Here is a 71,760-nt window from a genome sequence, read left to right as displayed (position 1 = left end):
GGAAGATGGACTGGAAGAGGTAGGAGAAATAGAGGAAGGCGCCGGAGGGGGAGTGACGGAGACAGAATCGAGGGCTTCGGCGTAGAGCAGCGGAGGGCAGCGATGAGAAGGCGTCGACGACGAGCAGTTCCGTCCTCTCTCCGGGTGGTGGCAGCGGCTTAGAGGCAGCGGGGGTGGTGGCTAGCAGAGGAGGGGTGGCGGAATACATTAGCTAGAACACGATCTAGCGCGGCCCTTGGCGGCGCAACAGCGACCAGAGAAAGGGCGACGAGAATCCCGGCGAGAGGGCATCGAGAAAGGTAGCTAGGGTTTGACGGCTTCGGAATGGAAGTTCCAGAGCAGGAGAGAGCGGTGTGAGGGGGCGGAAGGGTGAATTTGAGAATGAATTGAAATTAGAGTGTTAAGTTCATTCTTATGTTTTGAATATTTAAAATATCAAAACTTATTTTAAATGATAAATAAAAATCATTATAATATACATTCAGTCATATTTTTTAATATTCAAAATATGAGTTTTTTAATTAAAATTAAATGATTTTAAACTAAAATTCTTTTAAATTTATCGAATTAATAATAGAAAAACATAAAAAAAAATTAAAAATTATGCTAGAGGTCAAGTGTTCGATTCTTGATCCTTACATTTGTAATTTTTTATTTATTTTTAATTATACTTGATGTTTTATAGAAAATATCAAGAATAATAGTATAATTAATGATAGTTTGTTTACTAATATACATGTCAATATAGAAAATATCAAGAATAATATAATTAATGACAATTTGTTTACTAATATACTTGACATTTTATACAAAATGTCAAGAAAAATAAAATTGATGACAGTTTATTCAACAATATACATGACAATTTGATTAAGTGTCATGTATTGCCTTTAAATTAATGCACATACATGACGCTTTGTAATGAATGTCATCTATGCTATGAATAAACGACGCTCATACATGACGTTTTTTCTAAAAGTGTCAGCAAAGCGTCATGTATAGCGTCATGACGCTTTTTAATGAAAAGCGTTATGTATGCAGTGTCATGTATACTCAATTTTCTTGTAGTGTTAAAACTCGAATTCACAACCAACACTAGTGATTTAGTTGTAAATTTATCGAATTGGTTGTGAATTCAAGAACATTAACAACTCAAACATACCTCCATATTCGTATCTTCAGAATTTGATATCTTCATGCAAAAAATTTACCAAAGAGGAAAAAAAAAAATGCACAAATCTATAAAATCATAAAAATGACAACAAAATCTACAAATTTACAAAAGCAAAATTTTTACAGATACACACAAATCACAAAAATGCACAAATCTACAAAATTACAAAATCACATAAAAGTGCAAATCTACAAAATTTCGTCGGATCAAAGATCGAATCCGATTGCCGGTAGCATTTCCGACAGAAAGAACACCGAATTCAAACAATGTCGCTGCCGGTGTCAAGCACCATGTACGCGTATCTCACCGGCATTCTGACGCAGATGCACGTAAAGTACTCGCGGATCCCTTGCCTTGGACCATCACGGTCACCGCTTGTAGGTTTAATCAACAAATCCTACATTTTAATGTTGTCTAACCTCACTCCTACAAAAATAAAATAGCTCATTTTAAACCATCATTCTTTCTCTCCCCCGCATTCAATTCATTATAATTTTATTTTATTAGTTCGCAATGATGCAACTAACAAATTTATGCCTAAAGTTAAACCCACTCCTTCCAAATTCCAAAACCCACGCGAAGCGATTCTCAAAATTAATGACCAATATATGTTGTCTTCGATTGAAAGCTCCTTCAACTCCTTAGAACCAGTGCTTAATCAAGAGTCATCAATGGAGGCTGAGGCGTTGCTTAGAGTGGCGTGGATTGCATGCATCGCTATGCTCCTTCTCATATCTGTCGCAAACGTTGAATCTGTATCAGCGCTGCTATCGTTGGCTGCTAATCCGACACCACCATCTCCCTCAGCTGAGTATTGCGATCGTCGTCCATCGCCAGAGGCTTGGAGCCATGTCCGACCGCTACGGCCTCGTCGGCCCCGCCAATTTTCAATTTATGACTACAATAGTTGGCAATTCTTTCTCTCTGAATCAGCTGCGAACACCACTAATTCCCCAAACAAATAAAAGCATACATCACTGCCGGTTTCTGGAATTATACATGAGAGAGAGAGAGAGATAGAGAGAGAAAGAGTTGAGAAAGATGGAGAAAAAATGGCTAATTTTTAAGTTTTTAATGTTAGGGGTAAATTTGTATTTTTGCATAAAAATTGGTCGAATTTTAAGTTTTTTATATTCGTGGACTAATTTTAATTTTACTATAACAAATTGGCTAATTTCGCATATTGACTAAGTTTGATAGCTGAGATGAGATAAGGGATGCTAAATAAAACCTAGATAAATAATATAGATTGAGTGAGATTGTTAATATTTTATAGGTGTTTGATAGTTAAGATAGAATCCTTGAGATAACTAATTTTTTTGTTTGATAGACAATATATAACTTAAGATTAAATTAACAAATTTACCCAAAAAAAAATAAATTAGCAAATTACCTTTTTAACCTTAATTTAAGAAATATAAAAAAAAAATTTAAAAACTAGCTACCAACAATGAAACGTGTAAACATTACCGTGGAATCCCCCTTCTTGTTCACAACCTTTCTTCTTCACAGCTCATCCCCCCAACCCCATTCCCTAACCCCCACCACTTTTTTGTTGATATCACACGCCCCCCCCTTCTTGTTCACAATCTTTCTTCTTCACAGCTCATCCCCCCAACCCCAGCCCCCTTTTCTTCACAAGACAACCAAGAAAGGCAATTGACTTTCACCGGCCTGAATAGAGAGCAGAGAGGCGAGGGATCTCTGGAGAAAAAAAAAAGTCAATCAAACACGCACACACACAAATAGGACCAAATGGCGCCGCTGCGACTCCATCATCCCCGGCGAGGAGCGCCGCCTCTGGTCAACCTCTCTCGACGACGTAGCGGCGGCGAGAATCAACGCCTCCGCCTTCCTCCTTGGCGACGGCGAGGCGCCGCCGCTTCCCTTTGTCCCATAGCTCTCTCTCTCCTCTGCACACTCCGGCGCCTCCCTCTCTCTTGTATTCGGCCGGATGGTCGGCAGTAAGCTCGTCGTCATCTCGACGCCGCTCGACTCAGCCCAACACACACAACACCACACCACACACAACCCACGCCACCGACGACTCAACACAACAAGCCCAAGAGCAGGGGATAAAATCAAAGCTACCAGATTTCTCAAATCATTTATTTTCATCCTATAACCTTCAATTTCAGGGATAAAAAAGTAAAGTCATACTTTAGTCTCAATTCACTGTGCATTCGATAATATTACATTACTGGAGGTGAGCGTGAGTTTCATATTCTCAGTAGCACAGTGGATTTGTTGCGGGCTTGGGTATATCAGCGGGCCTGCACTATTATTTAATATGGCTATCAAACGGAGTGATAAGGTGAGAAATACAATTAATCTAATCCAATAGACCCTATCAAACGGGCCCTAAATTAATTTTGTCATACGGATATACCAAAATTCATAAGTCATGAGTCTCATGATTAATTATATGTAATCCTATCTAGAGATTAAGTAGTTAACCCTATGTATCTATCTATCCAAACGAAAGTGATATTAAGACTAATTATATGTAGTCCTATTCTTGACTCTTGAGTGACAAGAATCTATATATTATATAAAAGATCAGTACAACGGTAACTTTTTATCGCCAAATTTTCTCTCTCCCATTATTCTCTCCCTATTTAACTAACTACCGTCATTCTCTCTTTCTCTCTCTCTATCTTTATTTCTTTACGTGTTTTCAATTTTTTTCTTTTCTTCATTTTTTTTACTTTTATAATTATTATTTTTTCTAATATGTATACAGTTTGATTAATTAAAAAATTCATTACGCGTATCAAATTAAATACCATGACAATAGCTTTAATTTGATTTATAATACATAAAAAAATAAATTTAAAATAAAAAGTATTCAAATTAAATTTTTTAAAATTAATCTCTTTCTCTCTTTTATTTTATAAAGGAAGTTAGTTTATCATTATATTTTTTTGTTATTTGCATAAAATATTATTTGAAATCATGAAAATTATGTACATGTTATTATGCAAGTGATAAACACTCATTTTGCATGGTTTTTATGGTTTATATTCTGTAGTTTAAGTCGATTTTACACCCGTTTCATTATCGTTTAGAGTTTATTGACTATTATTTCGTGATTTCACGGTTGGGTGTAGTTTTGACTGTTTGGATGCAGAATTGAGTGATATTGGAGCATGGAGTGTAAGGAACATGTTGAAGAGAAGAGTTTTGAGAGAATCGAGCCCAAAAATCGAGAAAAGACGAAGATTCTGGAGTCGGGACGAAAAAGGAGCAACTCGGCGGTCAAAGGGCGTTGACCGCCGAATTTTGGTGATTTAAAGGGTGAAAACGGCGACCAAGACGGCGATCGCCGGCCAGGTCGCCGAATTACCTGGATGGAAATTGGCCTTCGGTGGAAAAAACGGCGGTCGCCGTTTTCATGAAGGATTTGGCCTGAATTCGGCGACCAGTTCGGCGACCGCCGAACGGGTCGCCGTTTTGAGGCGTGTTTTATTTCCCTTCCGCGTTTTTACGTTTTTTCAAGTTATTTTCGGTTTAGAACTTGGTTTTTCACCCTAAGACTATAAATAGGTCCTCTTTTGACCTATCTAGGGTTCCCAACTTTAGTTTTTCAGTTCCCAACTTTATTTTCTCAGTTTTATAGCTTTAGAACTTTTTAGCTTTCCAGTTTCAAGGCTTGGATCAAGATTGAAGATTCAAGTCGCTACAATCGTTTTAATTCGGTTTTATACAATTTGTTTTTACAATTGCGTTCAATTTAATTATGTTTATGTTTGATTTTATTATGTCTGGCTAGTCTTTTAATCTGAACCTAGGGTTTGTATATAGCTGATTGATTATGTGTTTTTGATTTATTGATATCAATTTGCCCTCCAACTTGTGATTCATTATTCCTGGTGCCTGTTCTCTTGTGAATCTGATCAATGATTTACATGTTTAGCTGTTCAGTTTGAGTCTTGAATGCGATAATTGTTCAGCCGATTCAGGAATGCATGATATAGTGTTAGCCTTGAGTCTTGAATGCGATAGGTGAAGCTATAGGAAGCTATTCTTTATGTGCTATTTGGAGTTAATTTATTCCTTGAAGTCTTGAATGCGAAAAGGGATTAATTAATCTACGTTCATAGGTGGTCGTTAGAGACGCTTGTGAATAATATAGTGATCTTTCATCAGGGTTGGATTAAAATTGGTAATTGAATCAATAGGTTAAATGCATGTAGTTGATTAGTGAAAGTACATCCCTAGGGTCAGAGCTTTCTTTATATTTGAGTTAATTATCATAGTTTTTATGCTCTTTAGTTTTATTTAGTTAATCTTAGTTCAATATTCACCTTCATAATCGTTTTACTTGCATATTGTGAGAGTCTGTGTAGGAAATAGATAGAGTGATTTCGTCTTACAGTCCCTGTGGATACGATATCCGATTGCTGTTTATACTACGATTACACCGTGTTAGTTGCGGTAATTTGTTGCTAATAAAATAGTGATCAACTTTTTGGCGCCGTTGCCGGGGACTGTTTAGATTTTGCTTTAATATTTCCAATAGGACTTTATAGTACTGCAAGTTTTCTTTGTTTTTATTTTTATTTTCTAACTTTTATAAGTTGTGTTTCTGTAGGTTGCATATGCACACAAGATCTCACGGGAATCCTCTCTTTGAGTTTGACCCTGAAATCAACAAGACCTTGCGCAATCTAAAGAAGCAGAACGATCAAGTTGAGATAGAAACGATGGCTACTCCAGAACAAATCCAAATTCGAGAGCTGCAAGAGCAGTTGAAGAAGCTGCTTAATGCACAGGAGACGAGAGAGGCTCAGAAACAACCAGCTATCAATGAAGCGTTCATACCACAATATGTGTACCAGGAACCCCCAAGAGTGAACGTCAACAACTTTGAGCTGAAAACGGGTCTGATCACGATGGTCCAACAGAGCCAATATGGTGGACAGGCGATCGAAGACCCTAATGCGCACCTGGCGCATTTTCTGGAGCTGTGTAGCACGGTAAAGATGAATGGTGTCCCTGATGACATTATCCGTCTTCGTCTTTTTCCCTTTTCACTGCGGGATAAGGCGAAGTCGTGGTATCATACGCTGCAGCTGGGAAATAATATCGTGTGGGAGGATTTGGCTCATGCATTCCTACGCAAGTTCCATCCGCCTGGCCTTACATTGAAGTTGAAGATGGACATCGTGCAGTTTCAACAGTACGATGGAGAAAAGCTAGCGGAGACTTGGGAGCGATATCAGGATAAGCTCAGAAAGTGCCCAGGCCATGGATTCGATGAGGGCACGCTTGTGATAATGTTCTACAATGCCTGCGGGGAGCGTACAAGGATGCACATGGATACAGCTGCAGGTGGCTCTCTACTCCAAAAAAGTAGTTCTGACGCATGGAACATTATTGACAGTATGGCTTCCACAAGCTACCAATGGCCATCTGAGCGAATACAATTGAAGAAGGTCGCAGCTGCTTCCAGTTCTGATCATATTGCAGCAATGGTTACTCAACAAGCTGCGATGGCTACGCAGCAGACAGCAATGGCTACACAGCTGGCAGAGTTGTCTACGAAACTTGGTGAGTTGAATGTTGGACGTCCTGAGCAAGCTGTGATAGATCCGTCAGTCATGGAAGATGTAAATTTTGTGAATGGCAGAAATTATGGGAATTTCCAACGAGGACAGCCAGGAATGTATGGCAGAAATCAACAGTTTCAGCAGGGTCCTCAAGCAATTCCAGCCAGGAGCACGCCCACATCCAACCTTTCTTATGGCAATCCGAACAATGCTTTGCAGCCTCCACCTGGATTTTCTGTGTCTAGCGGAGGAGTTATCAATGAGCAAAAGAAAGATTCGATGGAAGACATGATGAAGCAGGTGTTGGGAAAGATAGGTGGTTTGGAAACGAATGTAGGTGCGTGGAAGACCAACATGGAGAACCAAGTGAGTCAAATAGGAAATCATGTTTCATCACTGTCCAAACAAGTGCAGATTTTGGAGACTCAAGTTGGTCAAATTGCCAACCAAGCAGCTGCGCAGCACACCCCAGGAAAGTTTCCTAGCAACACTGAGATCAATCCTAAAAATCAGTGTAATGCGATTCATCTAAGGAGCGGGACTCAGTATCAGAATCATCCAGAGCTGCAGGATGGAAAGGAAAAAGGTGTAGAGATCATTGAGGAGGATGATTTGGAGACGATTGTTTGCGATTCGCCGCCTACTTCTAAGGCATCGAGTTCTGCTGCTGTGAAGGAGCCCAATCCTACTCCTACGTTTCCCAGGCCAGAGTACAAGCCTGTAGCGCCTTTCCCGAATCGCCTGGGAAAGCCAAAGATGGATGCGAAGTTAGCCAAGTTTATGGAGGTATTCTCAAAGCTTACACATCAATATTCCTTTACTTGATGCTTTGAGAGATATGCCAGGCTATGCCAAGTTCCTCAAGGATGCTAGTCTCCAACAAGAAGAAGTTGGGGAAATATGAGACGATAAATCTTTCCGAGGAATGCAGTGCTGTACTACAAGAAAGCTACCATTGAAGTAGAAGGATCCTGGCAGCTTTACTATAGCTTGTGTGATTGGAGGGCAGAATTTCTCACGTGTTCTGTGTGATTTAGGGGCAAGCATCAATTTGATGCCTCTCTCTATTTTCAACCGGTTGGAGATTGGAGAAATCAAGCCTACATCTATTGCTTTGCAGATGGCAGATCGTTCCCTTACTTATCCCAAGGGAGTTGTGGAGGATGTTCTAGTGCAGGTGGAGCAGTTTATCTTTCCTGCAGATTTCGTAGTATTGGACATGCCGGAGGACAAGAATACTCCATTGATCTTGGGGCGTCCGTTTCTAGCTACGGGCCGTGCGTTGATAGATGTTCAGGAGGGAGATCTGACTTTCCGTGTCAATGATGAGAAGATGACGTTGTCTATCTATGATGCGATGAAGAAGCCAGCTGAGCCACAAGTTGAGGATTGCAACCTAATTGATACTATGGTGGATTTTCCTGCAGCTGTAGAAGATCCTTTGGAGGAGTGCATCACACAGTCCTTATATCCTTATTCCGATCTTGATGAGGCGTGTGATGAGATTTTAGATTATATTGCAGAGCTGGAGGCCGTAGAGAGCCATCCCATCGACCCTGTGCCTTACATGGATATTCACAAACCTGTTGATGGGGGAAGCAAGCCCACGGAAAAAGGAGTTGATTTTCCTGCGCCAGCTGCAGCTGCAGCTGCAGCCGCACCCAAACTTGAGCTGAAACCGCTTCCTGAGCACTTGAGGTACCAATTTTTGGGTGAGAATGAAACGTTTCCTGTTATTGTATCTGCTTATTTATCTCCGTTGGAGTTGGAGAAGTTGATGCGAGTGTTGAGGAAATACAAGTCTGCTATAGGATGGTCTATTTCTGACATCAAAGGAATTAGTCCTTCTATTTGCATGCATCGTATTTTATTAGAGCATGAATACAAGCCTAAGGTGCAGCCGCAGCGACGTTTGAATCCGGCGATGCAAGAAGTTGTGAGAAAGGAGGTGCTCAAGTGGTTGGATGCAGAAATCATATATGCCATCTCTGATAGTGAGTGGGTGAGCCCAACTCAAGTTGTCTCTAAGAAGGGAGGCATGACTGTGGTTAAGGATGAGAGAGATGAGCTTATAGCTACGAGGCTAGTCACAGGATGGCGCGTGTGCATTGATTATAGAGCTTTGAATGCAGCCACACGTAAGGATCACTTTCCTTTGCCATTTATTGATCAGATGCTTGACCGCTTGGCAGGATATGAGTACTATTGTTTCTTGGATGGGTACTCGGGCTACAATCAAATTATGATAGCCCCGGAGGATCAGCATAAGACCGCTTTTACTTGTCCCTATGGCGTTTTTGCTTTTAGGAGGATATCTTTTGGTCTCTGCAATGCTCCTGCCACTTTTCAACGCTGCATGATGGCGATTTTTCATGGGTTGATTGAAAACATTATGGAGGTATTCATGGATGACTTTTCTATTTTTGGTTCCTCCTTTGATAATTGTTTGGACAATCTTGCTCAAGTGTTGCAGCGTTGTGAGGAGACGGCACTAGTGCTCAATTGGGAAAAATGCCACTTCATGGTTCAAGAAAGCATTGTTTTGGGGCATAAGGTTTCTGCCCAAGGTCTAGAGGTGGATCGTGCTAAGATCATGGCTATAGAGAAGTTGCCGCCTCCTACGTCTGTGAAGTCGGTGCAGGAGTTTCTGGGGCATGCAGGATTTTATAGGCGATTCATCAAAGACTTCTCCAAGCTGTCCAAGCCGCTTTGTGCTTTGCTAGAGAAGGATGTGAAGTTTGTCTTCACCGATGAGTGCCTCGTCCCCTTTGAGAAGTTGAAAACTGCACTGACCACTACGCCAGTTTTGATCACACCGGATTGGAGTGCCCCGTTTGAGTTGATGTGCGATGCTAGCAATTGGGCCGTGGGAGCTGTGTTGGGGCAAAAGAGAGATAAGCTGTTCAAGGTAATTTACTACACTAAGTAAAACTTGGATTCTGCGCAGATGAACTACACTACCACGGAGAAGGAGCTGCTAGCTGTAGGTGTATGCTTTGATAAGTTCCGTTCTTATTTGATTGGAACTCACTCAATTGTCTACACTGATCATGCCGCCATCCGCTACTTGTTCACGAAGAAGGACTCAAAGCCCCGCTTGATTCGTTGGATCTTATTACTGCAAGAGTTTGATATGGAGATCCGAGATCGCAAGGGATGTGAGAATGTGGTAGTTGACCACTTGTCTCGATTGGAGAATCCGATTGAGGGGAGATGATCCGAAGATGGCCATTAATGAGTCTTTCCCCGATGAGCAGATTTGGGCGGTGACTATTTAAGGATCCATGGTATGCCGATTATAGCAACTACTTGGTTATTGGAGCTCTTCCCGAGGGGTAATCGCACTATCAAAAGAAGAAGTTCCTCCATGATGTCAAGTTTCTATTATTGGGAGGATCCTTACCTATACCGGAGGATGCGCCGATGGCTTTATTCGGCGATGTGTTAGGGAGCATGAATGGCCGAAAGATCATTGAGGAGTGTCATAGCTCACCTAGTGGAGGTCACTTTGCAGCCAACCGCACTGCCATGAAGGTAAATCATAGTGGATTTTATTGGCCTTCAATTTTTGCAGACTGCCATGCTTTCGTGAAGTCTTGTGATCGATGCCAACGCATGGGCAACATTACCAAGCGGGATGAGATGCCGCAAAACATCATTGTTGAGGTAGAGCTATTTGATGTTTGGGGAATTGACTTCATGGGTCCTTTCCCTCCTTCATGTGGTTTTTCCTATATATTGCTTGCGGTTGAGTATGTGTCTAGATGGGTGGAGGCAATCCCGACTGTCACCAATGATTCAAAGGTAGTCATTAAATTCTTGCAAAAGAATATTTTGACTCGATTCGGAGCACCGAGAGCGTTGCTTAGTGATGGGGGTTCGCACTTCAACAACAAGCTGCTAGCAAGCGTTTTGGCGAAGTATGGAGTAAAGCACAAGGTGACGACTCCATATCATCCTCAAGCTAATGGGCAGGCAGAGTTGGCAAATCGAGAAATCAAGTAGATTTTGGAGAAGAGCGTCGCCAACAAGAAAGATTGGGCAAAGCACTTGGATGATGCTCTTTGGGCGTATCGCACCGCCTACAAGACTCCAATTGGTATGTCTCCCTATCAACTTATTTTTGGCAAATCCTGTCATTTACCTGTTGAAATAGAGCACAAGCATATTGGGCGACGAGGAGAATCAATTTGGAGTTCAAGGAGGCCGGTCATACAAGGCGAGATATGTTGACAGAGTTGGATGAGTGGAGGAATGAAGCGTATGAGAGTTCCCGTATTTACAAGGAAAGGGCGAAGAAGTTTCATGATTTGAGCATTCGCACAAAGGAATTCAAGCCGGGACATGAGGTACTCTTGTATGATTCTAAGCTTCGACTTTTTCCTGGCAAGCTGCAAGTCTAGATGGAGAGGTCCATATGTGGTTCACAAGAGCAATTGGAATGGGACTTATGAGTTGCTTGCATCGAATGGGTCCACTTTCACTGTTAATGGACATCGCCTCAAACCGTACTTCAAAGCTGAGATTGGACCACGACGTAGAAGTGGTCAATTTCATTGATCCATGATTGTGAGGTATCGTCAAGCTATAGACGTTAATTGTAGCACTTGTTGGGAGGTAACCCAATTTTATTGCTTTGTTAGTTTTTGCTTGTTTTTTTTTTTTCGTTTGTCGTTGTTTTCTCTCGTTTTTTAGTTTTGTTAGTTTATGTTCGTTTTTATGTTTTTCCTAGTGTGTTTCGTTTTTGCAGTAAAAAAAAAAGGGCGAAAAAAACGGCGACCACTCGGAATTCGGCGACCCAGCTCGAAACGGCGACCAAACGGCGATCGCCGGCCAGGTCGCCGATTCCCTGGATGATTTACACTGAGCTGAAACGGCGATCGCCGAATTCATTCAAAGCCGAAAAACGGCGACCAACTCGGCGATCGCCGAGTTGGTCGCCGAACTGCCCAGGTAGTTTTAACGATTTTCCCCTTTTCTCCACTTTTCACCTAAAACACACACTCAGCACACTAGTAGTTTTTCGAAATTTCTTCATCAATTACTCCCAAACGGCTTTGAATCTTCACAATTCCTTCCATACATCACTACCCACATCATTATCTTCCATTCCATCCGATTACTTCGGGTTTTCATCCACCAAATCGGGAGATTCACGAATTTGGGGATTTTTGCTCAAGAACACTTGAATTTTCGAAAATCACTCCTAAATCCTCAAGGTATGTGCTTCTAACTCTTAATCTAGTATCATTCCTATGCTATTACTACGTTCCTTTGGTTTGATTGTGAAATTGTTGATGGGTTAGTAGAGCTAGGGTTTATGCTAGAACTTTTTATGAGCTTAATTGTTTAGGGAGTTGAATCAATTGCTTTGTGTTGGTGTTTGAACTTATTGATAGATCATTGTTGGTGTTGATGAGTGATGGAATCCACAAGAGCATGCTAGTTCTAGAATTGTTTAGTCTCAAGGGGATATTGTCTTTGCTTTGATTTTGATTGGTCTTTATTTGAAGATTATATGTGATGTTGATTGTGGCATTGATAGTATTCATGAGGCTTTGTATCTTTTGAAAGACTTAGCATGATGTGGGGGATTATGATAGACGCAAGAAGTTGATTTTTGTCAAGAGAGATAGAAAGGAGATGCTAGTTGGCTTGTTTTGAAATCTTGTGGATGTTTAAATGGTTTCTAACTAGCACTTAATCCAGGTACAATGGCTCCAAAGAAGCGTATGACCGCCGGCGCCTCAAGCTCACGCCAACCGGCAGAATACGAACGGGAGGACCCCGAGTTTCATGGGGTAGTCCTGATATCCGACGATGATAGGGTCCGGTTTAAGAAGCTTGCCAGAAAGGGGATCGAAATCACACGGTATGCCGATCATGACCTTCTCCGGGAGATGGGCATTTATGACGACGTGAAAGACTTGTTCTACCATGTGGGGTGGGTCCACATCTTTAACGGTGGATGGCCCACCTATGAACGAGCAACACTGGAGATTCCTGAGCTCGTTGGATCAGTCGGCCTTCAAGGAAAACAGACCGAGAACCATCTCTTTCCAGCTCAACAATATTTGGGAGGGAGATATCGCGGTGACCGAGATCACCACGGCACTCAACTGCAGAGTAGGGGGCTACACCGTGCACTCTATTGGTACCGAGTTCAATGCTGGAGCATTTTGGAGAGAAATAGCCCTGCCGAGCGCTGGTGCATTCGAGTCGGGGACATCGAATGCGGCGGATATCAGAAATCCTGTCCTAAGGATGGCACACCGTATCTTGGCTTATACGGTGCTTGCACGGAAGGACAACACTCATGTGACGCAGCAGGAGCTGTTCATGATTTGGGGGATGCTCACACGCACCCCAATGGATTTGACTCAAATCCTCCTCAAGCAGTTGTTCAAGGCATCCAGCGCGACCAGAGGAGTGATTACAATTGGAGGGATGCTTACACCCCTTGCCCGACGTATTTGTCCCGCCGTTGCTCAATGGGATGCGTTGGCAGGTGATACGCTACTCAACGGTCGCCGATTGGTCCACATGCGATTCTTGACGAGCGCCCAGCCCCCGTTCAAGCTGGTGCAAAGTGATGGAGACCACTTCCCCCTGCCGAACCCGCCTCTCACCCGAGTGGGCGGACGCTTTGAGACGCAAAATTGGCTAATGAACACTGACGCCCATTTGAGGGTTATTGCAGGACAGCGGGTTGGTGAGCAGGTCCTTCAGCAGGAGCAGGTGCATGAGGAGGAAGAGGAGCAGGAGGAGCCCGCGGCAGAAGCAGCAGGAGAACAATGGGGACCGGGAGCCCATTTTGATGTGACTGACCTCACCGATCGGATGCAGCGGTTGCAGGGCTTCGTCGAGCAACAGGAGGCGCAGCTCACGGTGATGCGCACTGACGTCACAGCGGTTCGCCTGCAGCAGCAAGCGATGGATGCATATCAGCGCGAGCAATTTGCTCATTATGGCGCTTTTGAGACATACGCCCGGGAGGAGTTCAACCGGCAGGCGACCTTTGAGGCGTGGCAGCGGGCTGAGATGGCGAGACAGCAGCAAGAATATGCGAGGCAGATGGCTATGCAGGAGGAACTCCTACGACAGTTTCAGGAGTTCCAGAGGCGACAGGGAGGACCGCCATCTTGAGTGATTTGTAAGTATGCTAACCATAACTTTTATCTATTTTTCCCTCCAAACTTATTTTCGAGCATACGCTCCTTAATAAGTTTGGGGGAGGGGGATGGAGATTAGTTATGGTTTGCATTTTTAGCCTAGCATATTTTTGATCTTTTTGATGTTTTGAGGAGTTTTTCTTAGTTTTTCATTCGTGGGCATGTAACTAAAATTGATATAATCTCTCAGACTTACTCCATAGTTTCTGTGCTATTTGAATGGTTGTTGCTTCATTTAGTTGATTGGTAAGGTGCCTGTGACGATTTCTGCGAAAAAGAAGGTAATTCTCAATTTTTCTTGATATGATGACATGATTTGAACCGATGTGTGTGATTGATGAGTAGATTTTGCCTTGACTTTTGACGTTGAACAAGCTAGTGAGGAATTGAGCCTTAATTGCCCATATTTGCAGTTTGTTCTTTGTTTTTGAGTGTTGTCATACATGTAGTGCGCTTCTAGAACTTGCCATGAGTCTTGGTCGAGGTTGCTTGTTGTGTTCAAGAGTTTGAAATGATCTTAGGCCATTTTTCGTAAGCCACGTTATATCCCAAACACTGTCCTGAAAACATTATTCCCTTGTTAACCGTGTTTGAGCCTTTTTAAGCTTTGATTCATTAACCGGATGATAGGGGGTGATGGAGTATATGGGGATCGTCGTGTGATATTGATTGTGGGTTGATTGAAATGAGGGTGAAACATGATTCTAGTCATTCTTATAAGCTCTAGAAAAAAGAAAAAAAAAGAGAAAAAGAAGAAAATTTTGATGAAAGTTGATTGAGAAAGTCGAGTGATAATTGAAAAATTCATGGATAGTCGACTTTGTTGTTATGAGAAAAACGAGAGCATAAAAGAATGTCTAGTTTGATTTATGATGATTATATCCCTTGGTTTGTGATGATTATGGAGATGTTGTTAGGTGGAAGATGGAATTTATTCCATGCTTGAATGGTGAAGTCATAAGGTTGGTGAGAGCAATTTAATTTGAGTCACTTAGCCAAATTTCCCTACCTAATCCAATGTCCCTACATTAGAACCCAAATTTAAGACCTATGTGATCTTACCCTTGACACACTTTTAGCGATGGAGACTTTGAGACAATTGGCAAGCATATGGTAAGTAATCTGCATTTCATGAGTTTCGATGAGTGATACACGTCTTTTTCCATCAATTGAGAGTTGAGCGAAACACTTTTATCTTGAGAGTCAATTGTTGGAATGTCGAGGTTGAATTTGCCATTGATTATGCTTGTTGGTGATTATTGTGTTCATGTGTTGAGAATTTGAGGGAATTCAAAAGTTTTATTTTTTCTGAGGCATCGATGATCCAATCATCTTACCCATTCGTGTTTATTGTATTGTTCTTCTCGTTGTTCGAGGACGAGCAACATCTTAAGTTTGGGGGAGTTGATAAACACTCATTTTGCATGGTTTTTATGGTTTATATTCTGTAGTTTAAGTCGATTTTACACCCGTTTCATTATCGTTTAGAGTTTATTGACTATTATTTCGTGATTTCACGGTTGGGTGTAGTTTTGACTGTTTGGATGCAGAATTGAGTGATATTGGAGCATGGAGTGTAAGGAACATGTTGAAGAGAAGAGTTTTGAGAGAATCGAGCCCAAAAATCGAGAAAAGACGAAAATTCTGGAGTCGGGACGAAAAAGGAGCAACTCGGCGGTCAAAGGGCGTTGACCGCCGAATTTTGGTGATTTAAAGGGTGAAAACGGCGACCAAGACGGCGATCGCCGGCCAGGTCGCCGAATTACCTGGATGGAAATTGGCCTTCGGTGGAAAAAACGGCGGTCGCCGTTTTCATGAAGGATTTGGCCTGAATTCGGCGACCAGTTCGGCGACCGCCGAACGGGTCGCCGTTTTGAGGCGTGTTTTATTTCCCTTCCGCGTTTTTACGTTTTTTCAAGTTATTTTCGGTTTAGAACTTGGTTTTTCACCCTAAGACTATAAATAGGTCCTCTTTTGACCTATCTAGGGTTCCCAGCTTTAGTTTTTCAGTTCCCAACTTTATTTTCTCAGTTTTATAGCTTTAGAACTTTTTAGCTTTCCAGTTTTCAAGGCTTGGATCAAGATTGAAGATTCAAGTCGCTACAATCGTTTTAATTCGGTTTTATACAATTTGTTTTTACAATTGCGTTCAATTTAATTATATTTATGTTTGATTTTATTATGTCTGGCTAGTCTTTTAATCTGAACCTAGGGTTTGTATATAACTGATTGATTATGTGTTTTTGATTTATTGATATCAATTTGCCCTCCAACTTGTGATTCATGATTCCTGGTGCCTGTTCTCTTGTGAATCTGATCAATGATTTACATGTTTAGCTGTTCAGTTTGAGTCTTGAATGCGATAATTGTTCAGCCGATTCAGGAATGCATGATATAGTGTTAGCCTTGAGTCTTGAATGCGATAGGTGAAGCTATAGGAAGCTATTCTTTATGTGCTATTTGGAGTTAATTTATTCCTTGGAGTCTTGAATGCGAAAAGGGATTAATTAATCTACGTTCATAGGTGGTCGTTAGAGACGCTTGTGAATAATATAGTGATCTTTCATCAGGGTTGGATTAAAATTGGTAATTGAATCAATAGGTTAAATGCATGTAGTTGATTAGTGAAAGTACATCCCTAGGGTCAGAGCTTTCTTTATATTTGAGTTAATTATCATAGTTTTTATGCTCTTTAGTTTTATTTAGTTAATCTTAGTTCAATATTCACCTTCATAATCGTTTTACTTGCATATTGTGAGAGTCTGTGTAGGAAATAGATAGAGTGATTTCGTCTTACAGTCCCTGTGGATACGATATCCGATTGCTGTTTATACTACGATTACACCGTGTTAGTTGCGGTAATTTGTTGCTAATAAAATAGTGATCAACTTTTTGGCGCCGTTGCCGGGGACTGTTTAGATTTTGCTTTAATATTTCCAATAGGACTTTATAGTACTGCAAGTTTTCTTTGTTTTTATTTTTATTTTCTAACTTTTATAAGTTGTGTTTCTGTAGGTTGCATATGCACACAAGATCTCACGGGAATCCTCTCTTTGAGTTTGACCCTGAAATCAACAAGACCTTGCGCAATCTAAAGAAGCAGAACGATCAAGTTGAGACAGAAACGATGGCTACTCCAGAACAAATCCAAATTCGAGAGCTGCAAGAGCAGTTGAAGAAGCTGCTTGATGCACAGGAGACGAGAGAGGCTCAGAAACAACCAGCTATCAATAAAGCGTTCATACCACAATATGTGTACCAGGAACCCCCAAGAGTGAACGTCAACAACTTTGAGCTGAAAACGGGTCTGATCACGATGGTCCAACAGAGCCAATATGGTGGACAGGCGATCGAAGACCCTAATGCGCACCTGGCGCATTTTCTGGAGCTGTGTAGCACGGTAAAGATGAATGGTGTCCCTGATGACATTATCCGTCTTCGTCTTTTTTCCCTTTTCACTGATGAACGGTAAAGATGAATGGTGTCCCTGATGACATGAATGGTCGTACTAGTTTGTGATGAAAAAGAAGTTTATATTAATCCTACAAAACGTACTATTTGACATAAATAGAAGTTTTTACAGACTCTTCTCTCCTTCTGGATATGGTGAGTCTATTGCCAAATTTTGAATCCATCATTTCTCATTCTCTCTCTCACACACACCCGGAGTTAGATTCCCTTACCATATCATACTCGTATATGCAGAGCTTGAGCGTGAGTAATCGCGCTAACTGGGGTTTCACACTCAGCACAACTCCAAGAGCTTGTATTTCGCAGGTAGGTTCCTCAGCTTGAATGTTTTCCTTTCTATGAGAATGAATTTTCGAATATATATTCGTAGGAATAATAATTTGATTATCTTCTCTTTTGGTGAAGTACATAGCATTTTATTTCTAAAAATTCAGTTTTTATGGGTCCTGTTATCGCGATGAAGAGATAAAGTCGTCAAATTGTGGACAGACGGTGGAGTGTGGATAACTTCTTCTATGCGGTTACCTGCAAATTTGGAAATTTACAGTCAAAAGCTTTGGTTATTTCATACATGTGCAAATTAGTTACACTAATTTTGAGTCAGTACTTAAAATAGATATATATGCTAATGTATACATATACTGATATACATGTGTCTCTGTGTTTGTATGTTCTTAGTGGATAAGATGACTTGTTTTGGCACCGTGCAAGTAGATATTTATAAGCATGAAAGCATTACATGCTTTATTACTGACACTTTTTTCACGTTAATTGGAATTTTAAGAATGAATTTTGTAGGTTAATTGAAATGTTTGTCAATTCTTTCCAAATATCTTGAAAAATGGCTCGAATACAATCTTAAAAGAGACAACAAAATATGGAAAATTCCCAAATTTGTTGGCGTGTATCAAGCCATTTTAATAGCATATCATAACTGGAGAAAAAGGGAGCTTTGTCAGTTGAAAGGAGGTGTTCCTGTAATGGAGTAATTGATTCAATTTACATATCCAGAGTTTGTTTGGGTCATATAATTGCAATTCTGTTGTATCTCAAAACTCAATGAGAACAAATCAGTCGGGCGAGGAACTTGAAGTTATTACTAATGTTACTTTGGCGGGCTCGATGCTCATTAAAGAATGTGATATATCCTCACTTCAGTCCAAATATTTTGGTTTGTTATCAAACTGTGCATTAGGCTGTCACCAACAATAAGTCTTGGCACTATATAGCAGATTTGCTTAAATTTTTCTGTGAATGATATCAGAAATGAGTGGTTTGTTTATCGCAGACTGCAAGAAGCATGAGTTCACTGATAAATGTAGGTTAAAGATGACATACTTGAATCTGTAACTTGAAGAGATTCAACTATTTTTTCTGTTGAAGGCATAATGAGTTGTCGTGAAAAGGTCAGACATGGCATGATAATGATAATTTGAGCGGACTAACTGAATGGTGCTTGACATGATAATTGTTTGTTTAAATCGAAGGAGCCATCGCTTCTAGGAAGGGTTCATCTGATGATTCTGTTACTTGTGTTTTAACTGTGTCTTTCCTGATTTCTGTAACTAGTCGAGCAGATATATCATTGAATCCGAAGATTCAGTAATGGTAGTCTCTATTAATCCATATGAATTTTTCAGCAAACTTTCTGTCTAGCATTAGGGAACAAGAAAGAAAACAAGGGACATAGTGGGATCTTAGAACTTGACCCAACTGATAACTTGGTTGAGAATGATTCTCAAAAGCTCAAGGAATACAGATTGCCTCCTTTGGTTAGTGCATTGAAAGCTTCAGTGGAGGAAAATGCAGCCAGTTTTCACTTTCCTGGACATAACAGAGGACAAGCAGCTCCTTCATCATTGACCCGACTAATTGGTGCAAGACCGTTTCTGCATGACTTGCCAGAACTTCCAGAGCTTGACAATCTTTTTGCTCCTGAGGGACCTATTTTGCAAGCACAAAAACAGGCAGCTGCACTTTTCGGAGCATCAGAGACGTGGTTTCTTGTTGGTGGAAGTACATGTGGGGTCCAGGCAGCGATAATGGCAACTTGTTTGCCTGGAGATGTTCTCATTCTCCCACGAAACTCTCATATCTCAGCAATATCTGCCATGGTACTATCCAGCGTGGTACCCAAGTACATTGTTCCCGAATATGACCCTGAATGGGACATAGCCGGTGGCATTACTCCTTCGCAGGCAAGAGCAACATAGCATTTATAATTGTGGTAAAAGTGTTTCAAGTTTAGAGTTTTTCTATTGTACATCTCTGATTTATGAGTAATGAATGTTTGCCTTCCCCAAGAATAAATCATCTCCATTAGTTTTCTGTTAATTTTAGATCAATGTTATAACAGGTAGAGGAAGCCATCAAAGAACTAGAGATGGAAGGTCTCAAACCAGCTGCCGTTTTTGTCGTATCACCTAGTTATCATGGTGTATGCAGTGACATTGGTGCGATTTCTGAGCTCTGTCAAAAGAATGAGATCCCTGTAATTGTTGATGAGGCTCACGGGGCTCACTTTGGCTTCCACCCACAGCTGCCAGTCTCAGCTCTTGCTCAAGGGGCTGATATTGTCGTGCAATCGACTCACAAAGTACTGTGCTCTCTTACACAGTCATCGATGCTGCATCTTTCCAGTAATCTTATTGACAGGGAGAGGATCTGCAGGTGCCTTCAAATGCTTCAAAGCAGCAGCCCAAGTTATCTGTTGTTAGCGTCATTAGATGCTGCTACAGCTCAACTAAGTGATAACCAGGGAACCATTTTCAATGAAGCTATCGAACTAGCTGTGGAAACAAGATGTATGATCAAAGAAATCCCCAGAATCTCACTCTTTGACACCGCGAACTTCCCTACAGCTCCTGCTATTGATCCTTTACGACTCACTGTAGGCATGCAGAAACTTGATCTTTCAGGGTTTGAAGCTGATGATATCTTATACAGGACCTTCGGGGTGGTTCCCGAACTTGTTGGAACACAGTCTATTACATTAGCGTTTAACCTTGGAACCAAAAGGGAGCATACTTTGAGACTTTTGTCAGGATTGGAGTATCTATCAGCAACTTGCTCTCTCACCTTGGATGAAGAAAGAGAGATCAACTTCACAACTTTAGCACCCTTCGATGACTTCAACGTGGTTTTGAGTCCAAGAGATGCCTTTTTTGCTCGTAAACGAAAAGTAAGCCTTGAGGATAGTCTAGGTAAAATATGTGGGGAGCTGATATGTCCTTATCCACCTGGGATTCCGGTGATGATCCCGGGTGAGGTTGTTACGGAGAGAGCCCTCAAGTACTTGCTGCATGTTAAAAGCAAGGGTGCCACCATCAGTGGAGCTGCAGACCACCTCCTCTCTTCCCTCGTCATATGTGATACCTAAGGTATCATTGTTCTATCAAAGTTCACATATTTGCTAAATGCTTGATTTTTGGAGGTGTATATAATGGATTTATGCTCATAATGTTGTATAGGTTGATCCGATTCTATGTTGTCGACATGTACTCGTGCGTGGTTTTTTTTTTTTTTTTTTGTATGAAGATGAGGTTCTTGTACTTTAGAAAATATGAGAGAAGGGATTTTCATTATCATTAAAACTGGCGCATGTCTTCTATTTGAAAAAATTAGTTCTTCACACTAGTGTATTAAGATTAGGTTTTTGCGTCTTAAATCATCCACATTGGTTGTGTCGGTACTTGGTTCATCCATGCTCTGGATTCACTTATGAGTCAAATGCTGCATTGAGTTGGCTCATCATGTTAACTCATATGAATTAATTGGGATGAGTCACTCGTATGCTGCATCAGTCGACTCATCGGCCAAGCTGACTTGAGGCGCTTGTACTGCATGCGCCACACATAAAAATGTTATGAGTCAAGCATCAACTGACTCATCGCTAAGGCTGACTCGAGCCGGCGGTGAGTTAGTCTAATGTGGATGCTCTTATAACATTGATCTCAAGTAGGGAGGTTTTGATTCAGACAAAAGCTAGTTGTGCATCTAGCGCAACGCAATTTTGATTCAGATATGATTTTTTTTATTATCGAATCAAGCCTCAAGTTTTATTTATATGAGTATTTTGAAATGCAAGAGTTTATTTGAGCTTAATTGAGCCTAAGAGCTTTCTAAATTTAGATGTGTTTATATTAATAATTATTTTATTTTATCCATAATAAAATATTATATTCATTAATTTTATAATAACAAAATATAAAATTAGTTAGAGACTTATTTATTAATGAACAAATATAAGTTACATATAATTAATAATTTTATATTTTCAAGTCAACTTTTTAATAAATTTGTTCACGAGCTAATAAACTTCACTAGAAAAGCTCTAAGGAGCTTTTATCGCGTCCATATCCATATTATAGCTCGCTAATAGCTTGATTTATTTATAATCCTACATTTACCAATGAAAATGATTCGCAGCGAACTACAAAAAAAAGTAGACAAACTTTTCGGGCAAGAGAATACAAAACAAAACAGAAGTTGAATCAAGTACATATATAATCTGCTGAAAACACTTCTCCAAATATGTATACAAGAATTGCGAGCTATGTATTTAGCTCAACACTATTTTCTTTCCTAACAAACAAATCAATAAAATTGTTTTATGAAATCCGAACTTGCACATATTTAGCGAAAGTTCAATAAAGCAGCCCCCATGTCAGATCCGCGCTAGGGGGGGCTAACATTCTACAATCTACCTTACAATAATACAGGTTACATTTTTATAGAAATATTGACTTATTTGTTTATACAATCTACATCCGACTAGCCAGTACAAAATTGCAAAGTACGCCTCTTCCCGAACATCAGTAGCACTTGCATACCTTAGAAAGCGAGTAAGGTGAGAAGGTGTTGAACATGATGTCATCATGAGTCCGATCAGAGCTGATCGGGCTCCCTCATTTTGAAAGTTATCGGGCTATGAACTAACTCACCATCCACCCACTTTCTGGATTTTGTTTTCTTCTTCTTTGCTGATTGAGTTTCGGGCTTCAGATCAGGTGACTCTGAAAAGTCAATCGAAGGGCCCGGCCTGCTGAGCTGCAAGTCTGTGTCCACATCAGGTCTTACCCATGATATGGGCTGAACTGCAGCATAAACAGAATGGTATCAACTTACATCTGACATAGTCAAATATGTAGAATCCAGTTTTAAGAATCACAAGTTGGAAATAAGCGCAAGTAATTTTTTCCAACCTAAGGGGTGGTTTCTTAACCAAGTTATAGTCAAGTACGCTTGAAGGACAAATATGATGTACAGGGAATCATGGTCCAAAACCATACCTTAGCGAGTAAAAATATTTAGAAGATTCTAGACTGCTCAAGGAAAATAAATTCATATTACAGTCACTTGCCATGCACAAGTGTCTTCGGGACTCGAATGGAAGTGTTATACAGTTTATGCAAGTTCAAGATTGTCTAACTGCAAGAAACTGGAAACTCAATTGGTCAAGTAAACATCCAAACTAAAATTATATATTTGTAGGCCAAAGACAGTTATCAGAATACGATACTGATTCAGATTTTTTAACAAAGACTGTTTAAGATAACCCCAAAGGATCTCCACTCCAAAAAAAAGACCAAAAAAATAAAATAACTAAAGTATCCCATAACTGATGTCCATATAAGTAAAAGTAAAGTTTCAAGTCACCTTCTGAAGGATGAGGAAATCTTAACATCCCAAGATCATCAGCATCACTTGTAGGTGCAGCACGAGCAGGATTAGGACGCTTCCGCACATAGTTTTCTTGCAAAGGTCTAGGGATTTGAAAGGAAAATTGTGACAATCTAACACCTTGCTCTTTGTACTCTGGGTGCTCCTCAAGGTACCTTGACATTTAATGCATCGTAAATCAGACAATGAAATGTGAGGAAAATTGTCAACAATTCCAGTGATACACAACAAAGCTATTGATACCTCAGAAATACCATACCTCTGAACTTCCACCATTGAACGAAGTCTCTTGCCTGACGGTGCAACATAATAACTGCAAAGAATCATAAAAGTAAAATCAGATGGGTATCACTTGTTTACCATAAGCATGAACACTACATCAATTACTATTTATCAAAACAACTGATGCAGCAAATAAATAGATACAAAAATCAAGCTTCTCTGTCAAGATCCACTTTATTCAAGTAGCATTTTGATTTCTCCTTATTTTCGAAAATTCTAGGCAAATTAAAAGACAAAGGGCATGTGTTTTACAACCTTTAACTATGACATAAAGAAATCACTAGGAGTCCGAATTGTTCTTGCAATAATCATTAACATCCAGGATATTTAGTACACTCAGACTCAGTTAGGCATTATTTCAGGCTTTCATTGAACTGATCAAAGTATTACAGTTACTTAGGGCAGGCAGACAAACAAATTTAAAATAATAGACTGTGTGAAATAGAATACATACACATCTGCAAACTTGCTGCTCCCTTCACCTCTGAATTTTAGAAGTCGCTGCCAACCAGGAGGAGGTCTAGCGATACTAGGTTTATCAATTGCCCAAAGCCTACTGCCATCCTGCACTAGATCAGGTGGATCATCACATGATATGTCAGGCCGCCATTCCCTACCTGCTTCACAGACGAAAGGTTGTTCCATAATATGCTCCCGTATATCTTCATACTTCTCCTGTGTTGGAATGAGCCTCCATTTGAAACAGTTTGCGCACTGAACAGTGAAAGCCCCTACAGATAGAGCTTTCTGATTTTGCCTTTGAGAAGATGGTCGATCACTAATGGGATCTGGGATCTCAGCTTCACCAGACCCATTAGCAGTAGGATTATAAAGCACCAATTGGTATTGAGAAATTTCAGATGGGTTTTCTTCATTTTTCCTGCTATGATTTTCTAACCCTCCTGCAGAACTAAAGTCAACTGGATCTTGAGAATTGGCAGCCAGACTGCCTGGACGATAACTATTTATGGCACCGGACTTCTCACCCACATTACTCAGGTGATCAGCAGTAGTCAAAGAGTTGTTGACAGATTTTTCACTTTTTAATTTGATTGTAAGTTTTAATGAATGTGGCTCCATCGCTCTCTCCTTCAGCTCTATCTCCTCACCACCTGATCTGCAACAATATGATCATCAAATCATACCTAATAAGTTTATAAAAACATCCAAAAATCTCAATGACCTAATCTAGTAGAAGTTGAGCATGGCATGTGGAATCTTTAATCCTAGGAACATCTCCAATAACTACCACTACAGAAGAAACACATTCCACATTAAAAACTACTCCCTCCATCCCATTAGTAATGTCCCAATTACTATATTGAGATGTCCCACTAGTAATGTCCCATACCCTTTTTAGTAAAAAATTAACTATTTAAAATATTATTAATAGTGGGCCCAACTCACTTTATACACCAACTCACTGAAAATAATCCTTAAATATTTTCCACCAACTCACTTTATACACTAACTACACTTTTTCTTAATCTCCGTGCCCAAAAGTAATGGGACATTACTAATGGGACGGAGGGAGTATTAAACAATTTATGAAACCAACTATATTATAGTAGAAGATGAACAAAATGAAGCAATTAAAGGAGCATAATCTTGCAGATGACGCTAATATATTACTCTGCAAAATTAAGGAAACAAAGATGCAGGCAAGATGCTGACAGAAGCAAAAGAAACCATTGAATAACAAAAGGTTAAAACATAAAGGAAATCACAAGTTGTACGTGTAGTTAAAATCAGATAATCACAAAATTTTGTTCTATTGTTTTACAAGCATTGACATATGACCACTGTATTCATACTTTTGTTTAAACTTTAATATCATGAAATAGTTTAACAGGCTTGCATTAGGACTGATAAGATGTTCATACGTATAGAATAGCATCGTGACATTCATAGCTATGTGATATGGCTTATCAGTCGACAAAATATGCAAGTGACATCATATTTACAGTTGAAACCTATGAACCAGTTTCACAGGCTTGAGCGATGACTTATGAGATAACAAGCCCTCTAAGTTCATATATTTCCATATAGAGTAGGGTCACGCTGAAAAGTTTGGCAAATATCATATACAGGTACTCCTCCAATTTCATAAATCCTTAGCATCTATCTGTAAGTTCATATACATGTTACATGCATAACCAACTAAAATTCACAAATCTGTTTGATACAATGAATAAATGAGTGCAACTGAGAGATGGAAACTAGAATCTCTTATCATATCAAACCATGATCCTTTTAGATAAGAAAACAACGACTAGGGACCAATTAGATAGTTAATTGATATTATCCCCTAAACGTCACAAACTACAATAGCATGAATGCATGATTAAGTGAGTAAAATCGCTCTTTATGCCTAGTGGTCATATTCACATACTAGTTATGACTACATGAATTAAAGAATGTCAACCAAATTTGAGAATCAGACTTTATAAATTTGAAAAATTCTTTACTAAGATTAGTCCGCAAGAAATCCTGGACTCGGTGTAACATTCTCATTCCTTTAGTTCCACAGACATTAAAATAAATTGATGCATACGCAATGAACATTACACACACACACACATACACATATATATAAGGGTTAATTTCTGGAAATAACATACCATTTGCTTTCGGCACCACTTTCATAACATTGTAATTACGACACTATTACTTTTTTTGGCAATTATAACACCCCAAACTTTTTCAGTAAAATGACGTTGTTCCATCAGTAAAATGACGTTGTTCCATCAGTACAACAGAATTATTATAGGGTACACGTTGGACAGACTTTGCTGAAAAGTTTTGGAAATGTTATAATTGCAACTTTTTTTGAAAGTGGTGTTGGAATTACTTAATATAACTGAATATGCAAACAGTCGCACTATCATCCTTTCTATCTCAGATGGTAGCATATATTTCCATCCACACGAATATGCACATAAATGTGGCAGGAGATAAGACTGACAGGAATTCTATTCTTTGTAAACGAAATGTTAAAAGCAGACATAGTTTCCGAACAAAAGACTGCAAATTATTCTTATCCTGACACTATTATTTCATTAGGGGGCACTTACCTTGAAGGATTAGCCTTGATAGATAAAAATAGTAAGGCTAATCCATTGTTTACTTAGATGGATTGAAACTTTGGGATATCCCAAGGCCATTGATTATTTCTATCATTTAAGCTAGTTTTGCTTGAGTCTTATCCCATTGAAAGGGTGGGATTGGAGAAATCCTACTCTTGAGGATAAAAATACTCAATCATCAATCATGTATCTTATCAATCATGCAAAGTAAACGCCCCCTTAGTGTATATGGAGTAAAAAATATGAGTGGTGCAACCAAAGGACAGGAAAGTATGAAGAATGGAAAATCAGATCTAAAATTATGTAGTAGTTTTTTGCAACTTCAGCTGAACCAAATAAACTGCATAAAATGCATGTACGTACATGTTCACATACTATACAAATGCATGGCATGCTATCATGCTCACTCATATAAAGTACTCCCTCCGTCCCACCGAAAGTGGTGCACTTCTTTTGGGCACGGGATTTAAGGAGAATAAGATTGTAGTGTAAAGGTGTGTATATGTGTGTGGGGCCACATTATTTGTAGTGTAAAATTATTACCAAAAAAGGAAATGCACCACTTTCAGTGGGACAGCCCAAAAAGGAATACGCACTATTTTCGGTGGGACGGAGGGAGTATAAACAAAGAAATAATTACACCAATAAAGTAAGATGAACTTAAATTAAGCTGTTAGACTACCAGTACAGACAATAGATTCACTAATAAACACATATACAGATAAATCATTCGCCTTCCTACACTAGTTATTTCACTCGGGCAAGGAAAAAAATAATGTTACAGCATTCAACCATAGAGCATTTAAAGGGAAAAAAATAACAGAATTAACAACGTCCATTGCCATAAGTAAGCCACTAATTATGGTTCCCATAGAAATGTTTCAAGGATGGCAAACATGAAAACCTTCCCTTTTCAATAAAAATATGAACTCTACTGGCATCATAAACGGGCATAAGAAATTACGTAGAAGAAGAGATGGTGCAGATTCTTGAGTTCACCTTCAAAAGAAAGGAGATATGGACCTCATATATGATATAACACCAAAAACATGAAAATAGAAGGCCTAGGATCAATGGAGCATTCACCTATTTTTTCTCGATAACACCAAAGTTACTTAAAAATATGTACCATAGCATTGTCATAAATCATCAATTTTGTTTATACCAAATTCTTGTACCAGATTTTTGCCAATAAATAAGCATTCATGATACACAAACAAATAATTTTTATTTTGTTTTCCAATACCGGAGATGCCAACACTTTTTGCCTTAGGAAAGATCAATATGCATCAGCATACATCTTTCAAGCTGCAAGACCTTGTTCTTTATATAAAAGCATAAGCTTATCATAATATAGCAAACTCAAAGCAGCAGCAATACTACATGGCAAAATAACCACCAGTAGAAGATGAGGACTCAATAGAATTCTAGTTCAATTAACATAATTAACCCCTACACAGAAAAATGCAAATCGAATCCGTGCAGCATATACCATCATTCCTTAAAGACTGTTGCTACAAAATTATGAACACAAAATATATAGTTACAAGATAAATCCATCTGCAGACCACAAACACACTAGCAAAATACACGCACATACACACAAAAATTATATAGAGCTAACGAAAGTAAGAATTAAATGTAAGATGTTTTTTTTCTTTCATCACAAACAATAGCAAAGAAAGAATTCGGGAGTATACATTCTCGAAAGATATATCCATCTCCAGACCACGAAACAGCTATCACAACACGCGACACATATATGTATGTATAAAGAGCTAAACAAAAGAATAATTACATGTAAAATCATTTTTCTTTACATTTTGCACATAAAATAGGCAGAGGAAGGTACAATTCAGGAAAACAAAATCCACAATCAATCTATTTATAGAAGGGAAAGGAAGAACAGCTGAATTACATGCAGACCAAAACACATGATAAAAGAATCAAAAGATCCACAGAGAATTAAATTGATAAACACAAATATCTTCAGCTGAGTTAATGAAAAATCAAGCATTAAGCAAAAAGAGGATCAGCAAGAAAGAAACACGAGGTAGGGCAAGAAAATGTTAGGAAATTCGCACATCTAACCCATAAAAAAGCAATTACATAGCTAAATGGAAAGTGAAAGAGGGGGTTAAAGAATTACATTGAGGGGTATTGAGGAGATCTGACCCGATTATGTACAGCAAAAACACGATCACTCCATGATTCCAATGCGATTCGTAAATGCAAAATCCTATGAGAGTCTGTAGTCGTCTCTTCGAGAGTGAAGTTTCTGCAGAGGTTTTCTTCTCCTCGAGAGGTGAGGGTGAGAGAGGAGAAGAGGATGGGAGGAGAGAGACACTCCAATACGTTACATAATAGATTTGGGTTTCGAGGCAAAACTTTTAGAACAGTAAAATTGCACTCTATATCCGTTCACAAAACATAATTAGAAAGAGTAACACGAATTCTAAAATATTAAAAAATAATTAAATATTGTAAATATAGAAAGTGTTCCACCTTTTATTTATTTATTTATTTATTATTAAAATAGAGGTTTATTATAAAAGAAAAAGAAAAATCAACCCTTGAAGGCACAAAGACGGAGACTAAGGGCACAAAAGAAAGTGTTTCACCTTAATATTAAGAGTGAGTTCTCTTTGGTTGTAAATTTATCATGGGAAAATGAAGGATAAACAAAATTTCACCCTTTAAATCATTCATTTCTTTTCTCACATTTCCTACTTGACCCTTACTCATTCCTCATTTACACTACAAAGGAGGGATAATATTATCCCTCCAAAAATGGTGTGATAATATTATCCCTCCTTTGTAGTGTAAATGAGGAATGAGTAAGGGTCAAGTAGGAAATGTGAGAAAAGAAATGAAGGATTTAAAGGGTTAATTTTTTTTTTATCCTTCATTTTCTCATGATAAATTTACAACCAAAGAGAACGCATCCTAATAATGATTAATGAATTGCATAATGAGCTAACGATTATTGAATTGTGTAATAAACTGAGAAAAAGACCAAAAAAAATTAGTCATACGTGATAGAATTGGTAAATAAGGTAATCTATATCTATACTATATTAAAAAAGGGAGTTCTCAATTTAAAATTGATTTCAAATCAATTTGAAATTGATTTCAATGGCAAATTTGAAAATATTTTTAATATGAAGATTATGAATTAAATGATCCATTCACAATTCCACTATCTCTCACTCACATTTTTCCATATCTAATTAAAGTATTTAAGTCACTAACTCACAAAAGGTTTATTTACAATTCTATAATTTATAAAAAGGTTTATTTTCTTTTTCTTTAACTTTTTATTTCTTTGTTTTATTTTTTTCTAAAATTATGGAATTCGCTTAATTATAATATATTTAATATGCATGTCAAATTAAAGATCACGATAAGAGCTTTAATTTGATATATCTTATGTAAATATTTCATTTGAAATATAAAAGTTATATTTATTTAAAGATTAACATTTAAAAAAAAATCCCTCTCATCTCTCATCTTTTTTCGAATAAATCTATTGTTTTAATTATTTTTATTTTTTTTTGTTTTTATCAATTTTTATTATTGTGAATTTTTTAATCTTTTTATTTTTCAATATTCAAATAAAATATATCTAATTGGTTAAAGTTAATTTTTATTATATTTATAAATATGATATTGAGTTGATATCAATTTTATATAAATTTAGGAATATAAAAATATTTCTCGTGCATTGCACGGGGTGCAAATGCTAGTCATATTAAAAAGTGAGTTTCCAATTTGAAATCAATTTTAAATTAATTTTAAAATTAAATGGCAATTTTGTAGTTATAATAAAATAGAAGGTTTATGTTTAAATTATATAATCAAGGCTGCGGTGTCGTTGGATATGGCGACTCACAGTCGTGTTTGCATTAAGCATTGATGTTGTGTGGTTGTTTTTGGTCTTGGTTTTGGTGCGCTTCGAGGGCGGGGTTCGGCTGGTGGCTTGCTTGTGAGGATTCTCGGTAGTTAGGTCCGGTCACCTGTTGGTCGCGGTTTGGCGTGCTTTTTTTGGATGTGGCGCTGTTTTCTCGCCACTATCGTTGGTGCATCAGGGAGAGGTTGGTGATGACATATAACCGGCCTACTTCTCGTTTGTTTGGGGTGAGTGAGGGGTCTTTGGCGACGGCGTCTAATCGGCTGAAGATCTCTTCTTACATGGGTTATTTTTGGACGTGGGCGACGGTATCTAACCGGCCTACGTCTCATTCTTATGTTGTTGGTTTGGATTCTTCAGCGACGGCGTATAACCGGCTGAAGTTTTCTTTATTTTTCTTTTTGTTAGATTATGGCGACGGAGTCTTACCGGCCATAGTCTTTTTTGTGTCTATGTTTTTTGTTGTGGTTTTGACTGGCTTGAGCCGGGATTGTTCTGGGACGATGGTTAGGCCGGAGTTTCAGTAACTTTCCTTTCCGCTCTTCTGGTCGTGGTTTTTCGTCTTAGACGAGCACTCTTTTTCCTCTTCTGGTTTTTCCCTTTGGGTTTTCTATGAAAGGTTTTAATGAGGCTCGGCCCTAATCTGCTTTTGTGTGCTTTCAAGGGTTTTTAGGTTTCTTTTTCTTCTTTTATATATAATCGCATTTTAATAATATATATTTTTCTTTTTATTTTCATTTTCTTTACTTCTTATTTGTTGTTACCTTTCTTTCTAACATTGTGAAATTCGATTAATTATAAAATATTTAATATGCATATCAAATTAAAGATCACGATAAAATCTTTAATATGATATATTTTATGAAAATATTTGATTTAAAATGTAAAAAATAAATTTGTTTAAATATTAAAGTTTTATAATTTCTCTCTCATCTCTCATCTTTTTTGAATAAATATATTTTTAATTATTTTTAATTTTTTTAACTTATTTTTTTGTTTTTGTTTTTCATAATATCAAATTCTAACTTATTTGTTTTTAATTATCAATATTCAATTCAAATATATTTAATTAAAATTAATTTTTTATTATATTTATAAGTAAATAATCGAATTAGTATTAATTTTTATATAAATATAAAAATTAAAAATATTTTTCCGTGCATTGCACATGATGCAAATGCTAGTATATTAAAAAGGGAAAATGTGTAGATCCACATCTATAGTAGATGCCCCTACATCGTATTGCTCTCCATAGTCGACATTGGATCAAATAGGCCCCCAAAGTCTTAAAAATCGATTGTTAGTCAATTTTTTTTTACCTCCAATTTTTTTCTTCTTCCAATTTCTACCCCAATTCCAATTCAACCACCGTCGACATCTCTCTCGGCCTCTCTTCTCTTCCGGCGACAATGAGGCTGCCGCACCTCTCTCTCAATCCGACGCCGCCACCACCGCTGCCACCACCGAGCAGATTAGCACCGCGGCAAAAGTTGCTGCGAATATTATGCTCGAAAGTTTCCTCCATGAGTTCATGTACTTGAGCTTCTTGTCCAGTTTATGCTTCTTGCTCTGCAGCTTCTCTAACATCTGCATCTGCTGCTGATAAACAGATTGAAACAGCTTCTCTACTCATCGGTGAATGGATCCCCTGCATCTTTGAAATTCATCAATTCCTCCAGCGTTTTGGAATACCTAATTTCCCCGGCTTGGTTCTCTTCTTCAAACTGATTGAGCGCGGGGATGATGACCAGCTAGCTGTCACTGGCGCGCTTGAGGCATTTCTCGAGGGCGGCGCTGAAATCCAGGGTTTTGAGGTTGTTGTCGAAGTAATCCTCGACGAGATCGAACAACTCTTGATTCTTCCAAATAGATTTCTTGCAGTCTAGAATGACCTTCGCCACTTCTTGATTCATGTTGAGGAGGCATTCATGTCAATGAGGGGTGTCCGACGGCCTCGTCGCCGCCGGAAGAGAAGAGAGGCAGAGGGAGATGTCGCGGTGGCTGAATTGAAATTGAGGGTAGAAATTGGAAGAAGAAAGAAATTGGGGGTAAAAAAAATTGACTAACATTTACTAACAACGGATAGTCAAACGGGCTTAATTGTTCGATTTTTAAAACTTTGGGGGCCTATTTGATCCAATGTCGACTATAGAGAGCAATACGCTATCGGGGTCTCTACTATAGGGGTGGATCTGCACATTTTCCCTATTAAAAATAATATATTGTGTGAGTAATATTTATAAATAAAAAGAAATTATTTTTTATGAACATATTAAAATTATAAAAAGTGAGGCGCAATTATTTGTGATGTGCTTGCTGCAGGGTCAACCCCGCCCATGACCCGATCCACTCGGGGGCTAGCCTGCCCATCCATAAAAAATATTGATTCACTCATTTCCCTATAATTTCAGTTGGGGGTCGAACTCCATATTTCTGTAAAAATCATCAAAGTACGAGCAAGTAACATATTTCACAAGATAAAGCAACTTAAGCACAAAACAATCATCCAACACTCAATTTCCTATAAAATTGACATCAAAATAACATTAAAAACCATGGAAACATGAGTGTTATCAGGGTCCTCCATCGCGCTGCCGTTGTGACGTTGTGAACTTCCACGAAGTTGTCATGCAGGTCGAGGGTGATCTCCACGTATTTGCTGTTACGGTGAGGATGTCTTTGGAAAGATTGAAAAGCCCAATCTTCTTGCTTTCGTTGCCGTCGTCGGAGTAGTGGCGGTGGTGAAAGGTTATTAAGATAAGGCGATGAACATGAACATCTATCGTTGGAGACAGTGGAAAGTTAACTAGTGATCTAAAGAATGTGGAGCCGATATTCAAGGTGGAGTAAAAGGTGGAAGTGGTGGATTTAATGATGAAGTAGAAGAAGCTACAAGTTTAGAATAAGGAGAAGAAGCATGGGTGGTGGCTTGGCAAATGGTGGATAAGATGGGATTGGGGGAGGGAAATGTTTTAGTGGTGGCGGTGATGAATTTTGAGGATAATTAGGAAAAAGAGGAGGTTGTGTAGAAGATGTAGATGACATCTCACCAGCCGCCAAGAATCCCTTGATATATTCACTTTATCGCTATTTCTATTAACAAATTTACTAAAATTTTGATATCATATACAAATTATAACTAAAGATTAGTTTATAATATTTCATACATTAATTCTATATATCCAATGATGTCAATAGTCTCATTTTCGAATAAAAATCTTATTTACTCTTAACAAAAGTTTGACTTTCTTAAGAAAAATATTATTTGATTTTATGAAAAAGTAGTAATTACATTTAAGCAGTCTCATTTACAAATATAAGATCTTAAAATCTATTTGCTCTTAAGAAAACTCTTTATTTGATTTATCAAAAATATTATTTATATTTAAGTGAAGTCTCATTTATGAATAAAATGTTTTAAAGTGTTATTTGTGCTTAAGAAAAATATTATTTGCTTTTATGAAACGGTCTTATTTGGTTTTATGAAAAGTCTTGTTTGTATTTTAAACAAAGTCTTATTTATAAATAAAAATCTTAAAGTTTATTTGCTCTAAAGAAATGTCTTATTTGCTTTTAGGGAAAGTCTTATTTGATTTTTTGAAGTCTCAATTAAAAAGTTTTGAAGTGTTGTTTGCTCTTAAAGAAAGTCTTATTTAAGAAAAGTTTTATTTGATTTTATGAAATACTAAATTATATTCAAACAAAGTTTTGTTTACGAACAAAATATCTTATTTTCTATTAAGAAAAGTCTTATTAATTTTATGAAAAGTTTGATTTTTATGCATGTCTTAATTTAATTTGTTAATAATAAAACTTATAATTGTGTGAATATACAGAGCATGCATAAGTTGTGGCAATCGTCTCTGCTAACTATGAAGCTTGAAGATACGCAACTCCAAATACAAGAGGAACTCAAAGCAAAAAATCAAGAAATTGTCCACCTCAAGGACTTGCTCTCCGCTGTCATTAGAGACCGAGATGAAGGGATAAATGCCAGATTGATGTTGGACAAACTTCTCATCCAACAACGTTGTCATCAATCTACGCCACATCCAAGCATTGATGACGACCATCGTGCCTTGTCTTCCTTCAACTGCGATGAGAACATTGTCTCATGTCGCACCACCTGCCACTATCTACGGAGGTTGAGCAGGAGCTGTTTGTATTGATAGACTGGCTATTACTAGAAAAGGGCAAGTTCATGCAGGCAATCATGAAAGCGGGATCGTTGCTGCAGACGCTTCTCCTTGCTGGCCCTCTGCCGCAGTGGTGCCACCCTCAGCCACCACTTGACACCTATCAAATTTTGCCCCCACCTCTGTCGGCTCTCTCTGTCCTCAACTAAGAAGAAAACCGCGACACCATGAACCAAAAAACTTGCATTAGCTTAGGGGGAAGAAGATAGGTTAAACGACTTATCAGCTTGGAGAAAAAGTGTATGCGGCAGCCGCACCCAAGTACTTGTCTTTTTGTGGACGGAAGGGTATTTACTAACTATTTGTTTTAAATAAACAAAACAAACTTAATTAATAACAACATAACCTGACCAATCATTGACTCTGAGTTTTCATTGATTAAAAGAAGGAGTAAAAAGATCATCCTAAAGTTTAGAGGTTGGGTTGAAAAGTTATAGAGGCCCTAACAATATAGTGATAGATTATTAACAACAAAATCAAAATTTTGAACGATATATAACTTCATTAACATCTGACTTGGATTCAAGTTTAAAGAAAGCTTGCGAAAAGACTTTATAAAACTCAGTTTTCACCTTCATCAACACGATAATTTCCATTAAAACAACACGAACGAACGAGATGCAATGAAAGCTTCATGGAGTAGAAAGAAGCATCAATGTAAAATCTCATTGGCGATTTATGTCTACCAACACGAGACCAATACAACATCATATTTTCACCTTAATCGAGTAGCATGCTACTCATATGCAAGGATTAGCAGTGGATCGAGGCTAGGACGTCAATTTTTTTTTTATTAGTTTATAAATTTGTTATATACTATTATTTTTATCATACCTTATTTTCTTTTCTTTCCATTACTAGATCATAGAGATAGAGAGAGCACTTCTTAAAGAAAACTACTTCTCTACGCAGTAGATATTCTTTACTTCTCATCAGATTTCAATTTTCTCGGTGTTGTTGTTTGATGCGTCTTTCCACACCTTATGTTTATGTAATTATTTGTCTCACCTCCAAATATAAAAATCCCAATTCCAACCTAGGATAAAAATCATATAAGAGTAACGAACTGACTCGAAATAAATACCTTTCTATGTGTCCGCAAACAATATTTAAGAAATCTCATTTAGAAAAATATACATCACAATTAACCCTACTGATAAAATTATCTAGGTCTGACAGAATTCTTCAACCAATCTTCTTAAGTATCACAAAATTGAACTAAAGATTGTAAAAACTTAACCCACCTAAATCGTTCCCCACATCAAACTTCCCCTGCTCAAGCCAACTAATTCCACCAACCTTTATTCCTAGCTATTTCTCCACAAAATTGAGTTAGTTACGCCTTCCAACTCCTTCTCAAGAACTACATGCAATAAGAAAATACTCATATATACAGAGATTGAGATAGCTTGAACCGACTACACACATCATCACCCACTTCACCTAAGTTTTACAAAATCTTCAACAAAAATGCAGAGTCTCTAAATAAATTCAATCAACACAGTCATAAGTTTAACTAATTGATGTTGATATTAAGAGTATTCCATTTACTCTTTCACTTCATAAAATTAATCACCTCGAACACCAAAGTAGCATTATTGGTGCATTCTACCAATGAAAGACTCTGTTAAATTTTGTTCAAGTTATTGTTAATTAAAAATTCTGATCTTTCGACCTCGTTGCATTGCACAATCTTGAGATTGTAAATTTCGAGTGCTTACCGCAATTGCTTGCATTGCACAATCTTGATATTCACCAAATGGATGTTAAAATTGTATTCTTCAATGATGATCTAGAAGAAGAAATCTATATGAAGCAACTTGAAGTGTTTATAGCACTTGGTCAAGAGAAAATGTATACATATTGGTTAAGTCTTTGTATAGGTTGAAGCAAGCGCCATTACAATGACACTTGAAATTTTACAATGTCATGTTGTCAAATGGCTTCGAAATCAATAAATGTGATAAATGTGTTTACATCAAAAGCACGGATGACAGATATGTTATAGTGTGTCTTTATATATACTATATTTTAATTATGAGCAGTAATAGCTGCATAATTGTTGATACGAAAAACATGTAGAAAATAGATTTTGACATGAAAGATATGGGGTTAGCTGACGTGATTCTTGGAATGAAAATTCTAAGAACTACTAACGAAATTATTTTATTACAATTTCATTATATTGAGAAGGTGTTCAAGAAGTTCAATGCATATAAACCACCAATTAAGACCTCATTGGAACTCAATGTTCACTTAAATAAGAATGTGGGTGAGCGTGTTTCATATGAGGAGTATGCAAGGATCATCGGGTGTTTGATGTACATTACAAATTGCAGTCGACCTGACCTACCATGTTCGGTGATCAAATTGAGTCATTATACTAATAATCTGAACAATGAGCATTGGAAAGTGCCTATGAGAGTTTTGAGATACTTAAAGTATACTCTTAACTTTTGGACTACATTACACGGGATACCCTATGTAGTTGAAGGATACTGTAATGTGAATCGGATATCCGACGCGAATGACTCATTATCAATGAGTGGGTACATCTTTACTATTAGGGTTGGAGCTATTTTATGGAGATCCATGAAACATACATTTATGGCTAGGTCTACAATAGAATCAGAATTAATCTTTTGGATAAAACTGTTTAGGAAGCCTAATGACTACAAATTTTCTAGATGATATTTTATGTTGGTTGAAACTCATGTCGCCATTGATTATAAAGTACAACAACTAAGTGGTTATTGGTAGGAAAAAGAGTGGGTCGTACAATAGTAAATTTTGACATATACGTCGACGACATAACACCGTGAGACATTTGATCACTAGCAGAGTTATCTTAGTTGACTACATAAAGTGAGCGGATAATCTGGCCGATCCACTTACTAAAGCTTTAAGTCAAGATCAGATGTATAAATTGCTAGAAGAAATGAGTGTGAAATCCAAAACTTAAGGACGATTATAGTGGTAGGTAGCCAACCATGATGATTGAGGTTAAATAGGAAAACTAAGCTGTGAACTTCTGTGTATAACACTCGACTACCTGCATTTCCTAGAGTAGTAAGTGAGTGTTGAAACATGCTAAGTGGTAAGGTTAAGCCTTCAAATTTTAGTCATTTTTAAATGCCTCAAGGAGGTTGAGTTTAACAGGAGACTCGGAAAAAAATTACCTATATATATAAGTGAGATGTGGGGGCCGCATCAATTTTAACACTTATGAATCCAAAAAGTTGTTCATTGTCTGCAAAGAATAAAAGCGTGAGAATGAAATGATGTTAATGCATTATTGTGTTGGTGTTGTTGTCTCGGTATACACCAATAAGAAATGTTTTAAAGATATTGAGTTATACCAATTTGTCGGTATATTATTGACTAAGGATGGTTGAAAGATACAAACCACCTATCCTAATGCATTAATGTATTAAGGACAGAGTTATGCGTCTGCATACTGCATTTGGTTATTTTCATTCATGTGGAGATTGTTGGAAATTTGATTTTGAGAAGATCAATGACAAATTTTTTTGAGTAACAAAGATATTTAATTTTGTAGAATTAAATAGCATATATAAGATTAATCTATATTTCAAGTAGAAGATCATGGTATATTTATTTACTCAAAATCGATTTTTGGCGATTGAGAAATAATTTCTTAAAATTGATAATTTAATTAAAGATAATTTATTGTTTATCCCAAATTGATTAATTAGCATTAAGTAATCGTGTATATAAATTGTTACATTGATACATGTAATAATTATGTCCATAAGTGATGGGCCTGTGAAGCATACACGCACGCAAATGCATGTGCGTTGCCACCCGACCCGCTTCGACGTCCAGTGCTCGATTTGTACCCGTGAATTTATCTCTTGGCAATTGGTATTTGAGTGGTCTTTAGGCCAAACCTTAGATTCTGTTGGTTTGAAGTTTGAACCACTGATTTGTTTGTGCCCAATAAATCGTGGTGTAGTTTGTTAGACCTATTCATGCACATGAGGATCCATCCGTTCGTTGTCTCCCATACCTGATCAGGAGGCTCGCTCGTTGGTCTCTTATAACTGCACCATGTGTTAACTTAGAGAAGCTTCCACAACCACAACAAAATGTCTTATCGTAATGGGACGTGTGAGAGTTACATTAGTAGCCTCCCAGAGTTGATGACTACGTGAGAGTTACCTTAGTAACCTCATGGGGTCAACCCTTAACTCTACAAGCTCCCCTGCACTAAAGATGAGTTAAGTCCGAAGGCTCCTCCATGGTAGATTGTGCTTATAAATAGGAAAGCCACACTTACATTATACACACAAAATATGCACAAAGCTCTAGCGTGACATATTTCGTCTTTTGGACAAAGGGATTTATCGACTTGACTTTCTACATTCAGTTCACATTTTTATTTATCTGTAACGTTTTTAATTCAGTTTAGTTCTTTTGTTCTATCATATTTTCTATTTGTGTTCATTTGTAATTGCTTGCAAGCTTTGTTTCAAACACTATGCGACTTTAAAACTAAGATTTAGATGTCCGTCTGTCGTCAAGCTATAATTTGAATAAGGGCCCATTGTCTGGAATGTCCTTATGTGTTGTCAATTTCGTAATCGAACACCTAACGACTGAGTTAAAAGTTGACAAGATAAAATTGGGACTTTCTGGTTGTTTGAGTTACAATTTGAGACATTCGATTATAATATTACGCAAATTCTCCCGTGCGGTCAACCGCATGCGATGCGGACGGTTTGAAAGTTTACATTTTTATTCACAATAATGTTTACTTTTATTCATAAGAACTTTTACTTTTTGTTATTTTCACTCATTAATACTTTTATTCTTAACTATTTGGTCGAGTAATCATTGTCGTCCTAAAAAGTAATTATTGTTACAATGAAATGTAATAGTATTTCTAAATTATTACATTTATTCACGATAAGTGTTACTTTTATTCATGAGAACTTGTACTATTACATAAGTATACATTTATGTGAACAAATGTATATCGTATGCTTATTAAAAGTAATGGTCCGCATACTATGCGGTCAACTGCATGCAAGACCAACTCATAATATTGATATCATGACATGGAGTCGACCTAGATAATGAACTTCTAAAACTCTCTATCAATTTTGAGTTTCAACGTTAAATGTTTAACAATCTTTTTTTATCCTTTTCAACACTAAATTGATGTAAATAGATTCTTTTGCGCGTCCGTTCTTAGGTTGTAGACGTCCGCATGAAAGACCTACACCTTAATGTAAAGGAGAGATGAATTTACAACAAACAAACAAAATTGAGACATTATTAAAATGCTTTAAAAATATCATTTAATTGACAGCAAACTCAAAAAAGTTTGATATATACATACAAAGTTTAAAAACATTAATCAAAATAAAAGATCCTCAACTTCCAAAAATTTCCTTTTCATAAAAACAATTCACGAGTTTTATTTTATAATGATTTTTTTTTAGGATTTTAATAGTTTTGAAACTTTGAAGATTGAAGTTGATGTTGTAATATTTTCAGAAAAATTGATATAATAATATTAATACTATGTCATTCTCAAAAAAAATATTAATACTATGTCATCATGGCAATACTTAAATTTTATTGCTTTCAAAATTTTGTATAGAAAATGATGTTCCATAATTGTTCTTGTACTCGTTATACTTATATGTCTCTCGATTAGCCAAAAGCTATCAGTTTTTCCAAAAAGTACTGTTTGAGAATTGAAAAACATTGTTGCATCTGACATTCTAACTATCGTTCGCCTTCAAACCATTGTTGTACCAATTATGCCTTTTTTACCACTGGTTTTCATAGATGAATCGTTCATACACACTTACTCAACTTTGTGGCTATCTCGTAGTTACTTTGGTGAAGCTCTTTCCCTTCTAATGAATCTAATTGAATTTGGAACCCGAGTCAAAGCATACATATATAGCTGAATTTCTTCAGATTAGTCGGACTATCAATTGACTTAACCTATTAAATCTAATAACACACATTTAAGATCGATATCATGCAAACTTGAGCAGAGCCAAGTTCAGCACCAGACACGAAACCAGAAGAGTTTGCCGGCAGATCAAGATGAATGAAGTCTGCAACAAGATTAACAGAAAAATGGATGCTTGCACTAAAATAAGACTCAAGATTGGACTACCAGATCATAAAGCATCTAAAACACCCACCAATTACAAATTGAAAAAAAAAAAAAATGGTGGGGAATGAACCCAGCGAAGTATATACCATACCATCAAAGGAAACAGAAATTTAAGAACGGTCGAGTTAAAAAGGTGACTTATATACTAACACAAGCACCAAAACCATTAGTCATAAGAAAGGATGCTCAAGCTGAGCTCGTGGCCAAAGCATAATGTCAATAATACCCAAATCTGCAAAACATTCACACTTGGGGCCTCGGGCAATTTGAGCAACAATTGCAATAAACGCAAAGACTCCTGTGTGGACGTCCTAAAAGTGTCAATTATTATCAAGAAATGTGCTAATTATCATGAAGATAAGTAATATTTATTCCTTTAATCTATAACTACAAAGTGTCATATACTAAACAAAAGTGTCAAAAGTCAATTACACTTAAAAAAAATGTGCCAAGTGACAATGTCTTCACAAGAGTCCACCTCTTAACAAAAATAAAGAACTAACAAATCTAGAATGAGGTCTAGCAGAATAAAATACTTCAGTTTAAGGCTAATATATATAAAAATAATAATAATTGAATGAGGAGAGCTTGCTTACACATCAGAGCGTATTATAGTTGAACTAAAGAAACCCACCAAATCTCCAATTAGCACAATATTGATAAAAGGCTGAAGCAACAGGTAGGAGATATCACAAACAGGTTAAAAACGATGGTGAAACAAATGGTTACCAAGCTAAGCTATAACTAGTCAATCCTGTTGAGATATTCCAATTTAACCATTATGATGGAAGGAATAACAGAAATATCATGCACTTCAGCTCTGTACAAATTCAAGAAATGCCTTATAGTAAAGAATGCTAAAAGTGTAGTGGCATAAAGGCCAGCAATACTTGTTATTCTTTAGTAAGTGCTAAAGTGAATAAATGATCACAATGATTTGAAAATCTGATACTCAGAAACATAGCCAAGACTCTAAATTTCCTTTTACAGAATCAAACCATACAAAAGCTCTAGTATCTAGATGCAAGCTATATATCACCACATTGATTCTTCAAGCAATCTGATGCCCCGTATCTCCAAGAACAAGATTTTCAATACAATTTCTATCAGAATTCTCCAACCATATCAAGAGAACAACATCCATAATTAAACGAGCACACTATCTCAAGTAAGATATCAGTTCAGATGAATCCAAAACCGCTGATACTAGGGATGGACTAGACATTCAATTTCAGCTACAATCTAATTACCTATCAAGTATCAACACCAAGCACAACCTAACAATAACTTCCATACAGCTTTCAGAAAGTGCAAGATCCTATTAGACGGTAAGAAAACATGAAGCCACAACTATGTCAATTGAAAAGTCAAGATTTCATAAATATTAGTTGACTCGTCAATCGGTATATAAAATCAAACAGGCTTCTACAAATATGTCAAGTGAGATATCATGTAGATGAAACGTCAACTGCTGATACTAGGGCTGGACTAGACACATCCAACTATAATCTAAGAACAAGTCACAAAGTGTAATTAACTCAACACCAAGCACGACCTACCAATAAACCCAATATCAAGCTTTCAGAAAATGCAAGATACTGTTATGTCTGTAGGCATTTATGCGTGCATATTTATCTATGGGAAGTAATAAAACATGTAGCCACAACATCTGTGTTGCTTGCAGCCAACTGAAGATGTTAGATTTCACAAAAAAATATTTGACTCAGTATGTAAAATCAAACAGACTAATCAAGAAAAATCAGCAATAATCTGGATATTATTCTCATGCTGATCCACATTCAACATTATTAAAGCATCAAGGATTGAAATCAGTAACCAAAATAAATTTGATTTACTAACAGCATATAACCATCAATAAAAAGGTGCATAAATACCCGAAACTAATAACAAAACGTATAAACTAGTAGCTAATCGTGAAGTCGGCTGATAGACATAACAGCGAAGAAGGAAAACAGGGAGGGCAAATCCAACATTAGAATACCCAAATCGCAATTGTTCTCATACGGGGCTGAGGAGCTGAGAGAGAGATGGTTTGGGCTCCGAGTTCATGCCGATGATGATAACCAACGGGATGAAGCCGTAATGAGTGACGACTTTGGCCTTCTTCATGGCCCAGGTGCTCCACTCCTTGACGAACTTCCCCGCCGCCGCCACCGAACTCTCCTCTTCGTCCGCCGCCGCGGATTTCCTGACGACCTTTCCTTTCCCGGCCTTCAGAGACACCCTCGAAGCCATCTGTGATCGGTAAGATTTTTGAGTTTTAGGGCTCAGATTGGGGGGCCAATTTGCAGCTGCGGCAATCGGCTATAACTTTTTTTGGGATACTCTGCTTCTGCGTTAATGTTACAATTAAGGGTTTATATAGAGAATTGGAATGCCCTAGAAGGCTAGAACTATTTACTACTCCCTCCGTCCCATAATAAGTGGCCACATTCTTTTCGGCACGGAGATTAAGAAAGTGATAGTTAGTGGAGATTAAGTGTGGTTCCCTACCATTTAATGTATTTGTGGAAGTTAATTAAATTTTTAATCTCAACCAACTTTTCAACCACCTATTGCACTTTTTATAATTTTAATTTATTTTAGTTTATTCATTAAATTTATTTAAATCAAGAAATTAAAATTTCAGCCTTACAATTTCGGCTATTTCAAAAAATTTGAGTTTCAAAAATTAAAGTTTCAATTCCAATTTGTTGACAACGCCTCCAGCGCAGCTGTATGCATAATGTCAAAAAAAAAAATGATTAAAAAAACTTGACGCCGGAGAGTCAGCGGGAGACGAACGGACCGAGCTCAGAGGGAGAGGCCGCGTTCAGAGGAGTGAAAGGGGGAGCCCGCGCTCAGAGGGAGAGGCCACTCGCTGCTCAGTCTCCACCACCACCGTCGCCAACAACCACCACCACCGTCAAATCTGCCAACAACCACCACCACCGTCGCCAACAACCACCACCGCCGCCAACAACAACCACCACCACCAGAAATCAAAAACCAGATCTTGCCCCCAAACCTGTTAGATCTGAAAGAGAATAGAGGGAGAGAGGGAGGACGACGACCTCAAATCGGCACACACGATGCGCCGACCTCACCCAAATCGGCGTAGGCGAGCCCTAGCCCCCAAATCGGTGCACGACCTCACGCATTTGGGCAGCGAGCTTCGAATCCCCCAAATCGCCCAAGGATGCGACGGTGAGAGGGAGGGAGAGAGAGATCACGAGATCTGTAATGAGAGAGAGAGAGGGAGAGAGGCGGCGACGACCGAATGGGCGAAAGGTGGCGGCGGCCGGAGAGGCGAGAGGCGGCGGCGGCGGCGATGAGGGTGGCATCCCGCCGGAGAAGAAGAGAGAGGCAGCTGCTCTCTATGTGTGTGTATAGGGTGTATATGTTTATTTTAAACATAATTTAGGGTTTAATTAGTAACTTAATTAATTATCCTAATTAAGTTAAATTATTTCCATTTTTAGAAAGCAGCCACTTATAGTGGGACAGACGAAAAAGGAAATGTGGCCACTTATTATGGGACGGAGGGAGTACTACTATATAGTTATATCTTAGGGTTAAAGTACCACTTGTATTCACACATATGCAATGTAGAAGAATGTTTTCATATAAAAATAAATATTAATTTATTTATTACTATATGATAATAAAAATATACTTTTTCTGTTCCACCACTAATATATTTCACGCATGCGGGACCTCTACACCACCGAAAGGTAGAAAAATAACCGCACACAGGCGGGACCACTACCCATGAAGGTGGGAAAACAATCGCATGCAGACGGGACCACTACCCACACAAAGGTGAGAAACTTACACCACACACAGGCGAGATTGAATCCAAATCTCTCATAACATAGAGTCTTTAGATGTCTCAACTTTGTCATTGGAGCTAGATTTTATTGGCCACTTTCTTACAACTTTACTAATAAAGTCCACCATTATTTCTCCACTTCACTCATAAAATTGTACCACGTTCTCCACTCACAACACACACACACTTAACATTTATTAAATTTGTGTCTGACAAATTAAGTAATCAAATTACCATTCTAATCTTATACTTCATCTGTCCTAATATTAATGGCTCGTTTCTTTTGGGCACGAGTATTTAGGATACCACAATTAAAGAAAAATAAGTGTGACCTACATATTTAGTGTTTTTTTAATTACTTTCAATAATTGTTAATCAAAGTAAGTTTCTCCATTTATTTCTTTCACCGTCGGCGACTCTTCTCAGTCCGACGAATACATACAAATCCTCCCCAAATCTCTTCTCTCCCTTCTATCTTGCAGAGTACACATACATGTCTTGATCTTTTCTTTCTTGCAGAACAATCACACACACAAAAGAGATTTAGCAATGGTCCTCGCGCCGTTGCTGCTAAATACTCCCCAAAAGAGATTTAGCAATGGACACATACACAAAAGAGTTTAGCATAACACACACACGCACATCAAGTCAGATTTGTTTTGTTTGATGCTAAGTCAGATCTGTTTCGGTTTCTCCGTTTCGTTGATGGTTAGTGGAGATTTAAAGAGGCGAAAAATAATGGCTGGTTGATGCTTAGTAAAAATCAAAACTTCAAAATCAAAATTGCAAAAATCAAAAATTTGTTTGGGTGGAGATGGTGGAGGCAGTGAAGGGATGTGAGACGGAGGAGGGCAGAGTAGAAAGAGAGGGTTTCGCCTCCGTTCTGTCGCGCCACTGGGCCTTTGCTTTCGTCGGGCTGACATGCAATTGGTGGAGGCATGACAGCGGTGGAGAGAGCCGCTGAAATGTGAGAGAGAGATGAGAGAGGGAGCCACTGAAATGAGATAGAATTGAGGGGTGAAAATTAATTAGGATAGAATTTAGGGTTTAATACTTTCGTTAATTAAGTAACTAATTCATTCCTAATTATGGCCCAAAGAGAAAACGAGCCATGTTACATGGGACAGCTCAAAAAGGAAGACGAGCCAACAATATTGGGACATAAAGATTAAAGAGTATTAAATTAATTGATAAATTTAAATTAAAAAAAAAACTCAGTGAAAATAATCTGCTAGCTGCCCCTCCCCCACCCCAAATTCTTAGCTCCACTCCTCTCTTATTCCTTAACACCCACCCCACCCAGCCACAACAACAGCTTCTCTCTCCGACCGAATACCCAACACAACCCCCTCCCTCCAGTGCAGCCTCCAATGGTCGTTGTCGCTGCCATAGGGGCTTCTCATTCCCCAAGAAATATCCATGTCGCCCCTTCAGTCCGATCATTTCATTGCCTTCCCCAGCGCCACCCCCAACCCCACATTTGCCGCCATTACAACCACCCTCACCACCTGCAACACACACAAGCACACACGTTGCACTTCCCCTCCACACCGTCGCTGTCACAATCCAAATGAATTGCGCGAAAGATGGTTGTAAACAATTGAGAGGGTAATTTGGTAAAATACTTTTGTTATCTTGGTTACTGTTGGAAGACCAGTTAATAGTCAGAGGGGGTAGACACAATTTGTTATCTAAGGGGGAATAGTGAATTTGGACCGGACTTCAACACATACCTCCAAATTAAATAGGTATCTACGATGCCAAACGTACAATAGGTTAAACCCAAATTGCTACTCTATCATAGACTTATTCGGTCTACAAAACAAGTCCTAACATAGATTGTTCTTAGCATGATAATAATATATTGATGTACTTAACACAAGGAAACAAATGAAGTAGAGAAACCAAGTACAATTGTGTTTCGTAAAGAAGAAATAACTAGATTTTAAAAGGTTACCATATCTTATTTTCTTTATCTTTTCGTATCTCGGTACATAGTTGATAACTTGATTGAGAATTCTCCAATTGTAGACTCGAGAATGATCAAATATTTATTGAAATAATTTAGTTCTTCTAGCACTTTGAGAAGTAAAATCATCAATAACTTCTTTAAGATCAAACTTTTCTAATACCTCATGTTTAGCATAAAATCGTTAATCCATCATTTATTGAAACATAGTAGATGGTGAAGAATGGTTACGTCCAAAAACATGCTTTGATGAAGCGGGTCGTAAACCATCCTTTGAGCAGAGAAGCGAAAGCCGCTCACAAATGCTAAATTGGGGAGCAGAAGCGGCGGAATCATCAACTACGAATTGCATGTCTTAAGAAGCAAATGTTTCCACAGCTAGATTTCGAGTAAGTGTTTCCATAATCTTCTTCTGTCTGAACAAATGATTCATCGAAATTAATAATGAGTCACCATTGATATCGACACATTCGAGATCGCCAAATGTTAAGGAGTTCCTCTATTCAATCATTTTTCTTCTTCTTGTTGCTATATATCTCGTTCATACACATCTTCTCTTTGTTACCCAGGCCTCTAGTGAGTTACAGATATAAGAGATTAAGTTAGAAAACTAATAGCAAAATTTAAAATTGTGAAACATTGATTCTAATAGTAAAAAGTTATAGAGAGAGAGAGAGATCAATTAGCATAAGAGAAGTTTTTTTTTTTAGGATTAATACTAATGGACTTTTATTTTTATTTTTGAGGTCCCTAAATTTAGGGGCCCTAGGTCCTTTGCCCCTTAGGCCTACTTGAAGGATCGGTCCTCGTTGGAAGTGTACTTTTAAGTTTGATAGAGCTATTTATCTCTCTTTTGTCATCAATGAATTCACTTTGTTGATTCAACTATTCAACGACGCAACAATGAATGATTTGTTTGAATTGTTGTATTTCAAAGTGTTTTGTCCGATTATGACTCAACATATCTTCAGTAGCTTGATAGTGAATATTCAATCTTGAACGACCGAAAAAAAATTCTTGCATGTAATGCTCATCTAAAGAGTAGTAAACATGCTCAGAAGAATATAAGGGTGCCTATAATAATGAACTAGAATTTTAGCTTTTAAAATGTTATATTAGTGTCACATCAGCTTTAGAAATTCACCTATTTTTTTTTCTAACTTATACTTCAACAATAAACTAGTTTCTAACTTTTAGAGGGTCCCACTATAATACACACTACATTAAAATAAGTACACTTCTTAAGATATAAAATAAGAATTATTTTCAGCCATTAGATCATCAAGATCTACGGTTGATTCGTAACCCTATTGGATGGATTTATGGTCCTGAGTTCGAATCCCAAAGGTAGCAAAAAATTATTTTTCACAATTCATACCTTTATTCAGCGAATTCATACGTGTTCCACATAAAATTCATACATTGAAAATTGTTCTTATTTCTTATTTTAAGATGTGTTCTCACAGTAGCCCACCCCAATATATATATATATATATATATATATATATATCCCCAATTAATTTTATTAGCATTATTATATACTACTATCTCTGTCCCCAAAATAAGTTCCTCTTTGGGGACGGCACGAGTTTTAAGGAAAAATGGTAAAGTGTATTGATAGTGGAGATAAAAATGTTATAGTAATTAGTACTCCCTCCGTCCCAATAATGTTGTCCCATTTCTTTTGGGCACGGAGATTAAGGAGTGTAAAATTAGTGTAGTAAAATAGAGGTCCCACATGTTCAAGAAAAAGTAAGTATAGCTTAACCCCTTCCCAAACATGTGTCTCTCTCGGCGGCCGGCGACACCAAACACTAAGCAGAAGCTGCGCGGCCGGCGAGAAACATGAATTCAAGGAACGCAGCAAATTCAGCAAATTCATAGCTTAACCTCTTCCTAATTCGTGTGTTGAGAAACATGAATTCAACAAAAAATAAATTCAAGAAACGCAACAAATTCAACAAATTCAGCAGCAAGATTTTTCATTTCCGGCGAGAAACATGAATTCAACAAAAATAAATTCAAGGAGAACTAATCAACACTCTGCAAATTCAGTAAACAAGAAAAAGAAAACCAATTCAAGAAATGCAGTAAATTCAAGAACAGAAAAACAAAATCCCTAATTTATATCCCCTTCTATCCCTCTTCTTTAGTTCCTAAATTCCAGACAAGATTCGCCACTCACCACCACGACTTGACGGCGATAGGCGGCGTGAGAAGAGGGGCAAGAGGCGGAGGGCGCTCTCCGCTGTCACTACAACGAGTCCGACAAGCCCTAATTTCTGGGGGAAGGGGGGAGGCGGCGGCGGCGGCGGCGGCTGAACAGATGGGGAAGAGGGAGGCGGCGCCCGCGGAACAGAGGGGAAGCGGATTTACAGTTGGGGAAGGTGGGAGGCGGCGCCGGCGGAACAGAGGGGCAGCGGCGCCGGTGGATTTGCAGAGGGAAATGGTGGAGTGAATTTAGAGAGGGAGAATGGGGGAGATGGTAGGGAGAGAGAAAGAGCGAGCAGATATGAATTAGAGAGAGAGAGAGAGAGATAAATTAGGGTTTAGAGGGGAGAATTAATTAGGATAGTGTTTAATTAGAAATTAATTAGTTCCTAAAATTTTCCAAAAAAGGAAATGGGACAAGATTATTGGGACAACCCAAAAAGGAAAGTGGGACAAGATTATTGGGACGGAGGGAGTATTAAGAGTGGTGAAAAGGTGAAAAAGTGTTATAATTAGTATTGGGAGTGTTGAAAAAGTGAAAAGTAAAAATAAATAAAGGAAGAAAGAAAGAGGAACTTATTTGGGGGACGCCCAAAAAGGAAAAAGAGGAACTTATTTCAGGGACGGAGGGAGTATTATTTACATATTGTGGTTATATATAATTTAAAATTCTATATTTTAATTATCTACTATAATAAAATAAATCAACTTTAGAATTATAAATAAAAATTAAAATTACATTAATTGATAGTACATAAAAAAAATAAAAAGTATTTAAAAATATTTATTATATATTTTTATAAATTAAATCAAGAAAACACACATGCAAAACAAACACACAAAAAAAGCAAATTTGAAAACTTTGGTCCAAAAAAATAAAAAATTGTCAGTGCCCCAAGCTTCACACCCCAACGAGTCAAGCCAAATAGTGTCTTGCTCAAGATAGACTCGTTTAGCTAATCGAGTTGTTTGCTTAATTATCGATCGAGCTTTAATCGAGTCGAATACTGTGCCGAGCCTAATTGAATTTTTTAAATTAATTTTTTTTAAAAAAAAAATTAGTTATTTTCCTAATACATAAGTTTTTTTTCTTTCAAATATTTAAGTTATTTTATTCACAATAATGTAATATATTTACTATTTTCTTGTAAATAAATGATGTCAATTAGATACTTAATCCAAATATTACTAATTATAGTATAAAATATAGTAAGAAATTTAATTAATAATCTTATGTTTTTAAGATAAATCACTTAACGAGCTTGCTCATGAGCTAATGAGTCGAGTATCGTCATGCTCAAACTTTGGCTTGTTTAGCTAAACGAGTTGTTCATTAAATTACCGATCGAGCTTTTATCGAGTCCAACGTCTAATAGCTCACGAGTAGCTTGACTCGTTTACAACCCTACCAGCGACACCCCAGCTTTGCCTCTCTACAACAATTGTATGTTTGAGTTTGAGGATAAACACTGATAAACAGTTTCAGCCAACCCGAACCGAATCGAAAATTTGTGGTTTGGTTTGGTTTGGGTTTAGCCCTACAAACGGTTTGGTTCAGGTTGAAATTTTGCAGATAATTCGGGTTCGGAGTGTATGGGTTCGGTTCAATTTTAGATCAAACTATCTGAATGCTCACCTAAGCCACCCTAACATATTCGAAGTATGAGATGCGTGCACATAAAGGAATATTTATAATAAAAAGATAAGATTTGTTTAGATCGATTCTCGAAAAGTTTCTAACTTGAAACTTTAAGACAATCAATAACAAGTCGTTTTCTGATATCATTTTAGTAATTCAGTAAGATCAATGACGGTCTGATATCACTTATTGGTCCTGAAAGCGAGATACATCAGAAAATGGTAAATGGTAAATATCATATTAAATCATAAACTATACCTACTTATAAAAAATGTCTCAAACTATAAGAAATATCTTTAAAAACCCCAAACTTTTAAGTTTGTATTAAAAATGTTTCTCGTCCATTTTTCTGTCCTCGGAATCATAACGTGGCTCGTTGGATGCCATAGTGTAATTTATATTTTATTATTTTAATTGACATGACACAAAATCAGGTTGTTTATGCTATATCATTTAAAAAATTAAGTCGATGTTGGATAAACTGACCTTCAACGCGATTTGAATGAACTGACGTGGCACAAAACGACATCGTGTTTTTTGTGTTATGTCACTTAATACAATAAAATATAATTACACGGTAGCATCTGGCGATCTACATTATGCTTCCGGAAATCGAAAAATAGACACGGGACATTAGACCTAATAGTTTAATAGTATATTTTAAAAAATATGTTTATAATTCAAAATATTTTTGATAAAGTGAATATAATTTGAGGTTTAACATGTACAAATATACAAGAGAATTACGCAATTAAAATATACTCCAATATTTATATTTACCCGAACTGGGCAGTAGATACAAATAGATAGTGGTTAGCATGGTAATAAATATACTGATACATGACACAAGGAAACAAATATTTGTAAAGAAGATCAGAAACCAAGTTCAATAGTGTTTCGTAAAGAAGAAATAACTAGATTTTAGTAAGTTACCATAATTATTATTAGATACAAATTGAGATTATATATGGAAATAAACAAACTAAAACGCGATTTCTTGATTGAAAAGCCTGAAGTAATTAAAGTTTTAGAGCTGTAGCGGGATTAGTAGTCGATCGGTGATCAATCCTAGTAGGAATAGGCAATATTGACACACGATATATATAAAGTAACCAAACTGCAGAAGCAATACACATTATTATTATTATTATTATTAGTTTGAGATTAATTTGAGCTCTCGAGTTCGATGATGGCGGAATTGGGGCTTCCCGAGAACCCCTTCTTGTTCGAGAAAGAAGATTGGGTTTACAAGGAGAAGACGGGTACCTTGTTGAAGAAAGAAGTTAGGGTTTACAAATCTTTATTCGATGAGTACGAGATTGAGAAGGAGATCAACCGGGGGGCCTTCGGCGTGGTGTACAGAGCGCGAGACAGGAAAAGCAAGGAGACGGTGGCGATGAAGGAGGAGGTTGGCGGCGGAGGGCTACTGATGGAGATCGACATCCTGAAATCCCTGCCGCGGCACCCCAACATAGTGGAATTCAAGAAAGTGGCGAGGGATGGGGCCCGCGTGTTCGTGGTGATGGAGTACTTGGAGTACGACCTCCAGAGGGTGAGGGCGGTGATGGAGCAGCCCTTCCCGCTCTCCATAACCAAGACCCTCATGCGGGAAATTCTCAGGGGCGTCGCCTTCCTCCACCACCACGGCGTCGTGCACAGGGATCTCAAGCCGGCCAACATTCTCTTCGGAGGCGCCAACTACGACCTCAAAATCTGCGACTTCGGGCTCTCGGCGCGCCTCGGATCGCGGTGCAGCGCCGGCGCGGGGACCAGGTGGTACAAGGCGCCGGAGGTTCTGGGCGGGTGCCGCAGCTACACGAGCGCCATCGACGTGTGGTCGGTGGGGTGCATCATGGCGGAGTTCGTGTTGGACCAACCCCTTTTCCAAGGCCAATCGGATGCTCATCAGCTCGCCTGCATTCGCGAGGTCCTCTGCGGCCGGACCAACCTTCTGCGGCCTCTCATCATGTCTGCGTCAGGCGCGGCGCCGCTCAATCATGCTGGATTTCATCTGCTCGGGAGGCTCTTGGCGTACCACCCAAACAACAGGATTTCAGCCGCCGACGCTCTCAGACACCCTTGGTTCGCTCAACAAGATTGAGTTGCGGGAGAGAGATCGATCATCTGTTTATTGCTATTGCATCTTTAAGTATACCGAATCTTCCCTATTTAAATATGTCTCATTAGCATTTCGAATCTTCCCTATTTTAATATTTCTAACAATACTAATGATCAGCTTAATTACGTCGCATTCTTATTCTTTGACCTATATAATTGTGGAAACTAGTAGTAATTAATTTCTTAGCAAATTGAACTGTCACTCAATTTCACAAATTGGATCAAAATCGTGAATTTTTGTAATTGCCGTTGTTCACTAGTTGGGTGGGGGCAAGTGCCGCAGATCCCCGGGCCGGTGGGGATGGGTGGAAAGTTAGGGTGTATTTTTTTCTCCCTTCAAATTAAGGGTATTTTTATAAAATACTTATATCAAATTAAATAGGTTACTTTTAAAGTTGCCAACTAAATTTTATTTTATTTATTTTTATTCTTTTTAATAAGGGTAAATTAGTTTTTATAGCTCAAATATATTTTAAATTTGTGGTTATTCTATCTAAGCAAAGACTATATCAATAAGCACGCTAATATTCCCTCCGTCCCAATTTTTAGTATTCGTTTGAGAATGACACGAATTTTTATAAAGTACTCCCTCCGTCTCAGCGAAAGTGAGGCGTTTCTTTTGAACACGAGATTTAAGAAACTGATGTTTAGTGTAAAAGTGAAATGAAAAGTGAATGAAAAAATATCATGAAAGAGAGAGTGAATGAAAAAGTAACTTTAATTTAATCCAAAAAGGGAAACGACTCAACTTCGTTGGGACGACCCAAAAAGGATTACGACTCAACTTCGTTGGGACTGAAGTAGTAATTGGGTGTGTTGTGACTTGTGAGTGGAATAAGGATCCCACATTTGTGAGAGTGTTATAATGATAAAGTAAAGTGAAGGTTCCACTTACTTTTATTAAAAATAGAAATAAATACAAAATTGTGGGGCAGATTAAAATAGAAAAAATGATACTAAAAATTATGTATTTTTAATTTACTAAAAGAAAAAATGAATATAAAATTATGAAACAGACTAAAATAGATGATGTATTTGGAGAGGGTTCGTTTAATTTTGGACCTTTCAACAAATTTGGAGGAACTACTTGGTACATATAGAAATCAAAGAAGAAGGAGTTAACTAGAGCTAGCAAAATCGGCCCGGACCGCCCGTATTTACGGTTGGGTTTGGGTTCTATAAAATAGAGGCCCGAAAAAAAATTCGAGCCTGAAAAGTCCGTCCAATCAGCCAGCCGGGCCGACCGGACTTTAGGGCTAAAAAGTTTGGGGTTTTCGGGCCAAAAGGCCCGCCCAATCTTTTTAATTTTTTTTAAAGATATTCTATATTTCTATTACTAATAAACCCTAATTTATCCTTTCTAATTTTTACATTTTACATGTGCTTTGATGCGCATATTTAAGGCAAAATATAATCTGCCAATGTTTTGTTTACTTTTTTTAATTTTATATTTTTGAAACAATTGTTTTACTTATAATTTAATTCGGTCGATTCTTAATTGTAATTTCACTATTTTTTTTCCACCATTTTTTTCCACCTTAATTGTCCCAACATTGTAGTGTTAATTTGCAAATAACAGAGCTTTTATATTTTATAGGAACTTTTATATTTTATTAAAGTGTTAATAGCTTTTATATTTCATAAGCTATTAGTAAACGCATGAATCAATTTTAGATTTCAGTTTATAATTTTAGTAAGCTATTTGTAGTATGATTTATATTTTTATTTTGTTTATAATTATCATTTAGATTGATTTTAGTTTATTTAAATTTTTATAATATTAAAAAAATTAATAATGAAAAAATTTATTGAACGAGTTTGGCCCGACTGTCCGATGACCCGAATGAAATTGGGCCGGATTTGTAAATTGGTAGCCCGGTCGAATTGGGCGCTGCACAAGATCCCCACCGCCTAGGGGTGTAAACAAATCAAGCCGCTCGCGAACTATTCGGAGCTCGGCTCGAAAAAAGCTCGTTCAAGTTCATTTAGAGAAGCTCGATAAATAAACAAACCAAACTTGAGCTTAGTAGTATTCGGCTCGTTAGCTCATGAACATGTTCGTCAAGTGATTCAACTTGAAAAATATAAATTATTAGTATATACAACTTATATTTATCCACTAAAATTAATAATAATTGTATTAAATCTCTAATTAATTTTATTTGTCATAAAAAAATAATTAATATATTTATTATTTTAAATAAAATAATTTATTTTTAAAATAAAATAATCAATATTTTGAATATAAATATAAATTTAGAAAGTTCTTATATGCTCGATTAGGCTCGTGAGCCGCTCACGAGCCTCAAAGTATTCGGTAAGTAAAGTTCGGGATTCGATTCGATACTAAACAAACCAAACTTGAGCACACCATTATTCGGTTCGGCTCGATTCGATTACACCCGCCTCACAAAAATCGCCACAAATATTTCATATACATAAAAACAGAAACTTGAAGGCTACGGATACATAAAAAATAAAATAATTAGATAAAACCCTAATTTGTAATACGACTGATTCAGTCCGTTATACTAGGAAACAGTCCCAAAATTAAATGAGGTGCGTAGCATCCAAGTTTGCGCCCCTACAAAAGAATGCTTGATTCACTCATTAATTTCAGTAACATATTCGCAATCACCTCTTTCCATCACAAACACGACCAATCTCCTCTCTAACAATCATGGCTGCTCTTCTCGTCGGGCCACCTGAGATCTACCCACAATCCTCCATACATGTATGTGTCTTAAATTTCAAGAAAGCTCTAATCGGTGAAAGCCCTCCAATGGGCCTCACCGAATATCTTTCTCCGACATTTCTATCGACGGGCAATCCCTGTCTGGATTTCTTCTTCCACGTCGTCCCCGACACGCCACCGGAAACCTTGATCAACCGCCTGCGGCTCGCGTGGGCTCACGACCCATTGAAGGCCCTGAAGCTTGTCTGCAATCTCCGAGGAGTCAGAGGCACCGGAAAATCCGACAAAGAAGGGTTCTACACAGCCGCGCTGTGGCTGCACGATTGCCACCCCAAAACCCTAGCCGCCAACGTGGCCGCTTTCGCGGATTTCGGCTACATGAAAGATTTGCTGGAGATCCTTTTCCGGATTCTAGAAGGGCCCAAGGCGCGAGAATCTGCGAAAGAGACGGGGGAGAAGTGGAAAGCTTGGAAATCGGCCAAGGAGCAGTGGGGGAGAGTAAATAGGGAGTTGACGGAGGCGAAGAAATTTAAGAAGGAGATGAAGCGGCGGAGGAATTTTTGGACCAGAACAACACATTTGTTAAGGATGAGGAGATGTTTGAAGACACAGTTGACTGAGGGTAGGAAATGTGTGGAAACGGGGCAAACCCGCGAAGAGAAGAGGCTGAAAAAGGCGAAGAGAGTTGTGAAGAGGTATAATGAGGATGCCAAATTTAAGGTCTTGCATGACCGAATCTCTGATCTATTCGCGCAGGGTTTGAGATCGGATATGGAGATGTTGAAATCTGGGAAATTGAACAAGATCAGCCTCGCCGCGAAATGGTGCCCCTCTCTTGATTCGTCGTTCGACAGAATAACGCTGCTGTGCGAAACCGTGGCGAAGAAGGTGTTTCCGAGGGCGGAATATGCAGAGTATCAAGGCGTGGAGGAGGCGCATTACGCGTATCGCGTGAGGGATAGGCTGAGGAAGGAGGTGCTGGTGCCGCTGCGGAGGGCGCTGGAGCTGCCGGAGGTGTATATCGGCGCCAATGATTGGGGCTCTCTGCCTTACAATAGAGTGGCGTCTGTGGCTATGAAAACATACACGAGTAAGTTCCTCAAGCACGACGAGGAAAGATTTCGCGAGTACCTTGATAGAGTGGAGTCCGGCCAAGCAAAGATTGCAGCTGGCGCGTTGCTTCCTCATCAGATCATCGCCTCTCTCGATGATGATGAAGACAGTGGCACCGCCAAAGTGGCGGAGCTTCAGTGGAAGAGAATGGTGGAGGACGTGGCGAAGAAGGGGAAACTGAGCAATTGCCTTGCAGTCTGTGATGTCTCCGGGAGTATGTCTGGGATCCCGATGGAGGTGTCGGTGGCGCTAGGAGTTCTGGTGTCGGAGCTGAGCGAGAAGCCATGGAAGGGGAAGCTCATCACCTTCAGCGAAAGCCCACAGCTCCAGATAGTGAGAGGGGAAAGCTTGAAAGAGAAGACTGAGTTTGTTAGGAGAATGGAGTGGGGAGGGAACACAGATTTCCAGAAGGTGTTTGATGTGATACTGAAAGTGGCCGTGAAGGGGAAGTTGAAGGCGGAGGAGATGATAAAGAGGCTGTTTGTGTTCAGCGATATGGAATTCGATGAGGCTTCAATGAATCCGTGGGAGACGGATTATGAGGCGATCGTGAGGAAATACAGAGAGAAGGGATACGGAGAATGTGTGCCGGAGATTGTGTTTTGGAATTTGAGGGATTCGAAGGCGACGCCGGTGCCGGCGAACGAGCCGGGGGTGGCGCTGGTGAGCGGCTACTCCAAGAATTTGATGACTTTGTTTCTTGAAGAGGGTGGAGTAATGGATCCGGAGGCTGTAATGGAAGCTGCGATTTCTAGGAAAGAGTATCAGAAGTTGGTTGTCTTAGATTAATTCGAATTTTGTAAATATTGATGTTTTCATATAGGATCTCATCAAATGAATAAAAATAGTAATTTCAATATTCCTGAGATATATAATCAGTCCGGATGGGACCATCTGTTCCACCGTGTCCCACTGGTCATTTATTATAAATTTTATTTTTTTTAAATTTAATTAATTTATTTTAGTATAATAAAAAATAATTAACAAGAATTTATTCATCCATTTAGAGTTTATAATTAAGTTTTTATATTTATTTGAATGAATAATTAATTATTTGGATTAATTAATTCAAATGATGATAGTATAATATTTTTAAATTTTACTAATTTTTAGTGATAAATTATATTTTATTTTTACAATAAATAATTATAAAATAGAAAAATTAAAAATAAGACACGGTGTGACACACTAAATTGTCGGACAGAAGATGTCATCCTTAATCAGTCCCATTTCTCTTTCTAACGCACAAATTAAATTGGAATAATTAGGCCCAGTTTGATAGGTAAGTTAAGGGCTTATTAGGTGTTTAACTAGATATTTTTTTATGTTTGATAAGCAAGTGAAATTAAGCGGAATGCCTGTAGTTGGACGACGCTGGCCCGAGGCTAAATCATTGTTCCTCATAGGAATTACAATTGGGGGTCACCCTCGATTTGTGAAGCTCAAAGCTACAGTAAGTCTTGTTAGTTTTTTTGTTCACACAATTTCCCCCAATTCCCATCACCATCACCACCACCATGCCCTAGCCGACATCGTCGTTCCTCATTGACGTTCGCTGGCTGTCAATAGTTGCAGCGGCGGCAATATTAAATCCGGACAAGGGAACTAAGGCTATTTTCGATTTTGAGGTTTGGGAGCAAGGAAAATTGGTTGAGAGGGTTGCTTGGTTGAGAAATTGAGTGAGGCATTGAGATGCATCGAGAGGGGGTTGCTTGTTCACGAATGTGCACTGATCGGAAGAGTGAGGAAGAGAGAGAGAGAGAGAGAGAGAGAGAGAGAGAGAGAATAGTTCGGTTTCCACGGCGGTTGTTCTTCTTCTCCATGGCGCGCATGACACTGCTTCAATCAAAATTGGTTGAAAAAAGTCCAAACTTTTTGAGGCCCGACATGATTTTGGAGAGATTGGTGAAGAGTTGGCTTATATTTTTTCTCCTCTTTCTCTCGGCAACGACGTGATCCACGACTTGTGAGGGAGTTCTTGTTGTTGCATAAGAATTAATCCTTTTATGTGAGCGAGGGTAGTATTCGTCGTTGCTGCTGAAATCATCCTTTGTATAAGACGAGAAATTTATGATTTCGGAGGTTAGAGAGTAGTCAAGATTTATGGAGCTTTGATCAATTTGTGGTGAATTTGAGCTCTCAAAAGAGATCAATTTTAGGACTGTTGCAGTGGAATTTGATGAAGAATTGCTGTTGTTGTCGGAAATTTGGGGTTTGATGCTTCTTCCATATGAGTGCATCTCTGGGAAAATTGGCTTCAGATCAAATATCTCATCATAATATTCCATAAGATCTCTGGGTATTTTGATCATTTCATTCTCTTAACTTGGTATTAGTTTTGGATACCAAACACTGGGCATCTATTTTCATGGTTTTTCAGAGGTTCTACCAAATTCACAACCTATATAACATAACAAGCCCAACCAAGTTACATTTCATTGGGTTTGTGTAGATGAACTTATTTCAACTTAGTTTTCAAACACACCCTTATAGTTTGTGGCCTAAACTTTGGAGTCATTTCTAAAAATAGCCCTAATTTTTAAAAATATTATTAAAAAATAACATGAACATTGAAATCATTTGTAAAGCTGGCATTAACTTTAGAAAATACAAAAAATGACAAACTTTAGAGTTATTTGTTAAAATGACATGAGAGGTGCAAAACTGAGAAGCAGATCTGATTTTTTTTTTCACAAATACTGAGAACATAGGTGAGCATGCGAGGACGTGTGTGTCAGTGTGATTTAATTGAGGCGGCGGGTGGAGGGAGATCTGGCCGGAAACTACATGCTGCAGTTGAGTTTAGGTTCAATTCCGGCGTCACAGAGAGATCTGGCCGGAATTGAGAGAGAGAGAGAGAATTTTTTTTTTCTAACGGTGTTAACGTCCATTAAGTAGCGGGGGATATTTGGTGCGATTTTGCCACGTTGAGGTTAACCCTGACTATAGGGTCCTGTACGCGATAAGGACGCGCTATCGATAGAGGGAATTTGATACTTAACCCATTTAAATATTATCTCTAATTTATTTTTACACATTATTTAAAATTATTGTTTCTGAAATGAAGAAAACACTCTAAAAAGTTAATAATTTATTAATATATTACTAATTTATCAATAATAATCTTAGATTTCAAAGTTATTAATTTATAGAGAATTTATTGTATTTTTTATGAAATCGAAGAAACCACACAAGCATTCATTTGTGTACTCAAATGCATCCATATATTACGCAGAAAATAAATCATATGCAAAATAAGACATAAAAATAGAACAAAATTCTCAAATTCTTCGCAGTTCGGCTCGAAAAAAGCTCGTTCAAGTTTGTTTAGATAACTTTGATAAATAAATAAATCAAACTTGAACTTGGTAGTATTCAGCTTGTTATCTCGTGAACAAATTTGTTAAGTGATTCAGCTTGAAATTATAAAAATCATTAGTAAGTATAACTTATATTTATATGCTAAAATTTATAATAATTGTACTAAAAATCTAATTCACTCGATTTGTTATAATAAAATAATTAATTTATTTATTATTTTGAATGAAATAATTTATATTCAAAAGAAAATAATCAATATTTTGAATATAAATATAAATTTATAAATTTTTTGTAGGTTCGATTAAGCTCGTGGGCATCAAAGTATTCGATAAATAAAGTTCGAGATTCGACTCGATACTAAATAAACAAAACTTGAGCACATCACTATTCGGTTCGGCTCAGTTCAATTACACCCCTACATATAAGTAATATCATATTTACTAGTATTTGCCATTAAGTAATTCAATATACTTGTATTATGAAAAATCATACTATTAACAAAAATTATATTTTATATTAGAAAAAGTCATATTTGCTATGAAGTAATTCTATATGTTTGTTATGATAAAAGGTTAATTCATTATGACCAAAAGTCATACTCCCTTCATCCCACCTTTTAGTATCCATATTTTCGTTTATATCCATTTTTATTTTTAGCAAAAATAGGTAGGACTCTTACTCCACTTTAATTCATTTAACACTCACATAAAAGGTAGGATCCTTATTTCACTCACGACACACTTCAATCACTTTATTAAAATTTGTGTTACTTTCAAATGGATACTAAAAATTGGGCGAAAATACTCCCTTCGTCCCATAAAAATATTTATAGTTTTTCTTTTCCGTCTGTCCTATAAAAACATGCATAGTCCATTTATAATAATAATTCTCTCACTAAACGTTACAATCAATGTGGGACTATTTCTCCACTCACACTATATTTTACAGAATTTCTTTAAATTCGTGTTGTTTCAAATTATGCATGTTTTTAAGGAAGGAGTATTCAAAAAAGTCATATTTATAATTAAAATATGTTATTTAAAATGAACAAAAAAGTTTATTTTATTTTATGAAATATCTCATTATCCCAAGCCTCTAAAAAGCAAGGTAGATTTCATATCCGTTGCACTAGGGCGTTAGTTTTACTTTTATTTATGAAATAACTATATACTTGACTCGTTTCACTTATCTTGGTACACTTTTCTTTTTAGTGATTCTTATCTTCTCTACACATATAAAATAAGTGGGTTATATCCATTATACACTCTTAATCCTTTATTCTTAATTTTCGTGCCAAAAGTAAATGTGCAAATATAAGTGAGACGGAGAGAGTATAAGTGAGAAAAAAATTGCTTAAAAAATTGTTTATAGTGGGTTTAAAAATTAAGTCTATATAGAATCAGACTAATATTTTTTATTTTTTATAAATTACAGAAGTAAATTAATATATGTATTGCACCAAAACTAATATTTTTCGGATCAAACTAACATTTTTTGTTGTTGTGCCAAAACGTCTCTTGTGCTTTATATTGTTGAAAACTATTAGGAGGTGATTGGTATGAGGTGAGAATGGAATGATGATTTCTACCTTGCTTCCATTCATTTGATATATTTTTTTTTTTGGAATCATCATTCTTTCATTCATTTGATATTTTTTTTTTGTAGGAATCACCATTCCATTTGGAATCATCATTCCTCCATCCATGGAAATCACCATTCCTTCCACCTACCATGGTATTAAATCACCATTCCTTCCACCTACCATGGTATTAGCTAGGGCTGGTAATCGGTCCGGTTTGATGTTTATCGGTTAATCGGAACCGATTAAGGGTTCTTTTCCTAACCGGTAATCGAATCGGTTAATGGACCGGTTAACCGACTGACCGGTCCGATTTACAAACCGATCAATTTGCAATTTCTCAATCTGTACCGGTTAACCGAATTAACGGATTTTTATTTAAAAAAATTGAAAAAATTGAATTTGTAGAATGTGTGCAATAGGATTTGAACTCTTGACCTTTAAAAGAAAAAATAAGGTCTTATCCACTATACCAACTCATAACTTGTAATTATTTAGAACATTTGTTTTTTTATAGATACTTGTAATTTATATTTAAAAAAAAAAAAAAAGAACCGCACCTACAATGCCGGTTAATAAAAATGATCTCCCTCTGGCGGGGGATGCTAACCGATATCAAGCGCTAGATGAGGATGAGGAAGAGGAAGTGGAGGAGACTATCATTGCGGACTCCAATTATGAAGCAGAGGCTTTAAATGAGGAAGAAAATGATGGGTCGCCTCACACGGACAAGGCTAGTGATAAGGAGGGCTCGAATGTAGAGGGAACTTTGGAGTTGGATCCTCGAACGAATAGTGGAGCTGTGGTTGAGCAACAACCGGTAGTTGGGGCAGAAGATTCAGCGAGCCAGCGGGTTAATTCGCCGATTAAGGAAGTTGATTTTGATAATAAATCTATTCCTTCTCCGGATGACACGGCGAGTCGTAGTATTAGGTTAGAGGAGCAAGTTAATCAGGGGATGCAGTTGCTCTCGGAGCAGAAGTGCGGACGTGGTCGTCCAAAGGGCTCGGTAAAGGGACGAGAGCCTGTACATGCAATTCCGGAAGGTTGTATTAAAAGTCGTCTCAGGAATGCGGAAGAAATGGGTAACAAGCCAAGGGAGTTTGTGGTTGACGTCACCAATAGGCCTAGTATGATTGCAATGAATAATGTCGTCCATAGGCGTTGGTCGGATGATTTGGATAATGATCCTGACTTTCCTTTTTGAGTTGTTCTCCTTCGCTTTTTAAGTTTTGTGCCCTTAGTCTGCATCTTGTGCTTTCAAGGGATGTTTTTTCCTTTTCACTTTATAATAAACCTCAATTTAATAATATTTAAAAAAAAGAACAATGATAGATTGTTGTGTGATAGATTGTGAATTATTAGCCATTCCATTCCATTTTTAATCTATCTAAATTTAAGTTTTGACTTGTATATTTGTATGAAACACACATTATTATTATTATTATTATTATTATTATTATTATTATTATTATTATTATTATTATTATTATTATTATTATTCAAAATATACAAAGTATTTTTTTGAATAATTTTTAATTGTAAAATAAAAATAAAATATTATCAATTTTATATAAACAATAGTCTAATATGAATTGAAATTGATGCAACACATTACATAATCAAATATGATAAGATTCTAGTATATATTAACATCCACAAAATTACCATTTTAATTTAAACTTTTGCAAATTTTCTTCATGAAATACATCAATAAAATATTTATCTGCTCAATTATATTTATAATTTTTATACTTTCAAAGTTATGTAAAAGATAATTTAGTAAAATAAAATAATTTAATTCCATTCATAAACTTTATTTCTAGCTATGAATCATAAGAATGAAATCAAATAAAGAATCACAATTTCATTTCTTTGATATTATTTGTACATATCAAGCATAGAAATCACTTAAGATTTATCATTCTATTCTCATCTTCATTTTAATTTCCATTCTATTCCACCCTCATTTCATTCTATCGTACCAATCATAGTCTCATCGCAAGTATTCTAGTTAAAACACACACAATGGTGGATATTTTACACTAAAAAAAGCTATGTAAATAACTTTTTACCATGACCAACTTCCAAAAAAAAAAAAAAAAAAAAAAACTTTTTACCATGACCAAAATGCTGATTTGGCAAAAGTATAAAACTAATTAATCATTACCATATCTTCTCTCTTCTTTTTATTAATAAAATAAAACAAATTCCATATCTCCTTCCTTTTTTCGGTAGGAAAACAAATGCATATTTGTTATTTTTGTTTGAATATCGATACTTGTTATTCTTTTTTTTCTTTTTCGTTTTTAGCCTCAAATTTCGATTTTTTTTATTTCTAAATGCCTATTTTAGAAAATATTGGAGGCGGTTTTCTTTTTTAGTGAAAGAAAAGAAAATAAAAAATATATTGTCTTCTGCGTGGCCTCCACGTATTGCCTATGCTATATATTCTTGCTGCTTTCGCATTAGAAATGTCAAAAACCCTTCTACAATGCTACACATCTGCAGAGACAGATAACTTCTAAAACCCCCTCCCTTCTCACAATCATGGCTGCCGCTCTTCTCGTCGGACCACCGGAAATCTACCAAAAACCACCCAAATCCACCCCCACAGCCTTCGACGTAGCCACGGCAGCCGACATCACCGCCTCCGCCGACGTCGCCATGGCAGCTGACATCACCGCCTCCTCCGACGTCGCCATGGCAGCTGACATTACCGCCTCCGCCGACGTCTCCGGCACGGGCAATGCATTCGTCGACCTTATGGTCGCAGAATTTAACAAAACAGCAACCTACGTACCCCCTCTGAGGGGACTGACGGAAAATCGATCACCGACGTTTTTATCGACAGGAAATCCGTGTTTGGATTTCTTCTTCCATATCGTCCCAGACACGCCGCCGGAATCCCTCACCAACCGCCTCAAGCTCGCGTGGGATCAAGACCCGCTCAAGGCTCTGAAGCTCGTTTGTAATCTCCGCGGAGTCAAAGGCACCGGCAAATCCGATAAAGAAGGTTTCTACACCGCCGCGCTGTGGCTACACGAGCACCACCCCAAAACCCTCGCCGGCAACGCGGCCGCTTTCGCCGATTTTGGCTATTATAAGGATCTGCTGGAGATCCTCTTCCGCGTTCTGGAAGGGGCCGAGGCGCGGAAATTGGCGAAAGAGATGGGAGAGCTCTGGAAATCTCGGACGCACAAGGGGAAATCTGGAATTCACAAGGGGAGGAAAAGAGGCGTCAGATTCCCAAGAGGCCTCAGATCCTCAACAGATACGGCGCCGTTACACGGTGCAAAGAAATCCACCCCTGAAGAGAAGAGGATCGAGAGAGCGAAGAAGGTGGTAGAGAGGTTTAATGAGGACGCTAATTTCCAGTTCCTGCACGATCGCGTGTCCGATCTCTTCGCACAGCGGTTGAGATCGGATATGGAGATGCTGAAATTGGGGAAGTTGAACAAAATCAGCCTCGCCGCGAAATGGTGCCCCTCTCTGGATTCGTCGTTCGACAAAATAACCCTGCTGTGTGAAACCATCGCGAAGAAGGTGTTTCCGAGGGCGGAATATGCAGAGTATGAAGGCGTGGAGGAGGCGCATTACGCGTATCGCGTGAGGGATCGTTTGAGGAAGGAGGTGCTCGTACCGCTGCGGAAGGCGCTGGAGCTGCCGGAGGTTTACATTGGAGCCAACGATTGGGGCTCTCTGCCTTACAACAGAGTGGCGTCTGTGGCTATGAAAACATACAAGAGTAAATTCTTCAAGCACGATGAAGAAAGGTTCAAGGAGTACCTAGAGAAAGTGAAGTCCGGCAAAGCCAAGATCGCTGCAGGCGCATTGCTTCCTCATGAGATAATCGCGTCGTTGAATGACGAAGACGGCGGTGAAGTCGCGGAGCTTCAGTGGAAGAGAATGGTGGAGGACATGGCCAAGGTTGGGAAATTGAGCAATTGCCTTGCAATCTGTGATGTTTCTGGGAGTATGTATGGAATCCCAATGGAGGTTTCGGTGGCGCTCGGAGTTCTGGTGTCGGAGCTGAGCGAGGAGCCATGGAAGGGGAAGCTAATCACCTTCAGCGCAAACCCTCAGCTCCAGAGAGTGAGAGGGGAAAGCTTGAAAGAGAAGACTGAGTTTGTTAGGAGAATGGAGTGGGGAGGGAACACAGATTTCCAGAAGGTGTTTGATATGATACTGAAAGTGGCCGTGAAGGGGAAGTTGAAGGCGGAGGAGATGATAAAGAGGCTGTTTGTGTTTAGTGACATGGAATTCGATCAGGCTTCGATGAATCCGTGGGAGACGGATTATGAGGCGATCGTGAGGAAGTACAGAAAGAAGGGATACGGAGAATGTGTGCCGGAGATTGTGTTTTGGAATTTGAGGGATTCGAGGGCGACGCCGGTGCCCGCAAACCAGCCGGGGGTGGCGCTGGTGAGCGGCTTCTCGAAGAATTTGATGAAGATATTTCTTGAAGAGGGTGGAATGATGGATCCGGTGGCGGTGATGGAAGCTGCGATTGCTGGTAAGGAATATGAGAAGCTAGTTGTGCTGGATTGAGAGATAGGATGTGAGTTGAGATATGTATATATAAAATTTAAAAAACATGAGTTTGGATCTTTCTTTGCAGTGCGAGGAATTTGATTATTCAATGCTTTTTACGTTTTCTTCCTCTAGTTCTTTGATTTTGATGGATTTTAATCATGAATTATGTGTTCTCGTTTCTTTGTGTTTGGGATATGGAAAGTGGAAACACGATTCAACACTTTATTTTGAGCACGACTGATTTCACCTCTTATCTGTAAAATAAAATGAAGATGAAGCAGAGAAAATCAACCATTTCCCTCTGAAAGTGTGATGTAGAATACTCCATTCGTTCTCATAAAATGTATTTATTTTTAAATGATTCGGATTTTAATAAAATGATTGAATGTGTTTTGAATGGATTAAGAATCACACTTTATTGTCAGTAAAAATCTTACCAAAAATAAATTAGATATATATTATGACAAACAAAAATGACAAATTAGATACTTCATCCGTCTATAAAAAGTGTGAAATAGAGTGGAGAGCACCGATATTAATAAAATAGTGGGAATATATGATTTTAGTGTTGAAGGGTAGTGTTGGGCCCACCAAATCTATATATTATATAAAAGAGCAGTCCAACGGCTATATTTTTCCGCCACCATTACCGCCAATTTTTAAAAATCATAACTGACCGAATATTTGATTTCACAGCTGTATGACAACTTTATTGATTTCTTAATGGGGTCAGTTAATTAAATGGAAGAAACAGTTCCCGCTTGAAAAACTGCATTCATGCAACGTATTATTCTTCCCAAAAGTTGCGATGCTCTGAAACAAATTTTGGCGGCTCTTCAAAATGAATCAACGCCACCTTTTGGTCATCTCCGTCGCCTATAAATTCCCGGCCACTTTTCCCGATGGTTTTTCCACCGCAGCCCCAAATCGAAATCATGAGCAACAGCGACGCCGCCGGCAATGAGAGCTCTTCGTCCAACCCCATCCCGCCGCCCACCGATGAGAGCCCCCGCCTTGCTCCTCGGCACAGCCCTCATGGCCGCGGCTCTTCTCCGATGCATTCCTGGGAAATGGCCCTCTTCTCTCCGCCGCCACCGCGCACTCCCCCGATCATTGGAGCCCCGGGCCGGACGGCTTTCGGGCCTTACAGGCCGCCGGCCCCGCAGTGGCCGTCGACGGGCCCTAGCGGCAGCCGGGGTTTGGGCTTCCATGCCGTGCCCGTCGGGGGCAGGGGCGGGGGCGGCGGCGTTGTTGCTGCGGCTGGGGCGCTCCGCATTGGCGGGAGCCCGTCGGGAAGGAAGAGAGGTCGTGAAGGTGGCGTTGGAAGCAGCAGTGGCGGCGGCGGCGGAAATAGGGTGGGAGAAGGTGGTGTGCAGCATTGTAGCGTGTGTAATAAAGGATTTGGTTCGTCCAAGGCGTTGTTCGGTCACATTGTACAAAAATATAAATTTGTACATTTTAAAACAAAGGAGCTTCTAAAATGGGTTTTAAAAGGGACAGAAAGACTAACCTGTACAAAAAGAGGGATGTAATTTCACTGTAGTAGTAATTTGTTTGGAAAAATAGTCATGATTACAGTCTATTAAACAGGCTTACCAAAAAAATGATGTTTAAGATTTTTAAGTGTATGTATAGATTATAAAAACATCTTTTGTAGATAATGATTTTCACGAAACGAATTTGTAGATATAAGAGTTTTATGAGAAAAGCATTATTTATCCCTAAAAAATTGCTATAGATCTGGTGTTAGAGTCGAGCTCAATGAAATGATCAAAATTTTGACCATAAAATTTGGCAACAGATCACTATTTTATCATTTGCTCATGAAAAAAAAAAATTAAGCTGATAAAATCTAAAGAAAATATACAAAAATAACAAATATACATGCTTACAGCAAAATTTTCGGAAGAAATTCATAGATCTCCCGAATTCAACTCTTAAACAGAGTCATTTATCGTAAATAAATAACTACAGATCTGGTGTTGAATATAACAAAAACAAAAAGGAAATATATAACAATTAAAGTTATATATAGTTTTAAGGCAACTTTTCGGAAGATATTTGTAGATCTACCAGATTCGAGCTTAAACCAAAAAAATTATAGAGATTTTTGAGCTCAATCAAGTGATGATAGGCCATATAAAAAGGCTTTTGTCACCATTATCTCATTACTAATGAAAAAAGATGTGCCAAAAAGTTTACAAAATACAAATAAAGACCAAGCTCTTCATCGAGTCTTTTGCAGAAGAAAAGAAAAAAGAAAAAGAGTGAAGAGAGAAATTCATTGCTCAGCAGAAGAGAGAAAATTAGAGTGAAAAAAATAGGTGATAGTGTTTTAAAATTAAAGTAACTGCACAAGGATATATATACGAGGGCTAATGGTAAATGAAATAGACGAATGGGCTTGAGAGTTTTCGGAAAAATGAATGGGCCGTGGTTGTATCCCATGAATATCCAAATTTATTTTAATTTTAATAAAGCTTATAGTGAACATTTACATTTATATCACAATTATTTTATTAATAATTGTTACTCATAATTATCTTTAAAAATATTAGTTATGTTAATATAATAAGACGATATATATACATTTAAGACATAATAGTTATAGTAATACAATAATTTCTAAAATCTTCCTCAAAAAAATAAATAAAAAATACAATAACTTCTAAAATCATTTATTTCATTTTTTTTTTATCTATATGTGTGTCCAAAAAATATATTTATTTCATGTCACAAACAATTTTTTTCATTTATTTATTATTCAAGAAATAGCATAAATAAATGTGGTACTTCATATGTAAAAGAAACAGTTACGTGTCAAAAACTCAGAATTTATTGATTTAACAAATGAAGAGTTATTTGACGTATAATCTCTTTCAGATTTGAATGATACAATAGAAGGTAAATTATTTTTTTAAACTAAAATTTTATTATTTTATGTATTACTATTTATTGATAGTAAATGAAAATAATGAATATTGCCATATTGGCGGTACATATAGAACTCTTATTTGATTTTAGCTTTTAATTATAATTTGATTTCATTTACTTACCCGCAATGTCTTATATGTATGTTTTTTTATTTAAAATATTATTTAAAAATAATGCTTACTGGCCGTGCAATGTATATGTGATGTTCGTCGCGCATCGCGCGGGTGGATGTTCTAGTTATAAAAGTAAATAGTGGATACTTTATAAATATTGAGTATGAAATTATGAATGAGGTTTAAAGTATAAAGGAGGTTTGTGAAAAAAAAAACACATAATCTTTGGAGGGGGAATTTAAAGTATCCACATTCATAATATGTCTTATACAACTAGCCACTCATATAATATGTCTTATAAAACTACCCAAAGCACAATTGATGCTGATAGGTTTGCATGATATTTTGTAAAAGTTCTTACATTTTTCTTACACAAGTACATTAATTATGTAAGAAAATGAGTAAGATATGTAGTTAAAAATGCACAAAATCTGATAAATGTGCAATTATTGTAAAGCCACGTCACTTTGTAACCCTAATAAAAACCCTAAGTTTGAAAGAATGAGGGCACATTTGTGTGTTATAAAATATTAATGCGAAGGCCAAAAAAATTCATATTTATGTATATTGTGAACAAAAAAAAATATTCTAAAGGCAACGGACTAACAAGCCTCCGATAAACCTTAGCCGCCTGTAAAAGAATTTTTTTTTTGTTCACAATATACATAGATATGAATTTTTTAGCCTTCGTATTAATATTTTATAACACACAAACGTGCCCTCATTTCGTATTTATTTTTTATATATGTATTTTCTAAAAAATACATATGAAAGACCGAAAATGATGATATTTATATAAATAATTAAATAGATATATTCGAAATAATTTACAACTTTAAGTATTAGATATAGTATATTGGAAATAATTCACAACAAATAAACAACTGGAATCCACATTGATTTTTAGTAATCCACATTGGAACCAAAAAATGAGAATCTGATGCCTTTTTGAGATAGATTGGACGACTCACGGGTTTTGGAAACAAGATTTTGACCCAAATAAACAAGAGGAATTCACGGGTTTTTGAAAATCACGGGTTTTCAAGGCAAGATTCTCACGCCTTCAATTAATTTTTAGGTTAAATATACAAGAGCCGCCGCACTCATTCAAACCAATATCTATTTTGCAAGTTATATTTTGAGTGCTCACGCCTTTGCAAATTTTTTGCTGCTTCAAGAGTTCATTCGCGGCTTCAAGAATTTCCGGCTTCAAGGCATACTCCATGGCTTCTTCTTCAAACCAAGTGCATCGAATCTCTTTGAGCATATTTTATGTATTTTAAGTATGTTAATTCGTATAAATTGAGCTTTTTTTGTGGCGATTATTTGCTATTGAAGCATGTTTGTTTAGAACCGTAGCTATATTACACATAAAATAATAACGTTTATTAGGTTTTTCATAATTATAAAATTAAATAAGTATTACTGAAATGTAAACAATTAGATTTAATCAACAAGCCGCTGAAATTTGTGTTTTTTTAGCACAAGCCGCGTCCCCTTGAAAAGCCGGCGGCTTGTGCTCAAAAGACACAAATTTAAGAGGCTTGTTCGTTATTTAGGATTTTCAAATTTTTTTTATGTTTTTTAGCATTCTTTATAATTTAATATTGAATTATTATTTTAGGTTTTTCAGAATTCATAACATTGATTAAACATTTTAAAGCTATTAGACTTTGAAAAAAATTAGTATTGTTATGTTCATGCATAAAATAGTGGGAGAATCCTGAAAAGGTCACTCGCCGCCCAAAATTATTCATCTCACGCCACTAGCCGTCAACGAGCCATTGTCGACGGCTTGTTGTGAGAGAAGCTTAATTTTTCACGGCTAGTTTGGTTTTCGGAATTCCCCCACTATTTTTAAGCTAATTATTATGAAATTATTAATATGGTATGTGTGTTTGATTAATGATTAATTTTTGAGCTATTTTTGGTTTTGGAATAGAAGATTATCCCTTATTGGAGGTCCGAGACGATCAATCGTCCTAAGACAGTAATTAGTACGTACTACATGACCAAGTACCTGAAGAGAATAGTGGTGAAACTAAATGACATTGGGGGTGATGCACTGGAGAACACATTCCAACAGGGGTGCTTTGGTCACTTGTTGGATTGGGTGCCGGGCCCCAAGTGCAACACAACATTGCACCATGTTGTCTCTCGTCAGATTATGATAATTCACGACTTTAAGTATTAACATAATATATACAGTTATTCAATAAACCACCCTTATTTTAAGAATTACGAACCAGTAAAAATGCATGAATTTTATGTATAACACGCATGAATAAACTGTATAAAGACATGAATTGCGAAAAATAATTTTTAGCTACCTTTGGGATTCGAACTCAGGACCATGAATTTATCCAACAAGGTGATGAATCAACCGTAGATCTTGATGATCTAAAGGCTGAAAATGGTTCCTAATTTATATTTTAAGAAGCGTTCTTATTTTAGCCATCCCCTATATATATGTAAATACAAACATAAATGATCTCGATAAAAAATTAAATAATCCACAATATAATCTCAAAAAAAATATGAATTTGAAAACATTCGAATTTTCAATTTTTGAAATAGCAATTAATTGATTTAATTGACAATGTGTATAAATATATAAATTATGAAATATCAAAAGCAAGTATAGATGATAATGAGTATCATTATGGATCATATGATATTCTAATAAGTACAAAACAATTTATTTACATATAGTATAACTATAGTTTAATATAATTTTCGAATACATATTTATGATGTCATTTTGTTTAAATACAAATATTAAAATAAAGTTCCTATTAATGTATATAATTTTTTATCAATTGGAAAGTGAAAAAATAAAGGGTTTAACATGAAATATGTGTTGCTCATTTTAAAAAATAAAATGTATACAATTTTAGTAAATTTAAATAAACGTGCTACTACAAAATTAAACTCTTCAATCTACTTTTAATTTTTATTTTTAAAGAAAATGAATAATGGTTCTCCAATTAATAATTTTCCAATGAGTCATTTTGA

General features: G+C 37.4%; 7 protein-coding genes and 1 pseudogene across 14 annotated transcripts in view; 4 read left to right on the top strand and 4 right to left on the bottom strand.

The window, feature by feature from the left end:
• LOC131021380 (uncharacterized) overlaps positions 1-402 on the bottom strand; it is a 2,707-nt gene extending 2,305 nt beyond the window's left edge. For 3 of the 5 annotated variants that reach the window (XM_057950545.1, XM_057950549.1, XM_057950546.1), the window contains exon 1: positions 1-402. This exon is cut by the window's left edge and continues 204 nt beyond it. In XM_057950545.1, coding sequence (XP_057806528.1) covers positions 1-208 — 208 coding nt within the window. In that variant the 5' untranslated portion in view covers positions 209-402. The other 2 variants (XR_009100934.1, XM_057950547.1) reach the window with 2 other exon arrangements.
• Positions 403-17,413: 17,011 nt separating this feature from the next.
• Positions 17,414-20,962, top strand: LOC131021379 (uncharacterized). 2 transcript variants are annotated; one of them, XM_057950544.1, is made up of 4 exons: positions 17,419-17,504; positions 17,604-17,675; positions 19,010-19,567; positions 19,726-20,962. In XM_057950544.1, exons 1-4 carry the CDS (start codon positions 17,502-17,504, stop codon positions 20,746-20,748), a joined length of 1,656 nt encoding a protein of 551 aa, XP_057806527.1. In that variant the 5' UTR covers positions 17,419-17,501; the 3' UTR covers positions 20,749-20,962. The 2 variants fall into 2 exon arrangements, with proteins under 2 accessions (XP_057806526.1, XP_057806527.1); XM_057950543.1 differs by having other exon boundaries at positions 17,414-17,675.
• An 891-nt stretch (positions 20,963-21,853) lies between these two features.
• On the bottom strand, positions 21,854-28,821 carry LOC131021378 (methyl-CpG-binding domain-containing protein 2-like). 3 transcript variants are annotated; one of them, XM_057950540.1, is made up of 5 exons: positions 28,569-28,821; positions 23,788-24,450; positions 23,311-23,364; positions 23,028-23,206; positions 21,854-22,465 (listed from the first exon to the last, which is right to left on the bottom strand). In XM_057950540.1, exons 2-5 carry the CDS (start codon positions 24,411-24,413, stop codon positions 22,257-22,259), a joined length of 1,068 nt encoding a protein of 355 aa, XP_057806523.1. In that variant the 5' UTR covers positions 24,414-24,450; positions 28,569-28,821; the 3' UTR covers positions 21,854-22,256. The 3 variants fall into 3 exon arrangements, with proteins under 3 accessions (XP_057806523.1, XP_057806524.1, XP_057806525.1); XM_057950541.1 differs by having other exon boundaries at positions 21,854-22,460; positions 28,569-28,810; XM_057950542.1 differs by having other exon boundaries at positions 21,854-22,460; positions 23,788-24,445; positions 28,569-28,796.
• Positions 28,822-31,760: 2,939 nt separating this feature from the next.
• On the bottom strand, positions 31,761-32,254 carry LOC131023372 (UPF0496 protein At4g34320-like; annotated as a pseudogene).
• A 10,177-nt stretch (positions 32,255-42,431) lies between these two features.
• LOC131021377 (mitochondrial import receptor subunit TOM7-1-like) lies at positions 42,432-43,058 on the bottom strand. The gene has a single exon (XM_057950538.1). It carries the CDS (start codon positions 42,939-42,941, stop codon positions 42,705-42,707), a length of 237 nt encoding a protein of 78 aa, XP_057806521.1. The 5' UTR covers positions 42,942-43,058; the 3' UTR covers positions 42,432-42,704.
• An 8,398-nt stretch (positions 43,059-51,456) lies between these two features.
• Positions 51,457-52,437, top strand: LOC131023371 (cyclin-dependent kinase G-2-like). Its single transcript, XM_057952910.1, has one exon. The coding sequence runs from the start codon at positions 51,523-51,525 to the stop codon at positions 52,435-52,437; it is 915 nt and encodes a 304-aa protein (XP_057808893.1). The 5' UTR covers positions 51,457-51,522.
• A 2,593-nt stretch (positions 52,438-55,030) lies between these two features.
• Positions 55,031-57,181, top strand: LOC131021376 (uncharacterized). Its single transcript, XM_057950537.1, has one exon. The coding sequence runs from the start codon at positions 55,135-55,137 to the stop codon at positions 57,049-57,051; it is 1,917 nt and encodes a 638-aa protein (XP_057806520.1). The 5' UTR covers positions 55,031-55,134; the 3' UTR covers positions 57,052-57,181.
• A 6,452-nt stretch (positions 57,182-63,633) lies between these two features.
• Positions 63,634-65,767, top strand: LOC131021375 (uncharacterized). Its single transcript, XM_057950536.1, has one exon. It carries the CDS (start codon positions 63,713-63,715, stop codon positions 65,711-65,713), a length of 2,001 nt encoding a protein of 666 aa, XP_057806519.1. The 5' UTR covers positions 63,634-63,712; the 3' UTR covers positions 65,714-65,767.
• Positions 65,768-71,760: the final 5,993 nt, after the last annotated feature.

The sequence above is a fragment of the Salvia miltiorrhiza genome, chromosome 4 (assembly GCF_028751815.1).
Source record: "Salvia miltiorrhiza cultivar Shanhuang (shh) chromosome 4, IMPLAD_Smil_shh, whole genome shotgun sequence".
NCBI lineage: Eukaryota > Viridiplantae > Streptophyta > Magnoliopsida > Lamiales > Lamiaceae > Salvia > Salvia miltiorrhiza.
Note: the sequence above shows the minus strand (reverse complement) of the source record. Positions and strands in the feature narration are given on the sequence as shown.

Excerpts from the sequence above, each read along its gene's own strand:
- LOC131021379 (XM_057950543.1), top strand. The coding sequence starts at position 17,502 with ATGGTGAGTCTATTGCCAAATTTTGAATCCATCATTTCTCATTCTCTC. Across the intron at positions 17,676-19,009 it reads CAAGAGCTTGTATTTCGCAG|CAAACTTTCTGTCTAGCATT; the intron begins GTAGGTTCCTCA and ends TGAATTTTTCAG. Across the intron at positions 19,568-19,725 it reads GTGGCATTACTCCTTCGCAG|GTAGAGGAAGCCATCAAAGA; the intron begins GCAAGAGCAACA and ends ATGTTATAACAG.
- LOC131021378 (XM_057950540.1), bottom strand. The coding sequence starts at position 24,413 with ATGGAGCCACATTCATTAAAACTTACAATCAAATTAAAAAGTGAAAAA. Across the intron at positions 23,365-23,787 it reads AGCAGCAAGTTTGCAGATGT|TTATTATGTTGCACCGTCAG; the intron begins GTATGTATTCTA and ends GATTCTTTGCAG. Across the intron at positions 22,466-23,027 it reads ATTTCCTCATCCTTCAGAAG|TTCAGCCCATATCATGGGTA; the intron begins GTGACTTGAAAC and ends TTTATGCTGCAG.
- LOC131021377 (XM_057950538.1), bottom strand. The coding sequence starts at position 42,941 with ATGGCTTCGAGGGTGTCTCTGAAGGCCGGGAAAGGAAAGGTCGTCAGG.
- LOC131023371 (XM_057952910.1), top strand. The coding sequence starts at position 51,523 with ATGATGGCGGAATTGGGGCTTCCCGAGAACCCCTTCTTGTTCGAGAAA.
- LOC131021376 (XM_057950537.1), top strand. The coding sequence starts at position 55,135 with ATGGCTGCTCTTCTCGTCGGGCCACCTGAGATCTACCCACAATCCTCC.
- LOC131021375 (XM_057950536.1), top strand. The coding sequence starts at position 63,713 with ATGGCTGCCGCTCTTCTCGTCGGACCACCGGAAATCTACCAAAAACCA.